The following is a 72,089-nucleotide window of genomic DNA, read 5'->3' as shown; positions in this document are numbered from 1 at the left end:
TAGGATGCTCAATTGACTGAGCTACCCAGGCACCCCTGTTATTTTTGTCTTTTTAAAAAGCAAATGGGGGTGCCTGGGTGGCTCAGTCGGTTAAGTGTCCGACTTTGGCTCAGGTCACGATCTCGCGGTCAGTGAGTTCAAGCCCCGTGTCGGGCTCTGTGTTGACAGCTCAGAGCCTGGAGCCTGTTTCAGATTCTGTGTCTCCCTCTCTCTCTGACCTTCCCCCATTCATGCTCTGTCTCTGTCTCAAAAATGAATAAACGTTAAAAAAAAAAAATTAAAAAAAAAAAAAAAGCAAATGAATGGAGCGCCTGGGTGGCTCAGTTGGTTAAGCATCCAACTTTGACTCAGGTCATGATCTTGTACTCTTGTGAATCTGAGCCCTGCATCAGGCCCTGTGCTGACAGCTGAGCCTGGAGGCAGCTTCGGATTCTGTGTCTCCCTCTCTCTCTGCCCCTCCCCTACTCATGCTCTTTGTCTCTCTCTCTCTCAAAAATAAACAAACATTAAAAAAATTAAAAGAAAAAAGCAAATGAAATATTCACTACTCCTCTGAATTCTCATAAAGAGCTTTGCCTGAGTGTCTTATTTTTTAAAAGAGAAATTAAAAGTAAGAAATTTAGTCCGTTAAATATTTGATACATTGGTTTATACCAGGCACAATACTACCTGAAAATGGCCTAACTCAATAAAGCACAGCATCTCTTAGAAAGCTTATCAGTCTAGTGCTGTGTGAGCCACAAATGGTCTCAGTTGCATAGTCATCATCTTCTTCACCACCTTTTACATAAGTTGCAAACATTCTTGGGGCGCCTAGGTGACTCAGTCACTTAAGCCTCCAACTCTTGGTTTTAGCTCAAGTCATGACCTCATGGTTCAGCAGTTTGAGCCCCACATCTCCACTCTGCACTGACAGCATGGAGCCTGCTTTGGATTCTCCCTCTGCCTCTCTGACCCACCCCTGCTAAAAAAAATCTATCTATCTATCTATCTATCTATCTATCTATCTAGAGATAGAGATATATAGATAGCCTTCCTTTTTAATTTTGATGTCAGGATCCTTTTGTTTTTAGTGTAATCATTGAGTCTAGTAGAATATCCTCACTTAAACATGGAAGGACAAACCAAAGCATTTTATTTTTTTCAATTTCCTACCTTATTTCAATGTACCTCCACTGCCATTAGTTTTCGAGAAAAACCTGGAAAAGAAGAGTTTAAGAAATCACTATTTTAAAAATTCAACTTTAAAGAAACGATACATAGGACAAAAAACACTAAAACGCCATGCTTGGAAGATTCCTTAGAAGCAAAGGAGTTAGAGGATTAGGGTCTTAGATCTTAAAATTCTTTCAAGGTTAATTAAACTATACTATCAAATCTAGAAGAATAAGCATTTAGTGACATTTAAAAAAAATTTTTTTTAACGTTTATTTATTTTTGAGACAGAGAGAGACAGAGCATGAGTAGGGGAGGGGCAGATCAAGAGGGAGACACAGAAATTGAAGCAGGCTCCAGGCTCTGAGCTGTCAGCACAGAGCCCGACGCAGGGCTTGAACTCAGGGACCGTGAGATCATGACCTGAGCCGAAGTCGGCCGCTTAACCGACTGAGCCACCCAGGCGCCCCTAGTGACATTATTTTTTTGGTAGTTACCATAGATACACTCAGGACAATCATCACAGATGAAGCAATGATGCATCCTAAAATGTAACTTTGCAAAATTACTTACGTTATCTGAGGTAATATTTATCATAAATTTCAGTTTCTGGCTCACGGTATGGAGTCAGAAGTAGGCCTTAGATCTTATTTTCTTCATTGGAAAAAATGGAAGGAATTAAATGAGATTATATACATTATATATGAAGATATAACACATAACATGTATTATATGTAACATACACATATATGGTATGTATACAAATAAAATGGTGCTTTGTGAGAGGTATTACACCATTTATTTCAATGTTCATGCAATACAAAACTACCTACTAAAAAGATAAAACAGAATAAAGCAGGGACAGAAATGGAATAGGACTCTGGGCTAGGAGGATCTCCAATACTAAAGCCCAAAGAGATTTTTTTTAATGTCATATCTACTATACTATACAGTGATTAACATGTTATTTTGTTTGCATTTAAATTAGGGCACACTCCTTTTTCTTCAATGTATGAAGAAGGGTGTTTGCAAATAGTAAAACATAAACTGTAGTAAAGCTCATAGGTAACTGTAAGTTCTTTCTTTTTAATAAAGACCTGATAATCCTTTCCCTTTACTTAGGAGGAACCTGTCACATAGAAGCTAGAGCAGCTTATATTTTGTAGACACCGATAATATTGACCAAAATACCCAGTAGTGCCTTCTCTTCAAAAATCCTAAGCAACTTGGTATCCCAGGTTTAGTAGTTCCAAGTGCAAGGATTTCAAGGGTGAAAGGGGAGGATTTCAAACTGGGATACTAGTTAGATTCTAACCATTACAAGGAGGCTACTGTAGAGTTACAACAAATTTCTCTACCTCTGGGGAGAAGTAAGCAAGTAGCTGAAAGAACCACAACTTTGGAACAAAGCAAGCAGCTTAAAGAACCACAACATTGGAGCAAAACAAGAGAAAACAAAACACCCAGCAAAAAACCATAATCCAAGGGACAACTGGGGAAAATATGTGTGCAACAGGTTCAAAATCACTAATTCAAATTCCTCTTAGAAAGCTAGTAAAAGGTAAATGCACCAGAATAGGGGACCAGAATAAAGGAAAGACAGAAAATGTCCCGAAGAAATAATGACCAATACACACAGAAAATGTTTAATCTCATTAATAACGGAAATAAAGACATTAAGATGTCTTTTCAGATTGGTAAGATTTTCTCATACCCAGTGTCAGTCGGAGTGTGGAGAAATAAGCACCCTACACACTGTGTGTGTGTAGATGGGGGGATATCAATTTTTCTAGAGGGCAGCTTGGCATTATGAATCACAATTTAAACTGCACCACAATGTCTAAGCCATAATCCACTTCCAAGAATTATACTAAGGAGATAAATTGAACAAGAATGCAAACATGTATACATACCTGTAACCACCACCATGCTATTTTATGATGAAGAAACTGGAAAAACAAGTGTCCATCGTGAGGGGACTGGTTAAATAATATATTGTACAGTAGTGCCATTGTAAGAAGTACCATGCATCCATTAAAAATGATAATGCTTTATCTATATTTGACAGTCACTTGCTCCTAAAATATTACTAAGGCATAATCTGCTTTTTAAATGACTGTGCTTTATCATATTTAAAACAATTACATAAAACCAAATATATTTTATGAATATAATTAGGTATATATACTCAAAACGCATATATCTGAAGGGAACCCAAATATGAAGTGGGTTTTTTTGATGGTTATCTGTGGCCCAGTGGAATATCTAGAATTTTCTTCCTTTTTTCCTTTATGCGTTCGTTCTTCTTGGATTTATTTCTAAAATCAACGGGACGGTATAACTTTACAATCAGAAAAAAGGTTTATTTTCATCTGGGGTAGGGCTACAGGGTTCGTTTTTCCACCCTATTCTAACTCATTGGCGAGAGAGCTGCTCGCACGGTTACACCCAGAAGTTCACAAAGGGCGCAACTACCGGCTCGGAAGACTGGTCGCTGCACAACAACAAAGGCCACCTGGTGCCCACCTGGCCTCGGGCGCGGTCGTCGCCTCGGATGCTGGTGGCCTCCGGGGAACCCGGCTCCCGCGGCGACACCACCCCCTTCCCCTGCAGCCCTCTGGGTTACGGAGGTGCCAGCCAGGGCAGCTATCGGGCTGGCAGTGGACGTGGGGCGCGCCACGGGAGCCCACTGTGACTTCAAGGGGCTCAGGCACGCCAAGGGCACAGCACGACACAGCTTACACCAACCTTGGGAAGCAGTAAACCCGGTTTTGGAAGGTATGTCGGACGTGAGACGGCGCACCAGTGAGGGTACTCCCATTCTGTGCTATCCAGACCTCGACCTCTCCGCACGGCGGGCGATCGCCCCCGTGGGCCCGTGCGCCCCCTATTCCAGTCTCTACCCGCTTACCGGCCCCGCCGAGGTCCGCTCGCCGCACCGACTCCCGCTGCCGGCCTAGCGAAGCTCCGCAGGATTCCGTTAGCGTCCAGCAGCTCGCGCAGGCGCACGGCACACCCAACCTTCAAGCTACAGTTAACGCCTGGCCGCCGCGGTTTAAACTAGAAGAGCGAACCTGCATCCTCGGCCCCGCCCTCCAGTTCTCCTATTGGTTCTGACCATGAACGTCTTCCATGTCTACATTCTGATTGGTGCCCATTTTCTCTTGCCTTCCTCCACTGGCGGGAGGAAGCCCGGGATTTGAGGCGTGGATTCGGAAATGTGCGAACCTCCCCTTGCTCTGGCGCGTAACCCGGAACTGTCTCTGCGGCGCCTTCAGGCCTACGGGTAGAGAAGGAGGGGACTCTCTAACCTCGGTTAACGGCAAGTTAGCTGAGTTTTGGGAGGGACGGCCTTAACGTTCCGTTCATCTCAGTGGAACGAATGTCCGCCCTTCCCAATTTGGGGCGGCCCCGGGGGGTGGGTGGCGTTGGAACTGAAGGTCCTCAGAGCTCAGCTGGAGCATCTCCAGCCTCCAGCTTTTTCAGACAGCCCCCCTGGGGTCTGACATACGCAGGTTCTGTGCACGCTCTTTGAATCCTTTCCCGTGGCTTCTGATTTGACGGGTTGCTGTGTCTCCCGTGCGTACCAATGTTACTCTGCATTTATGCTCCAGCCATGCTGACTTCTTGCTAGGATTGGCACTCACTTGGGGTTTTCCTTCGGAGTGCTCCCGTCTGCTCCCTTGACATAGCCATACTCCTTAAAAAAACGTGTGTGTGTTTGTGTATGTACCCGCTTTGGGAATTGCTGAGGATGAGATCTAGAAAAGAAAATGAGTAGAGGTCCCCACGACTCAGCATTTTCTAGTCACTGCCCTGCAACATAACTAAACAATTTGTCCTGCCAAGTCCTGAGCGTTCTGGATCCCAATTTACACAAATAGGCGCTGGATGAGAAATTTGTATTATTTCTTAAATCCAGGATTCAATGAGAGAGAGAAGATCATATTTAATCCACTTCGCATTGTCTCTTATTCTTCCCTCTTAGTCTCGGGGCCTTTGCACTAGCTCTAAGTCACTTTGGATTTGTTGGGGGAAAGAAAAAGGACTAAACAAGATGGCAGAAAGTAGGTTGTAAAGATTTGAATGACCCTCCCCCCTAGATTTCAATCTCAGTCAATACCACTTTAGTGCCACACATTCTTTTCTTTCCTCATGGGCAAATATCCCTTGTTCTAGTTTGGTTGTCTTACACCTGCATGACCTTTTCTTTGACATCAAATCTCCTCAATGTGTTTTAGAAACAAGAGTAGAGTCATTTTTCTTACCTACTGCTTTGATCATTTACATGTTCCTTACCTCCACCCCCAATTATTTTCTTGTTATCCTTTATGTTAAAGTTTGATTTTTAAAAACCTTTAATTGATAACAACTTAAAGGATCTATCTCCTGTCATATTTCAAGTGGTATCTTGTGTTCAACTCAGTCCTTGTTTTTTTGTGGATCACTATGCTCCAACTTTGCCTAGATCTGATTTAATAATCTTCATGATTCTCTGAAATACATTACACCCAGGTCAAGAAACCTTAACTAAGGCCGTCTAAAATACAGCATATAAAAGAAAATCCTATTCTTGAAAACCAAATTGTATCCTTAAAAAATTTTATTAAGGAAAGTTACAAACACATAAAAAAATTGTATGTAATGAAGCCCCATGAACTCAATGCCCAGTTCCAATAATTATTAACTCATGACCAATCTTGTTGATTCTATATCACTATCCATGTACCTACTCTTATATTGTTTTGAAGAGAATATAAGGCATCTGAAATCTATAAATATTACAGTATGATATTTTTACAAAAGACTTTTAATTTCTTTTTTTTTTTTTAACGTTTATTTATTTTTGGGACAGAGAGAGACAGAGCATGAATGGGGGAGGGGCAGAGAGAGAGGGAGACACAGAATCGGAAACAGGCTCCAGGCTCTGAGCCATCAGCCCAGAGCCCGACGCGGGGCTCGAACTCACGGACCGCGAGATCGTGACCTGGCTGAAGTCGGACGCTTAACCGACTGCGCCACCCAGGCGCCCCTGTAGATTTTCTTATTATCTTTTTGTTATGAATTTCTGGTTTGATTCCACTGTTGTTGGAGGATGCACTTTGTGTGAGTTTAAGTCTTTTAAATTTATTTAAGTAGGTTTATGGCCCAGATGTGGCAAACCTTGGTACATGTTCTGTGGGCACCTAAAACAGTGTTTATTCTTTTGTTATTGGGTAAAAGGTTTAGCAAATGTCAGATACTTTGGTTGATTATGGTACTGAGTTCACCCATGTACTTGCTAAATTTATGTCTAGTTGTCTTATCAATTGTTGAGAGAAAAATGTGGACGTCTCCAGCTATAATTGTGGATTTGTCTATTCCTGTGGTTGGATGTTTGCTTATTTAGAATTGCTCTGCCTTCTTGATGGATTGGCCCTTTTATGTAATGTTCCTCTCTGTCTCTGGTAATTTTCTTTGCCCCAAAGTCTACTTTATCTATGGTTAATAACTCCTGCTGTCTTTGGATTATTTGTATGCTGTATCTTTTTCATCCTTTTATTTTCAATATTATATTTAGAGTGAGTTTCTTATAGATAACATAAAGTTGTATCATGTTTGCTAATCCACTCTGCCAATCTGTGTCTTGATGTATTTAGAACATTTACAGGTAGGATAATAATTGATATTTTGGACTTTAAGTCAGTCATTTAATTAGTTTTGTTTTTGTTTTTCATGTCTTTTAGTTTTTCCTGCCTTCACATAGAGTACAGGAATAATTTTTAGAATTCCATTTTTATTTATCTGTTTGCATTTTCTCTCACTTTATTCTTGGTGAGTCTAGCTGAAAGTTTGTTTTATCTTATTCTTTTCAAAAAGCAGCTCTTAGTTTTATTGATCTTTTCTATTGCCTTTTAAGTCTCTACTTCACTTATTTCCACTCTTATCCTTGTTATTTCCTTCCTTCTGTTAATTTTGAACTTCATTTGTTCTTCTTTTTCTAGTTCCTTGAAGTGTCAAGTTAGGTTGTGTATTTAAGGTCTTTCTTGTTTCTTAACGTAGACGTTCATCTCTGTGAACTTCCCTCTTAGAACTGCTTTTGCCCCCCCTCAGTTTTGGTGTGTTGAATTTCCATCTTCATTTGGCTTGAGGTATTTTTTGATTTATGATTTGATTTCTTCTTTGACTCATTGGCTGTTCAGTAGCATGTTGTTTAATCTCTATATATTTATGAATTTTCCAGTTTTCTTTTTGTCATTGATTTCTAGTTTCAAACCATTGTAATTGAAAAAGATGCCTGATATGACTTCATTCTCTTTAAATTTATTAAGACTTGTTTTGTGGCCTAATTTATGATCTGTCCAGGAGATTGTGTTTGCTTAAGCCATGTGTGCTTAAGAAAGGTATGCATTCTGCTGCTTTTGGATGGAATGTTCTGTATATGTCTTTTAAGTTCATCTGGTCTAATGTGTCATTTAAGGCCAGTGTTTACTTATTGATTTTCTGTCTGGATGATCTATCCTTTGGTGAAAACAGGGTATTAAAGTCCCCTGATATTACCAACTTAGAGGTGCCTGGGTGGCTCAGTTAGATGAGCATCTGACTCTTGGTTTCGGCTCAGGTCGTGGTCTCACAGTCATGAGATCGAGCCCCCGTGTCAGGATCCATGGTGGGCATGGAAGCTGTGTAAGATTCTCCCTCTCCCTATGCCTCTCCCAACTCGCTTGCACACTCTCTCTGAAAATATTTTTTTCTCATGTTTTATCTTGTTCTTTCACTTGGAACATATTCCCCTATTTCTTCATTTTCATTGTGTTAATGTACACACATTAGATAAAATAGCCTCCTCTCCCAGTCTTAAAGGAATAGCATTGTGCAGTAGATGAACTTTATTATTCAACCTTGCCCTATCTCTTGGTTGCCTTTCAAACCTTTGTGATTGTGAAAACAGCCTGTTTTAAGGCTAGTGACTCTGAGTAGTTGAGGGTGTGCTAGGACCTGTCAGTGTCCTGAATGGGATGATCCCAGTCAGCACCTAGATTCAGGCTGATGGAAGCCAGATCCTCAGGCAGTAGCTTGTAGAGTATGCAAATAGACCTCTTTCAGAGGAAGACTAGGAGATAAGAGTTTCTGTCTGCTCCCTTTGTGCTGATGGCCAGTTAAGAGCTGTTTCTTTCTTTGCTACTGTATCACTGAACCCATGAACATAAGCCCCACTGGCCATCAGACTTAGGCTATCAAATGATGTGTCCTCTGGGCAGCCAGGGCGTTAGATGTGTGCATAAGCACCTTTCTTAGAGATGCAAACAACTTGGGGCAGGGCAGAGGGAGAGCACAGAAATGACACCACTACCCTTCCTGGTCCCTGGAGAAGTTGGCCCCTAGATGTAGATTAGAAGCCTGCCCCTCAGGCCACAGCTATGAAGATAATCCAATAGGCCTCTTTCATAAATACCAGCAACCCTGACTGAGATAGAGAGATAGTGCTAAGATGGTACCCACTGGCCCTCATCCCTAGATGGTACCTAAGTGGGCCTCGAGATGTGTGTTAAACCAGCAGTTTACCCCTCAGGCCAAAGCTCCAAGAGGAGCAAATAAGCCTCTTTCACAGAGAAACCAGCGTGTGTTTTGGTCACTGTCTCTGCTGTGCCCTGAGATTGGTAGCTGCCAAGTCTTGTCTCTTCATTTGTTACATTCCCATGGGACCGTGAACACAAGAGCCACTGGCCACCAGAGCGAGGCAACTAGAGGTGTTCCCAGGAGGGGATATCAGTCGTATGGACTAACTCCCCTCCAGGGCACACCAATGATCTGCGGTACAGCACAAGGAGAATAGGAAGAAAGTGCCCTCCCCCCAAGGTCTCTGGAGAGGATTAGAGTTGGCCCTTAGATGTGTGTTTATTTTATTTTTTTTTTAATTTTACTTACTTTATTTTTTATTTAAACTTTAGTTAACATACAGTGCAATATTAGTTTCAGGGGTGGAATTCAGTGATTCATCAAAACACTTGATTATATAAAACACCCAGTGCTCATCACAAGTTCCCTCCTTAGTACCCATCTAGCCCATCTTCCACTCACCTCCCTCTGTCAACCCATAGTTTGTTCTCTATCATTCAGAATCTTCTTGTGGTTTGCTTCCCTCTCTTCTCTCCCCACTCCCATAAGTTCATCTATTTTGTTTCTTAAATTCCACATATTGAGTGAAATCATATGGTATTTGTCTTTCTCTGATTGACTTGTTTTGCTTAGCATAATACACTCTACCTCCATCCACGTCATTTCAAATGGCAAGATTTCATTCTTTTTGATGGCTGAGTAATATTCCATTGCATATATATACCACATCTTCTTTACCCATTAATCGTTCTGTGGACATTTGGGCTCTCTATAGTTTGGCTATTGTTTATAATGCTGCTATAACTATTTGAAGGGGTGCATGTACCCCTTCAAATCTGTATTTTTGTATCCTTTGGGTAAATACCTAATAGTGCAATTGCTGGATTTTAGGGTAGTTCTATTTTTAGTTTCTTTTTTTTTTTTTTTTAATTTTTTAACGTTTATTTATTATTGAGAGATAGAGAGATACAGAGCATGAGCAGGGGAGGGGCAGAGAGAGGGGGAGACATAGAATCCGAAGTAGGTTCCAGGCTCTGAGCTGTCAGCACAGAGCCCAACACGGGGCTCAAACTCACAAACTGAGATATCATGACCTGAGCCAAAGTCGGTCGTTTAACCAACTGAGCCACCCAGGCACCCCTCTATTTTTAGTTTCTTGAAGAACCTCTATACTGTTCTCCAGAGTGGCTGCAACAGTTTGCATTCCCACCAGTAGTTCAAGAGGGTTCCCCTTTCTCTGCATCCTTGCCAACATCTGTTGTTTCTTGTGTTGTTCGTTTTAGCCATTCTGACAGTTGTGAGGTGGTATCTCATTGCGGTTTTGATTTATATGTCCCTGATGATGAGTAATACTGAGCATCTTTTGATGTGTCTGTTAGCCACCTGTTCATGTCTTCTGCCCATTTCTTAACTAGGTTGTTCATTTTTTGGGTGTTGAGTTTGGTAAGTTCTTTATAGATTTTGAATACTAACCCTTTATCCAATATGCTGTTTGCAAATATCTTCTCCCATTCTGTAGGCTGCCTTTAAGTTTTGCTGCTTGCTTCCTATATGTGTGTTTAATAAGCCTGTTCCTCAGGCCATAGCTATGAACATAAGCTAATAAGTCTCTTTCATAGGAAGACGGGGCACCTCAGCCTGTTGTCTCTCTGCTGTGCCCTGGGAGGTAGTTAAGGTGTCTTTTTCCATTGTCTATAATCCTGTGGGACCCACAAGTGTAAGCCTCGCTGACCACCAGGAGACCTAGAGGTGGGCAGCAGACACAAATATCAGAGCACCAGAGGAGAGTATAAGTTCCTTTCCAGGAGATACCAGTGGCCTGGAGCAAGGCAGAGGGTGAGCACAAAGAAGATGCCTGTAGGCCTCTGTTTTTGGAGAGTGTTTCATTAGGCCTGTAGATGAGTGTTAAATTAGATGCTTTCCCCTCTGGCGGATGCTTTAAGATAAATAGATAAGCTTCTTTCACCCAAAGTCTTGGTACTTTTTCCACTGGCTGCCTTTGTACTGGGCTCTGGAGTGGGTGAGTCTGCACAAGCCTTTTAAGAACTGTTTCTTAGTTGAAACAGCCTTGTGGGTCTCATGGACACAAGCCTTATTGGTTTTCAAAACCAGATGTTTTGGGGACTGTCTTTCAGGTGCAGGTCTTTAAAGTTGGGGTACCAGGTGTGTGGTTCAAACCCTTCACTCTTCAAGGAGAAACTTGGGTTTGTGAGTTCTCTCCTGATCATAAGTTGCTGTGTGTTGTGGGAGAAGGGGACATTTATGACATGTCTCAGTTTCTCCTCCCCTTCATGTTATGTTATGTTTTTTTTGTTTTTTTATCCAACATGTAGGAGCTGCTTAGCTAGTTTTGGGTTTCTCTCAGAGGATCTTTCTCCATATATAGATTTTGTATGTCTGTGGGAAGAGGTTGAGTGCAGGATCCTACTACATCACTGGCTTGAACTGAAACCTCCATTTTAATTTATCTATAATGTTTTTGAGTGACTCTCTTTGTATAGGTCCTTTAGTGGTTGCTCGAGGTGTTATATATGCATAACTTATTGTGGGGAAATATGTTCTACTTACATAAATGGGTTAGAAAAAAGCTTAGGACAGAAAGCTGCCACCACGGGGTGAAAGCACCCAAGGTTAGCTAGTGAGATATTGTAATGGGATCACGAGTAACTTGTTATATCACCTGCAGGAAATTACTTTTCATCTGATACCAATATACTATTGTACATTGATCACAAACCCCACTTTGCCCCCAAGACTCTTTGCTTCTTACAACACACAAGTTAATGATTACTGTCTGATTGTTTTCTCCACATTCACGTGTGTAAGATCTTGTTTTCTTCACATTCACCATGTGGGTCCATAATTACGGAGACAAAACTCCTGTTTGGGGCTCTTGTCTCCTGGACATTAGCCACTCTCGTATTCAATTCTGTGTCTTCTCTCTTGCTGGATAAGAAAGAACTCCAGACCCATAGTCTGCGACAACTTATCACTGTCTATAGGTGTTGCCATTTTACCAGTTGGAATGCAGTATAGGATCCCTTTGTCCTTTTATGTCCCTTTATAATATAATCCTCCATTTTTAATTGTTTTAAATATTTCCTTTTCATACATCAAGAACTACATCAGACAATATTATAATTTTTGCTTTCTCTGTCAAATGTAATTTTGAAAACTCAAATGAGGAAGGAAAGTCTATTGTGTTTATCCATTCTCTTATGATGTTTTATCTTTGTTCTTGATGTCCCAAGAACAGCATTTTCTAAGTACTTCCTTTAGCCATTCTTTTAGGGTCAGTCTACTGGCAACATATTCTCCTAGTTTTCTTCATCTTAGAATGTCTTGTGTCTCCCTTTCATTCCTGAAGTATATTTTTGCTGAATATAGGATCTACCCATTCTTTTCTTTCAATAGGAAAATGTACTTCCTTCTAGCCTCCGTGGTTTCTGATGAGAAATCTTACCACTGAATTGTTTCCCCTTGTGGATAAAATGTCATTTCTTTCTTGCTGCTTTCAAGACTTTTCTCTTTGTCTGCAGTTTTTAAAAGGTCGGCTATGATGTGTCTTGGTGTGGATTTCTTTGTGTTTGACTGTGAGATTTTTCACTCTGCCCCAGGGAATAAGCACTGTGCTTTTTATCGTGCTTTTTCCTGCTTTGTGTAGTTTGTTCACACATGTGCCAATCAGTACTCAGTTGAATACTTGAGAGAGATCCTCTCCAGATCTGTGTTCTCTCTGTACTCTTTTCTCCAGTTCCCTTTTCTGTGAGCTCTAGCCATCTTGGTCTCTCCAGACTGTCAATTTTGCCTCTTCAATTCAGGCACACGTCCTTAGCCTGCGAATTCTCCAGGTGTAAGATGGTACAGTCATAGTCATATGGCTCACCTCGCTTAATTTTCCATGCTTCAGGAATCACTGACTTACGTTACCTGATATTCAATGCCTTGAAAACTATGTACTATATTCTATTCATTTTTTGAGTTTCTTTAGGCAGGAGGATAAATCTGGTCCTTATTAGACCATCTTGACTAAGATGATTTTTAATGGGACTAAAAATCAGCAGGTGGATCAGATAATACCCAGTTCATGCTGGGCAGCTCAGGTTTCATGGTAACTTGGTATCCCATGGTCCAGTGTTTAGGTGAGTTGAATGGGAATGTGGTGGGAATCACTGCCCCTGCATCCCTTATATCCTGGATGGTGGCACTAACCTCTGAAATCCCTCCTAAGGATTGCTTTGGGTTTACCGTTTTCCTAGGTAGAGGCATTTCTAATGGTTTCTATTTGACCTTTCTTGCCATAATAGCTCTCATTCCATAGTCAGGGAATCAATAAGGAATTCTGCCAGCTAAGTATGTCTATTCCAAGTATGCATTCTGAAATTGGAAAAGTAAACACAGGAAGGTTCAGGGACCCATTGGACCCACTGTGAAATTGACCTGAGCTCAAACTCCATCGATCACCTGACCTTCCTGAGCCCCTGCTCTGACTGGTTTTGGGTCTCCTGGAATTAGTGTCAATTCAGAGCCAGTTTCTAGTAATCCCTGAAAGGTCTGAATATTTCCTGTTCCCCACTTCACAGTTACCCTGGTAAAAGGCCGTAGGTCCCTTTGAGCAAGGCTGGGAGGAATAATGACAGTATACATTTTCAATAATGTACTTCAAGAAGAAGGAGACACCCCCTTCATTCAAAGGATTCTGAGTCTGTAAACTTGCTCAAGTCAATGAACGATTGAGGAGTCCCTGATCCTGTTTTTATGATTCAAGTTAGACTTTTGTTCACCGATGTAGAACTTTCCTGCTTGTATAGAACAAGTAAGAATTTATTAGATTTTCTATCTATTTCACTTGTAGGAACACTATAATTAACTAGCCAAAGCTATAAGTCTGTGTAAGTCAAACTATCAGATTGCTGCTTTGGCTCTCTTGTCCCTTGCAGTAACCAGGCCCACCTTGCTGATGGTGTTGGGGTGTCACCACTTGGCTTCTGCCACCCTGGGGTCCAATTTGTCCCAATGCATTTAGGTTTTCCAGTTGTGACTACAGTTTCTACTGTAAGTTCTGTCCTATAAGAGAAGGGTGATCATAGAGCCCCTCGAGGATGCTGGGGCTCCCCTCACAAATTTATTTGTCAAAGTAGTGGTGAGAAGACGTACGTCTGAGCACCCCCCATCTCCCCCCCCCTCGCCCCCCACCAAACCCTGTGGGTAAGTAAGTCTTAAATCACAATGCACTCTGACATTCCAATCTCCCTAAGCCTTTGAATCCCTTCCTCTAACTGCCTTTCTAACTCCCAAACTGCAAAATTAAATGCACAATCTCTGTTTAGTGTGCCCATATCAATAACTTCAGCCTGATCCAACTTTATGTTCCTTCCATCATTATCCCATACCCTTAGTATCCATTTCCACACATGTGCCCCAGATTTCTGCTTGTATGGATTATAAAAATCAAATACTTCTTTCTTTTGGAGTATAGCACATGGGTCACCTCACCTTAAGTGGCCTGCTAGGACTTGATTCTAGTTCTAGGTCTAGAAGCAAAGGGGTGTGGTGGGGTGGATCCTGAGGAGAATCTGTATTATCTTGTAAGGCAGCTGCCTCAGGGGTGGCCATTATAGTTTCCTCAGTCAATGCAGGGTTAATCCCCTCAGATGGGGGTGGAACAGCTGACACTACTGGACATGAGGATACTGCTGCCACTGGGTCTGGGGAGGCCAGTGCCACTGCAGTTGGGTGAAACACTTCAGCTGAGGGTGGGGAAGTCAGTTCCCCTGGGGACAGGGAGGAGTCTTCCACCAGCCGAGAAGACTCTTCAAAATTTAGCAGTTCGATGTCCCCACCTCCATCATTCTAACTTATTCTTTCTCAATTAATGACCTCTTTGTAACAGTAGAGCCTTTGAAAGACCAGGAGTTCAAGTTACATCGTAATGCAGCCACTTGTAGGATGAGGGTCTGCATTTGATTTTCAGCAATTTCAGCCCTGCAGCTAGAGGAGATAAAAGGTCTCCTTTGGGGCACACATGAAGTTCTCAGTCATTTATGTGGCCCAGGACCTGGACATTCAAATCTCTGAACTCATCCTTTTCTTTCCCCACGTTGTCTAGTGATCTTGGGAGCAACTAGCCAATCTTATCCTATTTGTTAGTTTTCTGAAAATGTCTGAAAGTACACATAGCCATTTTAGTCTTGTTTCTTGTAAGTAATTAATGAGTGCCCAGTGGAGATATTTTGCTTATCTTTATTGCCAGATTATGCAATCAACTATCTTTGCACTCTTTACTACTGGAAATAGAGTCCTTAGTGTCTTTAAATCTAATCAGATTAGAGGGGCACCTGGGTGACTCAGTTGGTTAAGCGTCTGACTTTGGCTCAGGTCATGATCTCACAGTTCATGGGTTCGAGCCCCGCATCGGGCTCTGTGCAGACAGCTTGGAGCCTGGAGCCTGTCAGATTCTGTCTCCTTCTCTCTCTGCCTCTACCCTGTTTGTGCTCTCTCTCTCTCAAAAATAAATAAACATTAAAAACATTTTTTTTTTAAATCTCACCGGATTAGAGAGCCGATTTCAGAAACCCCAGAACTAATTCAGAATACTCATCTTTACAGTTCTGCTCCTTTAGAATCACCGTCAGTACCAAAATCTTTTTTTTTACTAAAAAAATTTTTAATGTTTATTTTTGAGATAGAGAGAAACAGAGTGCAAGTGGGAGACGGACAGAGAAAGAGGGAGACACAGAATCCAAAGCAGGCTCCAGGCTCCAAGCTGTCAGCACAGAGCCCAACATGGGGCTTGAACCCACGAACCGTGAGATCATGACCTGAGCCAAAGTCAGATGCTTAATCGACCAAGCCACCCAGATACCCCAGTACCAAAATCTTTATTAGTCAGAGAAGCAGATCTAGTAAGGAGATTAATACAGATGTGTATGTATATGTTATATTTATATGGAAGCCATATTTACAACTTTAAAAATATATAATTATTTATTTACTATAGGAATTGGTTCATGTGATCATGGAGGCCAAGAAGTCCCACAATTAGTCATCTGCAAGCTGGAGAACCCGGCCAGTGGTGCAATTCAATCTGAGTCCAAAGGCCTGAGAACCAGGATCTTCGATGGCTGTACTGGCTTAAGCCATCTGCTTTGCCCATCTGCTTTTTTGTTCTATTCAGGCCTTCAATGGATTGGATGGTATCTACCCTCATTTGTGAAGGTGATCTTCTTTACTCAGTCTACTGATTCAAATGCTACTTTCTTCTGGAAACATCCTCACAGATGCACCCAGACAGAATGTTTTACCAGCTATCTGGGTACCCCTTAGCCCAGCCTAGCTGACACTAAAATTAACCATCACACCTACCGCCTTCTCCCATATCCTGCCATCTTAATTTTACATCCCAGTCTTCTCTCCTGAGCTACATGATCACATAGCTACTGTCTACTTGCCATTTTTACTTGAATGTCTCACTTTACTTTCAAATATAATATGTACAAAGTTGAATTACCTCCCTTCTTCATGCCACAATGACAGAATTCTTCAGCGAGGGGATTTCTCCCTGTGAGTGATGACACTTACACTCAGTTGCACATACCGGATACCTGAGAGTCATTGATATCCACCCTTTTCTCCATTCTAGTAGATCACCTACAATCTACCCAAAGTATAGCTCAGACGCTTCCATTTTCCCCTATTTATTTTTGAGAGAGAGAGAGAGAGAGGGAGAGAGAATGAGCAGGGGAGGGGCAGGGAGCGAGGGGGCAGGGGATCCCAAGCAGGCTCTGCACTGACAGCCGTGAGCCCGATGCGGGGCTCAAACCCACGAACTGCCAGATCATGACCTGAGCCGAAGTTGAAAGCTCAGTTGACTGACCCACCCAAGTGCCACCATCCTTCTCTCTCTTAATGTTGCCGTCCCCAGAGCTCATCTGTGACCACCTGTGATTTTTGTATTTATGTTCCAGTATTCTCTTTGGTTTGTTCATAGCACGTAAACACACTTCATAATTATTCTTTTACTTACTTGCATATTCATTTCTTGAGAGTGGGAACCATGACTATCATATCTGTCATTGTTTTCCCAGCTCCTAGGACAGTGCCTGGTACTCAGAGGTAGGATTAGTAGATATTTACTGCATGAATGAGAGCATTGAGGCAGAGCCTCTGCTTCTCTGTCGAAAGGAACCAGCAAGAGCAGCCTCATTCTGTGGCAATCACAACATTACCCAGCAGGGGGAGGGGGGGTGCATACCAGACAAAGTGTGTCAGAGGGACCATGTCTACTGGAGTCTCCATTGTGCTGGTGGAGGAGGCTCCCTGTTCTGGTTGTCATCTTAGGACTTTAACTCCAACTGCTGTAATCACACAAACTGGTAACTGTAAACTGATTACCTTGAAAATATGTGGTTTGAGGGAGCTTTGGAGGATGGCAATATCATCAACTTCTTTTTATATTCCTGTATTTTCTTTAAAACTTTATTTAAAGAGAGAGAGTGTGCATGTGCACGAGCAGGGGGAGGGGTAGAGAGCAAGAGGGAGAGAGAGAATTCCAAGCAGGCTCTGTGCTGATAGCACAGAGCCTGATGTGGTGCTTGATCTCATGAACCATGAGATCCTGACCTGAGTGGAAATCAAGAGTCAGATGCTTAGCCAACTGAGCCACCCAAGCACCCCTTTACATTCCTGTATTATTTAAAATTTTATAGCAGGCATATGTTACATTATGATTTAAAATTTTTATAGAAGTTTAAATAAATGTGTTTAAAAATAACGCACTTGGTTAAAAACTAAAACGTATTTGGTTGAGAAATGATGCTGCATAATTAATTTCTGAAAGTGCTTTTCAGTGGTTCCAAGAGATTTGGCTTCAAAGACAGAATATTCTTTTGAGCAGAGTAAGACTGAGTCAGACTTCTTTCTTCATTTGCTCTTTTCTTCTTAATCTTCTATTCTGTGATTTTTCTATGCCATGATAGCTTCATTTGCTTTTGGTTTTGATTTGTCTTATTCTAATTTGTGATGGAATACAGGTTATCTCCTTGTAAAAGGAAAATTACTGATACTCTGGATGTGACTGCTAGGTGAGATTAGATACAATCAGAGTCACCTGTATGTACATAGGTAGGTAGTGACCAGGTTTGTAAGGCCCCAAGCCTCTGTCAGAAAGGGTTAGAGAAGAGGGGAATATGAAGATAGCTTATAAACTCACAACTCAGACATGTAGTATTTTGTTAAAGGATGTAGATTCTCATCTAGAAACACAAAGAAGGTCTATAGCACTTAGGTTTGGGTTCTGTCTTAGATCTAGAACACCAGCTGTTATAGCAGACTTTCCTGGGACCTCAGCTAAAATCCTGAGACAGGCAGCAGGGCAGAGTGTCTGCCTTTGATCCTTGCCACAAAATACTGAAAATTTCATGTTTCCAGGGGTACAGGGCCAATGCCTGAGAAGGAGGATTTGAACTTTGGCTAGGCACCATTACCAAGGAATTTCGAGTGACAGGGAAAGAGAAGGCGAGTAACCAAATGTGTTCAGATGATGTAGATATGAGTATGGAAATGATGTCATTAAGAACAGCTAACATCTGTAGAGAAATTCTGACGTACCAGTCGCTGTAGCAAGCTCTTTAGGGGTATATTATCTCGTGTAACTATTACCACAGTCCTAAGATAGTATTTTCCTGTTTATAGATGAAGAAATAGGGCACAGAAGCCACACATCTACTAAATGAGGAGTGGAGTTTGAAGTTAGGAATTATGCCTCAAAAACTCACTCTTGTACCTTCCACTCTCACTATACTCCTTTCTGCTATACATGTCTGATATCATCTCTTAGGTCAGACCCAAGCTCAAATGCCAACAAATAATGTAAATTAGATTTAATTAGTTGTATCTGGGAGAAAATATAGAGTAGTGGAGACTGTAAGAAACCGGGTGACCCTAGTTGGAAAGGACAGCAGGTATTGAGTTCTGGTGGATTGTAGCCATGGGGTATTTCGGGTTCAGTATTGACAAATCCTTGATGCTTAAAAATACCACATGTGTGCCGTAAAATATCTAGAAGTCTGGATATTTATGTGAATTCTTCTTGTATTTCTTATTTTAAAAATTTTATTATTATAAAACTACTGTGCCATGCAGATCTAACAAAGCACATCTGGTAGCAAAATGTGAAAGCTGGAAAAGGGAGGCCATTTATTTTTACTTCCTCTAAATCATACATACCCTTCTATGACAGAGTAGACCTCGACATCACAGTCTTATAGGACAGTCATTCTGTACCATGAAGGAATTTTTGCTGAGTTCTCCAGTTTTAGTTGTTGAATTGTTAAAGGAGGAGCTAAAGAGAATTTATAAATCCCTTTTCTTTTCCTTTCTTTCCAGAACAATTATCTGGCTTCTAAAACTGTTGTCTTCTACATAATCTCATTTTGAATGTCAATCTTTGAGTATTATCTCCTGACTTTGTTCTGCTCTCCATGTGAAACAAATACCAATTCACCCATGGGCAATAAAGTTGGCTATTGCAGGAGCCAAAAGTAAAATAAATTTTATTCTTTTTTATTCTTTCTCCCAGGCTCAGAAGCCTCAGGACCTGTGTGCAGGACCTCAGGGCCTAGGCGATGTCAAGAAAGCTAAGCTTAAGAGGTTGGCTGGGAAAATGGCAGAGTAGAAGGACCCTAAGCTTGCCTTGTCCCACAGATACAACCAGATAACACTCTCATCAGCATAAATCACTCAGAAAAATGATCCGAAGACTGGCAGAACAAACTCCAAAACTAAAATTAGGCCACATCAAAGAAGGTAAGAAGGGCAAAGATGCAGTCTGGGAGTGAAATGGATCATGACCATACACGGTGGGGAGGGAGCTGGTGGCACAGAGAAGGGCAAAAGACAGACGTTCACACTGAAGAGCCCATGAGCAGGGAGGACATTTGCCTTTGAAAGCAAGAGGGGCTGAATTTCATGAGTTTTTATAACCAGCAGGACTTAAAGCTTGGAATCTTAAAAATTGGTGGGCTTGGCTCTGGGAGATCCCAGAGGGTTTTAGGAAATGGAATCCCTATCCTTAAAGAGACAGCATGACAAACAGCCTGTGCAGATACGCTGTAGGACCAGGACTTGGGAAAATGCTGGGAGAAGATGAGAGGGAGAGTGTTTGCTCATCTCAGAGCGGGACCTGGAGAGACCCCTCCAGGAAGAAAGGAGCTAGCAGCATCATTTCCCTCCCCTGCTGCTCAGCACAAACACACAGCCACCCGCAGGAACCAGCAGGGCTTGGACACTCACTACCTAACTTGCTTACGTCAAGCAGTGCTTGCTTCAGCAGATCTGCCCTTCCCAGTCATACCTGCCTCAGTCTTGGTGCTGTGGGCCCTTCTCATGCAAACCCTGCCAGTACCACATCTAACCTGTGTGTATTGCGGGACCTTAATTCTGGCAGCGGCAGGGGCAGGCCTCATTTTGTAAGCAGACCACCACACACCTTGCTAAAATGCACCCCACCCCTGCTGGGGACCAATAGACAAAGAGAGCCTCTGTAGACAATGGTACTGTAGGAAAAAGAGGCAAAACTCAAAAGCAGAGCACATGCAACACACATAGGAGACACTCCCTGAAGCGCCAGGCCCTGAGGAACATGGGACACTGCATTGCAGGGCACTACAGGACTTCTTTATAAGGCTGTTATTGTTAAGAGCAAGAGAAGTGGCTGACTTTCCTAACACACAGAAACAGACACAGAAAGTTAGACAAAATGAGACCGAGAAATATGTCCCAAATGAAAGAATAGGAGCAAACCACAGCGAGAGACCTAAGCGAAATGGACATAAGTAATATGCCCGATAAGAGAATTTAAAATAATGGTTATAAAGATACTCGACTGGAGAAGAGTGGAAGACATCTGTGAGACCCTTAACACAGATATAAAAAAGAACCAATCAGAGATCAAGAACACAATAAATGAAATTTAAAATACGCTTGAGGCTCTCTCTCTCTCTCTCTCTCTCTCTGTCTCTCTCAACATAAACAAATAAACTTAACAAAAAATTTTTTATAAAGGGGGCACTTGGGTGACTCAGTCGGTTAAGCATCCCACTCTTGGTTTGGGCTTAGGTCATGATCTCACAGTTTGTGAGTTCAAGCCCCGCTTCAGGAAAGCTATCCTAGGTTCTCCTTTTGCTGCTTATGCTTTGCCACCATGGTCACCACCAAAAGCAATCCCCAAGCAGGATTCTTTCTCCCTCTCTCTCTGCCCCCTCCCCTGCTTATGCTCTCTCTCTCTCTCTCTCTCAAAATAAATGAATAAATAATACACTTGATGGAGTAAATAGTAGACTAAATGAAGCAGAGGAACAAATTAATGATCTCTAAGACAGAGTAATGGAAAATAACTAAGCTGAGCAAAGAAGAGGAAAGAAAATTATGCAAATTAAGAATACTCTTAGGGAACTCAGTGATTCTATCAAACATAGTAACATTCACATTATAGGGATCTCAAGAAGAAGAGAGAGAAAAGGGAATAGAAAATTTATTTGAAGAAATAATAGCTGAAAACTTCTCTAATCTGGGAAAGGAAATAAGAGGCACGGAGATTCCCCCAGAAATTCAACTCAAGGAGGTCTACACCAAGACATATAATAATTAAAATAGCAGAAAGTAATGGTAAAGAAAAACATTTTTAAAGCAGCAAGAGAAAAGAAGTAGTTACATATGGGAAAACCCCATTAGGCTATCAGTAGATTTTTCAGCAGACAGTTTTCAGGCCAAAGGGAGTGGCATAATATATTCAAAAGTACCGAGAGAGAAAAATCTGCAGCCAAGAATACTCTATCCAGCAAGGTTATCATTCAGAGTAGAAAGAAATATAGAGTTTCTCAGACAATAACTATTAGAGTTCATGACCAATAAACCAGCCCTACAAGAAATATTAAAAGAGACTCTTTGAGTGGAAAGGAAAGACCGTAAGTGAGAGTATGAAAAGTAGAGACACAAAATCAGTGAAAACAAGTACTTCTCTAAAAATCAGTCAAGAGATTCATAAAATAAAAGGAAGTAAATATCTATAGATATAGGACATATATTTAAAATGTGGGAGGGAGAAGAGTACAGAATGGGTTAAGAGTACAGATGGTTAAGTAACCATCAACTTAATATAAACTGCTATATGCAGAAGAGCTTAAGTACACACCTAATGGTAACCACAAATCAAAAACCACTAATAGATACATAAGAATAAAGAGAAAGGAATCCAAGTGTATCACTAAAAAAGTCAACTTATCATGAGAAGAGAGCAAGGGAGAAAGGATTAGAGAAAATCTATAGAAAAAAAACACTGAACAAGTAACTAAATAGCACTAAATACATACCTATCAGTAATTAGTTTGAATGTTAATGGACCAAATGGTCCAACCAAAAGACATAGGGTGACAGAATGGATCAAAACAAAACAAAACAAAACAAAAAACAAGACCTGTCTATAGGCTACTTACAAGAGATTTATTTCAGACCTACAGGCACCTGCATATTGGAAGTGAGGGGTTGGAGAAACATTTTTCATACAAATGGATGTCAAGAGAAAGCCAGAGTAGCAATACTTTTATCAGACAAAATAAACATTAAAACAAAGACTGTAACAAGAGACAAAGGACACTGTATAATAATGAAAGGGACAATCCAACAAGAGAATATAACAATTATAAATATTTATGCACCCAACATGAAAGCACCCCAATACATAAAAACAGTTACTAACAAACAAACGAAATAATAGATAATAATATAATAATAGTAGGAGACTTGAACACTGCACTGACATTGATGGACAGATCATACAAACAGGAAATCAACAAGGAAACAGTGGCTTTGAATGACACACTGGACCAGATAGATTTAATAGATATATTAAGAACATTTCATCCTAAAACAACAGAATACACATTCTTTCCAAGTGCACACAGAACATTCTCCAGAATAGATCACATATTAGGTCACAAAACAAGCCTTAACAAATTCAAGAAAATCAAAGTCATACTATGCATCTTTTCTGACCACAATGCTCTGAAACTAGAAATTAACCACAAGAAAAAATCTGGAAAGAGCACAAATACACGGAGGTTAAATAACATGCTACTAAACAACGAATGGGTTAACCAAGAAATCAAAAGTTACATGGAAACAAGTAAAATCAATGGTCCAAAATTTGGGGGATACAACAAAAGTAGTTCTAAGAAGGAAGTTTATAGGAAGGCAAGCCTACCTCAAGAAGCAAAAAATAAATAAAAATAAAAAATCTCGGATCCAACAAAACATTAAAAAAATTATTCACCATGACCAAGCGGGATTTATACCTGGGATGCAGGGCTGGTTCAATATCCGCAAAAGGACGTGATTCATCACATCAATAAAAGAAAGGACAAGAACCATATGATCCTCTCAATAGATGCAGGGAAAGCATTCAACAGAATATAGCATCCTTTCTTGATAAAAACCCTCAAGAAAGTAGGGATAGAAGGAGCATACCTCGAGAAAAGCCATGTATGAATGACCCAATGCTAATATCATCCTCAATAGGGAAAAACTGAGAGCTTTCCCCCTAAGATCAGGAACAAGACAGGGATGTCCACTCTCACCACTGTTATTCAACATAGTATTGGAAGTCTTAGCCTCTGCAATCAGACAACACAAAGAAATAAAAGGCATCCAAATTGGCCAGGAGGAGGTCAAACTTTCACTCTTCGCAGATGACATGATACTTTACAGGGAAAACCCAAAAGATTCCACCAAAAAACTGCTAGAACTGATTCATGAATTCAGCAAAGTTGCAGGATATAAAATCAACACACAGAAATCGGGTGCATTCCTATACACCAACAATGAAGCGACAGAGAAACCAAGGAATAGATCCCATTTACAGTTGCACAAAAGACCATAAAATACCTAAGAAGAAATCTAACCAAAGAGGTGAAAAATCTATACACTGAAAACTATAGAAGGCTTATGAAAGAAATTGAAGAAGACACAAAAAAATGGAAAAAGATTCCATGCTCCTGGATAGGGAGAACAAATGTTGTTAAAATGTCGATACTACCCAAAGCAATCTACATATTCAATGCAATCCCTATCAAAGTAACACCAGCATTCTTCACAGAACTAGAATAAATAATCCTAAAATTTATATGGAACCAGAAAAGACCCCGAATAGCCAAAGCGATCTTGAAAAAGAAAACCAGAGCAGGAGGCATCACAATCCCAGACTTCAAGCTGTATTACAAAGCTGTAATCACCAACACAGTATGGTACTGGCACAAGAACAGATACTCAGATCAATGGAACAGAATAGAGAACCCAGAAATGGACCCACAAATGTATGGCTAACTAATCTTTGACAAAGCAGGAAAGAATATCCAATGGAATCAAGGCAGTCTCTTCAGCAAGTGGTGCTGGGAAAACTGGACAGCGACATGCAGAAGAATGAACTTGGAACACTTTCTTACACCATACACAAAAATAAACTCAAAATGATGAAAGACCTAAATGTAAGACAGGAAGCCATCAAAATCCTCAAGGATAAAGCAGGCAAAAATCTCTTTGATCTTGGCCGCAGCAACTTCTTACTCAACACATCTCTGGAAGCAAGGGAAACCAAAGCAAACATGAACTACTGGGACCTCATGAAAATAAAACTCTTCTGCACAGCGAAGGAAACAAGCAGCAAAACTAAAAGGCAACCGACAGAATGGGAGAAGATATTTGCAAAGGACATATCAGATAAAGGGTTAGTATCCAAAATCTATAAAGAACTTATCAAACTCAACACCCAAAAAACAAACAATCCAGTGAAGAAATGGGCAAAATACATGAATAGACACTTCTCCAAAGAAGACATCCAGATGGCCAACTGACACATGAAAAAATGTTCATCACTACTCATCAGGGAAATACAAGGCAAAACCACAATGAGATACTACCTTACACCTGTCAGAATGGCTAACATTAACAACTCAGACAACAACAGATGTTGGCAAGGATGGGGAGAAAGAGGATCCCTTTCACACTGCTGGTGGGAATGCAAGCTGGTGCAGCCACTCTGGAAAACAGTATCGAGGTTCCTCAAAAAGCTAAAAATAGAACTACCCTACGACCCAGCAATTGCACTACTAGGCATTTATCCAAGGGATACAGATGTGCTATTTTGAAGGGACATATGCACCCCTCATGTTTATAGCAGCACTATCAACAATAGCCAAAGTATGAAAAGAGCCCACATGTCCATCAATGGATGAATGGATAAAGAAGATGTGGTATATATATACAATGGAGTATTACTCGGCAATGAAAAAGAATGAAATCTTGCCATTTGCAACTACGTGGATGGAACTGGAGGGTATTATGCTAAGTGAAATTGGTCAGTCAGAGAAAAACAAAAATCATATGACTTCTCTCATATGAGGACTTTAAGAGAAAAAAAGATGGATATAAGGGAAAGGAAACAAAAATAATATAAAAACAGGGAGGGGGACAAAGCAGAAGAGACTCATAAATATGGAGAACAAACTGAGGGTAATGGGAGGGGTTGTGGGAAGGGGGATGGGCTAAATGGGTAAGGGACCCTAAGGAATCTACTCCTGAAATCATTGTTGCACTATATGCTAACTAATTTGGATGTAAATTTTAAAAATAAAAAATAAAATTAAAAAAATAAAAATCTCAAATAAACAACATAATTTATACCTAAAGGAGCTAGAAAAAGAAAAAGAAAACCCAAAACTAAAAAAATAATAGTAATAATAGAACAGATCAATGAAACCAGGAGCTGGTTCTTTGAAAAGATCAACACAATAGATAAATCTCTAGCCACACTCATCAAACAAGATCCAAATAAGCAAAATCACCAATGACAGAGGAGAAATAACCAACACTACAGAAATACAATTGTAACAGATTATGAAAACCTATATGCCAACAAATTGAACAACTTAGAAGAAATGGATAAGTTCCTAGAAACCTAACAAAACTAAAACAGGAAGAAAGAAAAATTTGAACAGAGCAATTACCAGCAATGAAATTGAATCAGTAATTTAAAAAACTTCCCAAAAAACAAAAGTCCAGGACCAGAGAGCTTCACAGCCAAATTCTATCAAACATTTAAAGAAGAGTTAATACCTGTTCTCAAACTATTCCCAAAAAAATAGAAGAGGAAGGAAAACTTCCAAACTCATTCTATGAGGCCAGTATCACCCTGATATCAAAACCATATAAAGACACCACAGAAAAAGAGTACAGGCCAATATCTCTCATGAATATAGAGGCAAAAATCCTCAACAAAATATTAGCAAACCAAATCCAACAATACATTAAAAAAATCATACAGAATGATCAATAGGATTTATTCCCGGGATACAAGGATGGTTTAATATTTGCAAAACAATCAACAGGATATGTCACATCAATAAGAGAAAGAATAAAAACCATATGATTATTTCAATGGTTTCAGAAAAAAACATTTGACAAAGTACAACATCCATTCATGATAAAAACCCTATACTAAGTAGGTTTAGAGGGAACATACCTCAACATAATAAAGGCCATATATGAAAAAACCCCCAGTGAATATCATACTCAATGGTGAAAACCGATGTTTTCCCCTAAGATCATGAACAAGACAAGGATGTCCACTTTCACCACTTATATTCAAACTAGTACTAGAAATCCTAGCTGCAGCTATGAGACAACATGAAGAAATAAAAGACATCCAAATTGGTAAGGAAGAACTAAAACCATCACTATTTGCATATGATGTGATACTATGTATAGAAAATGTTAAAGAATCCACCAAAAAACTACTTACTAGAACTGATAAATGAATTCAATAAAGTTGCAGGAAACAAAAATCAATGTACAGAAATTTCTTGCATTCCTATACACTACTGATGAAGCAGCAGAAAGTGAAATTAAGAAAATCCCATTTACAGTTGCACCCAAAACAATCATATATCTAGGAATAAACTTAACCAACAAGATGAAAGACCTATACTCTGAAACTATAAAACACTGATGACAGAAATTCATGACAATGCCAAGAAATGGAAAAACATTCCATGCTCATGGATCGGAAGAACAAATAGTGTTAAAATGTCTGTACTAACCAAAGCAATCTGCAGATTTAATGCACTTCCTATCAAAATATCAACAACATTTTTCACAGAACTAGAATAAACAGTCCTAAAATTTGTATGGAACCATAAAAGACCTCAAGTAGCCAAAGCAGTCTTGAAAAAAACAAAACAAAACTGGAGGGATCACAATTTTAGACTTCAAGTTATATTACAAAGTGGTAGTAATTAAAACAGTATAGTACTGACATAAAAATACTTATATAGATCAATGGAACAATAGAAAATCCATAAATAAACCCATAATTATATGGTCAGTTAATCTTTGACAAAGGAGGAATGAATATACAAGGAATAAAAATAGTCTCTTCAACAAATGGTGTTGAGAAAACTGGAAAGTCCCATGGAAAATAATGAAACTAGACCACTTTCTTACACCATACACAAAAATAAACTCAAAATGGATTAAAGACCTAAATGTGAGACCTGAAACCATAAAAATCCGTGAAGAGAGCACAGGCAGTTATTTCTCTGACATTGGCCATAGCAACATTTTTGTAGGTATGTCTCCTGAGAAAGGGAGATAAAAGCAAAAATAAATTATTGGAACTACATCAAGATAAGAAGCTTCTGCACAGTGAAGGAAATAATCCACAAAACTAAAAGGCAACCTACTGAATGGGAGAAGATATTTGCAAACAGCATATCTGCTAAAGGATTGGTATCCAAAATAAATAAAGAACTGATACAAGTCAATACCCCCAAAATGAATAATCCATTTAAAAAATGGGCAGAAGACATGAACAGACATTTGTCAAAAGAAGATATACAGATGGCCAGTGGACACATGAAAAGATGCTGAGCATCATCCATCATCAGGGAAATGCAAATGAAAACTGCAAAGAGATAATCATCTTACATCTGTTAGAATGGTAAAAATAAAAAACACAAGTAACAACAAGTGTTTGTGAGGATGTGGAGAAAAAGGAACCCTCTTGCAAACTGGTGCAGCCACTGTGGAAGACAACATATGGAGGTTCCTCAAAATTTTAAATACCCTATGATCCAGTAATTGCACTACTGGGTATTTACCCAAAAAATACAAAAACGCTAATTCAAAAGGATATACATACCCTTATGTTTATTGCAGCATTATTTACAATAGCCAAGGTAAGCAAGCAGCCTAAGTATGCATCAATTGATGAATGGATAAGGAGGATGTGGTGTATACACACACACACACACAACATACACATGTATGCAATGGCATATTATTCAGCCATAGAAGAGAATGGAATCTTGTCATTTGTGATGACATGGATAGAATATAATGCTAAGCAAAAGAAGTCAGAAAAAGACAAATACCATATGATCTCACTCATATGGAATTTAAGAAACAAACATGCAAAGGAAAAAGAGAAACCAAGAAACAGACTCTTAACTATAGAGAACCAACTGATGGTTGCCAGAGAGGAGGCAGGTGGAGGGATGGGTGAAATAGGTGAATAGGATTGAAGAGTACACTTACCATGATGAAAAAAAATAACATAAAAAAATAAGATAAAGAAAGCTAAGCTTAAGCCTGCGATGTCAACTCTAAGCCTTATATATTCTCCTCCAAGTCAATGTAATATCTCTTCTCTCTTTCTCCTCAAATTAACAAATTATCAGAGCACTTCTTGAGACATCTAAATGTCCATAATAATATTTTACTGTCAAAACCATCAGCCATTACTTTCTCCAGTGCTATGCTGTGTGACCCTCTCCTCTGCTTCCTCTACCTTTTCTCTAACCTCAATAACTACACAGGGAATTTTTTTTTCTCTCTCAGGTAAGTGGTCAGAAATTGAACATGTCGATATCTGCAACTATTTGTAAGACCAAAAACTCACCCCAGGGCTATTGGTGATGGGTGTTAGGAGGGCACTTGTGATGAGCACTGAGTGTTTCATGTAAGTGATGAATCACCGAATTATACTCCTGAAACCAATATTGCACTGTATGCTGATTAACTAAAATTTAAATTAAAAAAAATGTTATTTTCAGGAGAGAAAAAAGGATTGTCATCAGTCGCTTTGAAATCATAGGCAGCGTCTAATCCAGGTCTCAGAGGCTTTCTCTCACTCTCTGCTGCCCCTCTGCCTCAGGCCTGACCACTTCAGTGGCTTGATCCAGGAGAGATTCAAACATCTCTCTGGGCTTTGAGTCTGTGCTCCTTGTAAATGCCCCTTCAGAGGGCTTCTACTGCAAGTTTATTTGAGAGTAAAAGGGATTTGTGTTATCATATTCACTTCTATGCCAGTTAAATGCAGTAGCTGATGTTCCACGTTCGCTTCACCTCCATCGGAACTCTTATTCAACTACATCTTAGCCACTTCCTGGAATTCTTTGGCTGTATAGTTGACCCTTGAACAACATAGGTTTGAACTGCACTTACATGCAGACTTTTTAAAATAAGTATTCCTATAGTACTATAAATGTATTTTGTCTTCCTTATGAGTTTCTTTTTTTTTTCAATATATGAAATTTATTGTCAAATTGGTTTCCATACAACACCCAGTGCTCATCCCAAAAGGTGCCCTCCTCAATACCCATCACCCACCCTCCCCTCCCTCCCACCCCCCATCAACCCTCAGTTCTCGGTTTTTAAGAGTCTCTTATGCTTTGGCTCTCTCCCACTCTAACCTCTTTTTTTTTTTTTTTTCCTTCCCCTCCTCCATGGGTTTCTGTTAAGTTTCTCAGGATCCACATAAGAGTGAAACCATATGGTATCTGTCTTTCTCTGTATGGCTTATTTCACTTAGCATCACACTCTCCAGTTCCATCCACGTTGCTACAAAAGGCCATATTTCATTCTTTCTCATTGCCATGTAGTACTCCATTGTGTATATAAACCACAATTTCTTTATCCATTCATCAGTTGATGCTTATGAGTTTCTTAATAACATTTTCTTTTCTCCAGCTTACTTTATTGTAAGAATACAGTATAATGCTTGTAACATACAAAACGCGTATCGGTCAAGCTTTCAATCAACAGTAGGTTATTAACAGTTAAGTTTTGGGGAAGTCAAAGTTACATGCATACTTTTGATTGAGCAGGGCATTGGTGCTGCTAACGTCCACATTGTTCAAGCGTCAGCTATACTAATCATAATCATAAGCATCTAATGAGCATTTTCTTGTAGTAGACACTATTTACATGCATCATCAAATTTCATTGTCACAAAATCCCTGTGAGGTTAATATAATTATTTTTTAAATTAACCCAGTTATTAGTGTAAATTTATACTGTAATTAGTGTAATTATCTTTCTTAATAAGAAAAGGAAGGCACAGAAACATTAACCAACTTGGGCATGTTTGCATCATTAGTAAAAGACAGACCAGGGATTCGAACCCAGGTGGTCTGAAGCATAATGCTCAACTGAGAAGATGCTGCTGTCATGGTTCATGGCTCAGCTGAGGAATAGAAGTGGGGGGGGGGCTGCACTTCTGTGCCATTCATTTATTCCTAGTAATACCACAGTAAAGGGGTGTATGGATGTTTGAAACTTTAGAATGTTATGATAGTTGAGAAGGATTGTTTGACAAGGGAAACAAAAATTTTCACCTGTACACAGGCTATGCCTATTCTCATGGTTCAAGGGATGTAACACAAAGGAAAATCCGTTACCAGTGGGGCCTTCATGGGCACAACCCAATTCCTGACTATGGTTGTCTGTCTTCAGGTTCATACCTTTCTTAAATCCTCCATAGTATAAATCCCCCCCCTTTAGAACAGGTATCCTCAGGTGCCCTACTTCCTGCCATCAGCAGCAGATCTACTTTCTCTGCACTAGTATATATCCTGACATATAATAATCTACAAGTTGTTTCCCCCAAAGTGAATTATTCAGGTAGCCATAGGGATTGTACTTAAGGAAAAGATCCTCTGTAATCTAGAGGAGAACGATAGAAGCACTCTGTGGTCCAGAGGTCTTTACCACTGGCATGCCATTCAAGAGGGGTTTGGGTCTCTGCACCCATGGAACCGGTCCTAGGTGGTGTTTCTGTGCCAAGTTGCCTCCCCTTTAAGACTGCTCATCAACATGAGGTGTATATTTCCTCCCCAGTCTTCTCAGTCATTCAGCAGGAAAATAATGGTATGCATGCACCTGCACACACACATGTATGTACACACATGCACACACATCCTGATGAACAGAAAAACCAGGCCATGGATCTTACTATCTTTTTCAAGCAACAGAGTATCTGGTACTCAATTGCCAACCAATGGCTACCAAAAGACCTGGCTGAAACCCTGAAACTGCTGTTTTTAGAACCACGTTTTAAGACTGGATATTCTTTTTAAAAACTGTTTGTTTATTTTTGAAAGAGAGAGAGAGTAGGGGAGGGGCAAAGGGGGGGAGGAACAGCGAGGATCCGAAGCGGGCTCTGTGCTGACAGCAGAGAGTTCAATGCAGGGCTCAAACTCTCACACTGTGAGATCGTGACCTGAGTCAAAGTCAGATGCTTAACTAACTTAGCTACCCAGGTGTTCCAAGACTGGATATTCTTGATATTCTCTTTCAAAGAGGGAACACAGAACGATGGATCATCACTCTCACCTCCCAAATCAAAAAGGTAGATGTAGGAGCTGCTTTTTTAATTTATGTAAAAATTTGTGACTCACAATGGTTATGGGGCGATCACCTTTCTTATGCAAACAACAGCTTCTAAAGCAGCTGCTTTAAATTTATGGAGCTTGGCTGTCCAAAGAAGAAGCAGTTTTGATTCTTAAATGGTCTCTGTGCCCTAGGGCAGAACGTGTTGTTTGTAGTAACAGGAAAAATTTGTGGTCCAGAAGTCCTCCTCTTTGGCAGCCAGGTAAGCAGAGAAGAAACTATTGTTAACCTCACCCTTGCTGCACCCTGGTTTCAGTGGGAGTACACGTATTACTTAGAAAAGTTCCTGTCAAGAAAGAAAGGTCAGGGAAGTATAGGCAAGGAGACGAAACAAAGGTGCAGTGGTACCACTGAGTGAGACCCTGGAAGGTGAGCATTGCACAAGCTTGGTATTTTAGATGCCATAATTGCAGCATTTAAGAATTATGCCCCTCTGTGCCCAGTCTTTCTCTGACTTGGATGCTCTCATGCAGTCAGTCATTGTGGGAAGGGTTGAGGAGTTGAATTTTATCTTTCAAAGGCAAAATAGGGGCAAATAGGGAGATCTGGGAGACCCAGGGTCAGGCCTTTGGGAAAGCAAGGGGAGAGTGGTAGAATTGACTCAGCATTCAAAATCCTGGAAGCTGTGCCTGACTCTGGGCTTGGTCTGGGAATAGAGTCCCTTCTGATAATCCTGAATCAGGCTCTTTATGCCCTTTCCTAGAAGAAACTACTTGTGCCTAGGACTTTGGGATCTAGAAAAGCACTTGGAGATGCTCAGAAAATCACAATGAGAGGGGAGGTTTGGAGATGGGGGAAGAGATACAAGGAGAACATCCCCAGAACGTTTCAGTTGAGATTCATTTAGAGATTTTACACAATCCTTTAGATATTCCTTCAATTTTTGGTCACCCTGGATTTTAGAACTCCAGATCTCCCCTTGTTTTTGGTAAATTGGAATTCATTTAATTTTCTTGCTGCTCACTCATCCGAGAGAAACCAGTCTGTTCTGAACCAGAGTCTCTGACTTCAAAGGCCATTCTAGAAGAAATTGTTCTTGATCTTCTCTTCCTGTTTACTCCCAGACAAGATGACTCTAAGCCTTAAAGATAGTTAACCTTTAGCAGGTCACTCCTGCACTAACCCCACTGCCAGGTTTGTCTCCTTGCCATGCTAGAGCCTCAGCTGCAGCTCCTGGGCTATGGCCCTCTTTGGACAGGTGACCTCTGAGAGTAGTCTGTTGGCTGATGCATCTGACACCTACTCAGGCTAGGGGGATGTGTGTGATTCCTGAGATTCCCACACACCCAAATCTTCCATTATCTTACCTCAGTTATATTCTTGTGCTTTGGCATTGGGGGAGCATATATGACAGAATATTCTGTTCACTTTTGCTTGGGAAATAGAAATAGTGAATTTCATAGAGTTATGTTGCACAGTGGTGGGTCCAAGTTTTCCCAGTATAACTTTCTAACAAATTTGTGTGAACCTAGGTCAATATTCTCACTCTCCTGCACACCAGGGTTTTCTTGGGTAGATGAGAACAGGCAGAAGTTATACTGCTCCCGAGCAGAATAACTCGGGAGCACTATAACTTCTAGTCCCTCTTCTCCACACTGACTGGTCAATGTCCTAGAGGCCTGTAGAGGGAAGCACACTAAATAGGTAATGGGTATTAAGGAGGGCACTTGTTATGTTGACACTTGGGTATTATATGTAAGTGATGAATCACTAAATTTGACACCTGAAACCAATATTACACTATATGTTAACGAATTAGAGCTTAACTTACATTTTGAAAAAGAAAAAAAAAAAAAAAAAAAAAGAAAGCACATGAGCATTTACTGTGACCGCAGTCCTGGAAGTTGGTCGAGAACTGCTGTTAGGGGTGGCTTGCAGCAGCCTTCCATCCCGTACTCATCACTCCAAAACGGGGTGGGCAACAACTGGAACAGGGGAGTGTTAGGCAGTGGGCTGGGGCAATGGAACAGAACTTCAGGGCAAAGCCTCACTGCCTTAGAGACTGAAATCCTGCTGACTCAGTGTAAGAAAAGCCTCAGGAAATAGGGGCTTTTGAGAAGGAGTCTTCTTGAAGAAGTCCATTGTCACTCCTGGCCTCCCCACAATCCATCCACTGTCAAGTTGGTTAGATGACTTAAGCTCCAAAGCAGGGCATGTGGTAGGAGCTGAATCGATGGGAAGTGGTGACCCAGAATCCATGTCTGACCCTGAATTCCCATTTCTTGCTCTGTTAGCACCAACCAGACCTGATCCCTGACCTGACAGCTGAGAGCACCCAGATCAGGATCTCCCTCTGTCTTCACACTGCAGTGCAATTGCAATTCAGTCCTGTTTCTTAGGCATAAAATAAAGACATGGGGCTCTATTGCTTCCATGCCCAACTCCTCCATTTGACCCACTGGGGAAAACGGTACCTTCAAGGCTGCCCACAGTGAGAAAGTCTGAAGGACAGTGAAAGGAGGGAAGTGGGGCTGCTTTGGGTTGAGTATGGGGGGACGGCAAGGGTTTCTGGAGTGAGACCCAGGCATGCAGGGCAGTGATGTGGGGTGGGTCCAGCTACTAGAGGGAGTGCGGTTCTGAGGCAGGGCTGGGTGAAGGGCCGGCCAGGAGAACGAGTCAGCCAGACCCCATGTCCCCTGCTGGCCCGGCAGTGAGGCAGGTTTGCACTGCGTGCAAGGGAAATGGTCATGGAGGAGAAACGTGCCTGGACCTCCGTCACACATGTCCTTTTTTCTGGGTGTGTGGGGCTCAGATGGAGTCCTGTAATAAAGCAAGGCTCCCTCTTGTCGTGGACTCACCTGGGACCAGATGATCCCACCCTCAGGTGTGTTCCCTGCTGAGCAGGGCCAGGGAAAGTGCTTGTCTGAGGTTGGCAGAAATAGTTGAAGGGGATATTGCTCTCTGCAGGGAACTTTCTCTGTGTGAGTGGGGGTGGTGTTCTGCTTTTATTTTCTTTCTCCCTGTATCCTTTGCCCCTTCGCTGCCCTCCTGCAGGGACAAAGTGAGCCCAACCACGGGCTGACTACAAAGGAACCAAATGTGGCCTCAAGTCCATTACCTTCTCCTCTGTCTGCAGAGATAGGACGTGGGTACAGGTTGAGCCTCTGGGCAGGGCGGGAGCAGCAAAGAGCAGGACAGCGAGTTCCCAAACCACCCATCTAGGAAGGGGCAGCAGGCTGGAAAAATAGGAGCCAGGGGTGGAGGGGAGAAGGTGCAGACCCTCAGCCCCAGGAGAGGCCCCAGGGGAGGGCTGGGAACCTAGTTTTGGGGGCTCAGATATGGAGGCGGGGAGGAAAGAATGCCTGGACAGCACATGCTCTCTCTCTGTGGGAGGGAGAGGTGGCCACGGGTGTCCAAGGTCTGTCGGAGGCACACACTAAGATCCTGAGGACAGAAGTGTTGAAAGGCTAAGCAGCCAGCCAAAGCTTCTGGCTGAGTCTGGAAGGCAACTCAGGTGTTAGCCCGTTTAAAGGGATTTACCAGGGCACCAGCTCCTGAATCTCCCACCATTTCTGGGCCTCACATTCAACAGGGAAGACAGGTACACTGATAAAGTCACAATTTTCACAATAAGGAACCAGAATCTCATACGTATCATGTACAACCCTTCTCGGATTGTAAAGGAAAGAAACAGCATGATGTAGTGGAAGGATATGGCTCACCGGGTCCAACCTTGTTCCCTGGGGAATAATACTTCATCTCTAAGTGTACTTGGGCTTCAAGCACACTTGAAGATGAGGTCAACTATTTGTAAGCTATGTGGTTGTTCAGAGAAGTCAAAGAAATCAAGAATGTTTGCCACCAAGTAGGGTCTTACTGACCATTATCATATGTGAATTTATTAAGTCCTAATAACTACAGCTGATATACCTCTGACAGCCCTTGATTTCACCTGTGAGGTCCCAGATCCTAGAGAAATGAGTAACTTGTTTAAGGTCACGTAGCAGGTAGGTAGCACCCTTGGGCCTCCATCCCAGATGTACAGGGAGTACCCTCCTGGCGAAGATTATGTGAGGGATCGTACTTGGGAATAGCATGTGTCTGGCTCTGGGAATAAGTCCACTCAGATAAGTGGGCCCCACACTCACTCTGTCCCCAAGACAGGGGAATCTGCCATTGCCGTCGCCTGTCTTCTCCGTGGTGACCACCAACCACAGGTCATCCCGCAACTTGGTACTAGGGGCTTTTCACCGTTCCCTCGTGTCTCGGGTTAACCACACCAACGATGCATTCACTTTTTCATCAGATAGTCTTGCCTATCTGATAATTGCAAGGCATCCCAGTGCTGAGGAGAAAGCAGCACACACAACACAGGGAAATCTTGCATTCAGGCGCTTTCGTTCTTGAGAGGGGAAAGAGACAAGAAAACATAAATAAGGAAAGTCTTAGAATGACAAAGCGGCTTGAGCATGCCGGAGAAAACGGGAAAGGGACGTGGCAAGTGTGGTAAGGGAGTTTTGCACGTATGTACAAATATTTTCTATTTACATGTGTGTATATTGGAAAGCCTCGGTGACAAAGTGACACTTAGTAGACGAAGGAGGGAGGCACAAATGTGTGGCACCATCTGGAGGAAGTGACGCAAAGGCAGGGGATTGATGGGAAAGCTCATTTCCAACCCACCCTGCTCCCTTCCCCGTCTGTCCCCTTTCTAGTGACTAATCCAAATATGTCTTCCTCTCTGCCCATAATCCCCAGTGTACATCTCTCCCACTGGAATCATTTCCGGTCTTTGTCTCCCTTGAACAAATTAGTGAATAAAGCTGAAGGGAAACTGATCATCTTCACCTCTGCATCCCCCTTTCTTGTGCTGCCCCATCCATCTCTCACAGTGGTGTTAATGCTGGGCGGTCAGACCACATCTGGAGTATCCTGATGGCAGTGACGACTCACTTTGGGAGGGAGGGAGTACCGCTGGAGGTCATGCTGAGGCCAGTGTCTGGATGGTTCTGGTACCTGAAAGGGACTGAGCCACTCCCTCGCAAGGCTCAGGGCCCCCAGGTTTGCTACATGTGAAAGGCTGTCCTGGAACGTGGGCTTAGACATGCTCCGTGTAGGCCAACGAATAGAACGACAAGCGAAGTGAAGAGGTACTAGGGAGAGAGATTCTACACGAACGTTAGTCAGTTCCTTATGCTAGATCTACTAAAGTGAAGTGAGCTGTCTGGGTGGGCTGAGTTCCAAGTATCTGGAGAAATGCAAATGCAGACAGGATGTACCGTCTCCTGGGAACGTGGTAGAGAGGATTCAGGTGGCTCGATCTGAAATCATGTGATCTAGTGGGATGCCTGAGGGCAGGTGATGGGAATAAATAAAGCTGGGACGTCTCACTGGGACCATCTTAGGAATGGGCCCCGGGATGTTCCAGTTGCTTCTGCTGGGCATATTCACAGTGCTCTTCATGGATGAAGGTAAAACCTGTGAGGGAGGCAGTGATGGGTGGTGAGAGGCTATATGGGGAGGAAACCGAGGTGGTTTCTCAACTTGACTCTTGAGCTAGTGTAAAATGGCTGATAGAGAATTTTTCTTCTTCTCTTCATAGGAGACAGAGTCCTGACATCAAAAGGTATGGTGTAGTTGGTTTGCAGTTTTTGGATAAATAATGGCACAATGAGAGGGGACATTCCTGATTTTTTCACAGATTTTCTACCATCCCTGACTATATTCCACTCTCTGCACTCAGTGCTCTAATGTCTTCTTTATGCCCCCAGACTTCGGTGAAGGGGAGAGGAGTCTTGAATCCTTGGAGTCATAGCTGTCACCCACTCAGGGGAGTAAGGACCCCTGGCAGAAGTTGGGAAGGGTGTCAGCTTCCTTCTTTGACATCTATACCTCACCAGTGTAAATGTTGACAGGAGAGGTAGCAGAATTACTTTCCCTAGAGCTCTGCTTTAAATCTTTTCTCTCTTTAGGGATTCGGTTTTGCTATCACTGTGACTTCTTTGATGGATTCAAATGCCTCACTCACTTGAAAAAGTGCTGGAAGTTCAATCTAATGATATATAACAGGAGTTGTACCATAGATCACTATTACTATAATGATAAAATTACAGGTAAGTGAGAGGGAGAGAGAGACACAAGACAATTACCAGTGGTGCCCACCTTCCTTGAGGTCAAGGTGTGGAGGGAACAGGGACCATGAGAGAGGCTGGGAAAATGGAATTCTCCATACCCCGACCTTGGGTGGAGCCTGTGTGGGAGGCAGATGTCTTTTGCCTGATCCTGTCTAGAGAGACCGAGATGAGATGCAGGCACAGTTTGGGGCTCATCCGTGGCTACAGAAAACCAATGAGATTTTTGAGAGCCATCATTGCCAGGGAAACAGTGTGATTAAGTAAGGCAATTACCTTTACTTTTCTTCTCTCTTTAGGGAGATATCTGTACCGATATACAAAACTGTCTTGTAATCCTTGTGAAGAGGGAATGTTCCAAATATACCATGACTTACTGAGAGAAACATTTTGCTGCAATCATGCTGACTTGTGTAATAATGGCAATATAAATATGGATACTACAGTGAAATTTGGAAAAGGGATAGATTTGATGGCTGAAAAGTCATGAGGTAAATCAAGATAAACATGTGCTTAAGATTTTAAAACTATATGGGAATACACATCTTCTTAAATAATACTCTCCCCCTGAACTAGAAAAAGAGATAATATAGGGGCTGGCTTAGTCAGAAGAACATGGGGCTCTGGAGTTTTGGTTATGAGTTCAAACCCACATTGTATGTAGAGATTACATAAACAAACAAACAAACAAACAAACAAACAAAAAAGAGAGAGAAAAAAAGAGATAGTATAAATGGAAACAGACCATAAAGTAGAAAAGATACACACAAACACACACACCATAAAACAACCTGACTGCACTGACTAAACATATCGGCCAAATTAATTTAAAAAAAGATCTTAGTTTGGTAAACAGAGCAAAATCCAACTCTATGATGTTTCAGAAATATGGCCAAATAGTCAGCATTGGTGGTATAGTGGTGAGCATAGCTGCCTTCCAGAAATATGGCCAAATCAAAGCAATTAAAAATGTGCAAATATAAATGCATGGGAAAATATATATTAAAAATTAATATGGATCATGAGCCTATATTTTATGCTCCAGATCATCAAAAGAGAGAATATATACTTCATGTTATTAAAGCCACTAATCTACAATAAAGATATAAATTATTAAAATTGAGGCAGCCAATACCACAGCCATGACTTTTGGTAACAACTCTTCTATAGAAATTATAGAAGATATGATGAGAAAAAGAAATGCGTGCTAATCACCAGATCATGTGGGTAAATAATTAGCAAGGAGATTAAACACATATACAATACCATTATTAAGGTGGATCTTATAAACCTACATCTAATCCTGAACTCAGATAATAGAGTGCCCATGGAACATTCACAAAGATTGGTCACATATATTAGCCCTTTGGAGGATAGAGTTGATTTACATCTGAACTGTAAAAGGCTATATTTTTCTCAGTGGATGCTTGGACTTTTGGCCAGGATAAAAATACATTTATGATGTTCTCTTTAAAGTCTGAAACTCCCCCGGTAAATCCCAGTGTCATTTTATTTGCTAATATAAATAAACTGTTTCCCAACATGGCTTGATCACATGGTCAGAGAGGCATTATAACCACACCCCACCCTACCAACCACATGCACCCTCATTAAGAACTTCTGTTTAAATTACTCCTGAAGCTGAGATCCCTCACATAAATTGTGATTGTTCAATCCAGTGACAGAGGGCAATCTGTATGTATGTAAATGATGAGTCCTGGGAGCTTGCACATGGAATGTCTCCCAGATTTCCCTAAAGTTTGTCTGCCCTCTCTTTTTTTTGCTGCACTGTATCCTTTGTCTTTAAATAAAGTCTGTATTCAGTATGCTTTCTAACTATGTTCTTAGAGAATATGTATGTTCTATGAAGTCTGATGAGTTCTTTCAAATATCTAAACTTGGGAAATCTTTGCAAGTCCTCAAAGAAATACTCAAATTCCAAGAAATAGAAATAATATAACAATATTCACTTACCACACGCAATAAAGTGGAAGCTGAAAACAAGACCAAAAATGTGTCACCGCCTGGAAATATAGAAACATGTTATTAAGCAACTCTTATGTTGAAAGGAAAATCTAGGACGCACACACAAAAATGCAGAATTTCTTAACAGAAAACATGATATATCAAAAACTATGGAATACAGCAGTAGCATTTATCAGAGGAAAATTCATAGCATTAAATACACATAAAATTTTAAAAGTAAGAAATTAATTAAACATGCAACTCAAAGTAGCAGACCAAGAACAAAGTAAATAGAAAAGAGAAAGAACCGTCAATAAATAAAAACAGAAATCTAAGAGGTAGTGTATTTGTTTCATATGGCTGTGTTACTTTCTGTGCTTTGTGCCATAGACTTAGTGGCTTAAACACACACATTATCTCACAGTTTCTATAGGTCAGAAGTCCAGACATCGCTTAGCTGGGTCCTCAGCTCAGAATCTCACAAGGCTGCAGTCAAGGGGTAGACCAGGCCATGTTCTCATTTGAAGACTTAATTTAGGAAGAATCTACTTCTAAACTCTTGGCTTGTTGGTAGAATTCATCTCTTTGTAGTGTGTCTGGGCTGCAGGGCTGGTTCAATATTCACAAATGAATCGATGTGATGCATCACATTAATAGAAGAAAGGATAAGAACTATATGATCCTGTCAATAGATGCAGAAAGAGCATTTGATAAAATACAGCATCCTTCATAAAACCCTCAAGAAAGTCAGGATAGAAGGAACATACCTTAACATCATAAAAGCCATATATGAAAAGCCCACAGCTAGTATCATTCTTAATGGAGAAAAACTGAGAGCTTTCCCCCTGAGATCAGGAACACAACAGGGATGTCCACTCTCACCACTGTTGTTTAATATAGTGTTGGAAGTCCTAGCCTCAGCAATCAGACAACAAAATGAAATAAAAGGCATCCAAATTGGCAAAGAAATCAAACTTTCACTTTTTGCAGATGACATGATGCTCTACATGGAAAACCGGAAAGACTCCACCAAAAAGCTGCTAGAACTGACACATTAACTCAGCAGAGTCGCAGGATACAAAATCAATGTACAGAAATGGGTTGCATTTCTATACACCAATAATGAAGCAACTGAAAGAAAATCCATCCCATTTACGATTGCACCAAGAACCATAAAATACCTAGGAATAAACCTGACCAAAGATGTAAAAGATCTGTATGCTGAAAACTATAGAAAACTTATGAAAGAAATTGAAGAAGATACAATGAAATGGAAAAATACTCCATGCTCATGGATTGGAAGAATAAATATTGTTCAAATGTCAATACTACCCAAAGCAATCTACACATTCAGTGCAATCTCAATCAAAATTGCACCTGCATTCTTCTCAAAGCTAGAACAAACAATCCCAAAATTTGTATGGAACCAGAAAAGACCCCGAAAAGCCAAAGTAATGTTGAAAAAGAAAACCAAAGCGGGAGGCATCACAATCCCAGACTTTAGCCTGTACTAAAAAGCTGTAATCCTCAAGACAGTATGGTATTGGCACAAAAACAGACACATAGACCAATGGAATAGAAGAGAGAACCCAGAACTGGACCCACAAATGTATGGCCAACTAACCTTTTACAAACAGGAAAGAATATCCAATGGAATAAAGACACTCTCTTTAGCAAATGGTGCTGGGAGAACTGGACAGCAACATGCAGAAGAATGAAACTAGACCCCTTTCTTACACCGTACACAAAAATAAATTCAAAATGGATGAAAGACCTAAGTGTGAGACAGGAAACCATAAAAACCTAGAGGAGAAAACAGGCAACAACCTCTTTGACCTCACGCACAGCAATTTCTTGCTCAACAAGTCTCTGAAGGCAAGGGAAACAAAAGCAAAAATGAACTATTGGGACCTCATCAAGATAAAAAGCTTCTGCACTGCAAAGGAAACCATCAACAAAACTAAAAGACAACTGATGGAATGGGAGAAGATATTTGCAAATGACATATCAGATAAAGGGTTAGTATCCAAAATCTATAAAGAATTTACCAAACTCAACACCCATAAAACAAATAAGCCAGCAAAGAAATGGGCAGCAGACATGAATAGACATTTTCCAAAGAAGACATCCAGATGGCCCACAGACACACGAAAGATGCTCAACATCACTCATTATCAAGAAATACAAATCAAAATCACCTCAAACCAGTCAGAGTGGCTAAAATTAACAACTCAGGAAGCAAGAGATGCTGGCGAGGATGTGGAGAAACGGGAATCCTCTTGCACTGTTGGTGGGAATGCAAACTGGTGCAGCCACTCTGAAAAACAGTATGGAGGTTCCTCAAAAAATTAAAAATAGAACTACCCTATGACCCAGTGATAGCACTACTAGGAATTTATCCAAAGGATACTGGAGTGCTGATTCATAGGGGCACATGTACCCCAATGTTTATAGCAGTGCTTTCAACAATAGCCAAATTATGGAAAGAGCCTAAATGTCTATCAACTGATGAATGGATGAAGAAGATGTGGTTTACATATACAATGGGATACTACTTGGCAATGAGAAAGAATAAAATCCTGCCATTTTCAACAATGTGGATGGAACTGGAGGGTATTATGCTACGTGCAATAAATCACTGAGAGAAAGACAGATATCATATGTTTTCACTCATATGTGGAACTTGAGAAACTTAACAGAAGACCATGGGTGAGGGGAAGAGGGGGGGAAGTTACAGAGAGAGAGGGAGGCAAACCATAAGAGACTCTTAAATACAGAGAACAAATTGAGGGTTGATGGGGGGTGGGGTCAGGGGAGAGGGGGAAATGGGTGATGGGCATTGAGGAGGGCACTTGTTGGTTTGAGTGCTGGGTGTTGTATGTAAACAATCACAGGAATCTATCCCCAAAACCAAGAGCACATTGTGAACACTGTATCTTAGCCAACTTGACAATAAATTATATTAAAAAAAAAAAAGAATTTATCTCTTTGTAGTAGTAGAACTGAGGTTCTGGTTTTCTTTCTGGCTATTGCTTAGGGCCTCTTTCAGTTCCAAGAGGCCATTCATAGTTCTCTGCAACACGGTTATTCCCATAGTCAATTTACAATATGACTGCTTCTTCAAGGCCAGTGGGAAGGTCTCTCTCCTAATTGCTAAGATTGAATCTATATTATATAATGAAACATAATAATATGTATAATATTCCATCACCTTTGGTAATTCTATTGGTTAGAAGCAAGACACAAGTTCTGCTTACGCTCAAGGGGAGAGGGCTATTCAAGGCTGTGACTCACTGGATACATCCCATTCCTTAGGATATGTCTGCCACAGGTAGAAAACAGGAAGTAAGTACAACAAATGAGTTAAAAATTTTATCTAAATAAGCAAATCACAAGTTAACCTGTTACTTAAAAAAGAAAACTGCACAGGATGCCTGGGTGGCTCAGTCGGTTGAGCATCTGACTTCAGCTCAGGTCATGATCTCATGGTTTGTGAGTTCGAGCCCCTCATCAGGCTCTGTGCTAACAGCTCAGAGCCTGGAGCCTGCTTCAGATTCTGTGTCCCCCACCCCCACCCCCCACCCCACCCCTGCTTGTGCTCTTCTGTCTTTCAAAAATGAATAAACATTAAAAAAATTAAAAAAAAGAAGACTGCACAAATACAAATATTAGAGATTGCAAAGGAGAAATAAACATCCAAAACAAGGAAATTTTTAAAAATATGTAAGTTTCATGGGGCACCTTGGTGGCTCAGTCGTTGAAGTGTCTGACTTCAGCTCAGATCATGATCTCACTTTGTGGGTTCAAGCCCCATGTCGGGCTCTCTGCTGACAGCTCAGAGCCTGAAGCCTGCTTCAGATCCTGTGTCTTCCTCTCTTTCTGTCTCTCCCCCATTCATGCTCTATCTCTCTCAAAAACAAATAAACATTAAACAAAATTTTAAAAAAATTAAGTTTCAAACTAATTTGTATAATCCTATGCAAATGAATATAAACATCTAGTTGAAATAAGTAATTTTCTAGGAAAATAGAATTTTTACCAAACTGACCCAAGCAGAATTAGAAAATCTACACAAACTGATTTCTATTTAAAAAAAAAAAATAGATAAAATTATAAAAGAGCTCTTGTCATTTCCCAAAAACGCACTAGATCCACATGGTTTCACAGAAGAATTCCAAAAAAATCTTTAAAAATTAGATGATCCCAATGCTATTTAAACTATTTCAGAGTATAGTGACACCTGGTTGGCCACCTGGGTGGCTCAGTCAGTTGACTCTTGGTTTCAACTCAGGTCATGATCTCATGGTTCATGGGATCAAGCCCTGTGTTGGGCTCTGCGCTGCGCATGCGGCCTGCTTGGGATTCTCTCTCTGCCCGTCTCCCCTGCTTACATGTGCTCTCTTTCAAAATAAATAAATAAGCAAGTAAATAAATAAATAAATAAATAAATAAATAAATAAACAATTTAGAAAGAACTATTTCAGAGTATAGATAAGGAAAGGAGACTTATTCTTTTTATTAAACAAAATAATATTAATCTCCAAATCCAAATGAGATTATGTAATAGAGAGCGTTATAAAAATCTCACTTATAAACATCAATTTAAAAATCTTTGACAAAGTATTAGCAAGCAGATCTCAACGGCAGATAAAAGGATAATATAGAATGAATTATTTCATCTTTGTTGAGTAACAAGCCATTCAAAGACTGAGTGGCTTTAAAACAATAAACAATCATTTTCCTGTGTTTGAGGAATTCAGATAATCCCAATGTGCTCAGCTGAGTAGCTCTGCTAATCTCAATGAACTAGACTCCTATGTCTAGGGGGTATCTGGAAATTTTTTGATTTAGTCACCCCTGGCTAGGGTGACTCAGCTCTGCTCTACATGCTCATTTCCCGCTAGGACTAATCCACTAGCTTAGACACGCCTTATTCATGACAATGGCAGAAGCATAAAGAGCAAGATCCAAGCCCATTTTGAACCTCTGCTTCCATTAAGTTTGCTAACATCCCCAATGGCCAAAGCAAGTTACAAGGCCATGCCTAGAGTCAGGAAACTGGGCAGGTAATCCCACCGGCAGTGGGAGGACGTTGAGAACTTGCAGGTTAAAGGACAGAGACATAAAGGAGAGATGACTAATTAGGTCCAGATGATGCAATTTACCACACATTATGGCCAGGGGAGTCTTATTCTAGGGATACAAGAGTGGTTCCATGTTAAAAATATCAATTAATACAATATTATAATAACAGAAAAATCAGATGATCATCCCAAAAGGTAACAAGAAGTCATTTCACAAAATTCAACACCTGTTCATACATTTAAAAAAAAAAAAAAACCCTCAAAATTGGTATTGATGAATGTCTTTCACATGATAAAGTGATATATACCTGAGTCTGCAGGCCAGTAGTTTATTTGATGGAGGAAATATTAGATGGTTTCATGCTAAAATAAGAAGTAAGGAGGGGCACCTGGGTGGCTCAGTCAGTTAAGCTAGGACTCTTGATTTTGGCTTAGGTCATGATCTCATGGTTGTGAGATTGAGCTCCTGTCAGGCTCCCCACTGGGTGTGGAGCCTGCTTAAGATTCTCGCTTCCTTGCCCTCTTCCCCTCCCTCAGTCACATGTGTCGCATACATGCCCTCTGCCTCTACAGTTAGTGAATGTAATATTAAAAAATTACTCAATGTAATTAGACAAGAGAAAGCAATTAGAGGCCTTAGAATTTGAAAGGAAGAGGCAAAAGTATTTTCTTTTGCAAATGCAAGGTGTATACCTGAAACTTTGAACTTTTGAAAAGATGTCCTTGAAAATTTATTTTTTTTTTTCAACGTTTATTTATTTTTGGGACAGAGAGAGACAGAGCATGAACGGGGGAGGGGCAGAGAGAGAGGGAGACACAGAATCAGAAACAGGCTCCAGGCTCTGAGCCATCAGCCCAGAGCCCGACGCGGGGCTCGAACCCACGGACCGCGAGATCGTGACCTGGCTGAAGCCGGACGCTTAACCGACTGCGCCACCCAGGCGCCCCTGTCCTTGAAAATTTAAATGGCAGTTGAAGAAAAAAAAAAATTTTTTTTATTGAGGTAGTGCTTTCTCTGTTCCTTCCTATATCATAACCCTCAAATGTAACTACACTTCTGAATTCTATCATGGTACTTCTGTCCTGTTTTTAAACTTCATATGAGTGCAACTGTATAGATGAAATGAACTGTACTCTTTTGTGCCTGGCTTCTTCTGCTCACCAGTATGCCTTTGGGAGTTATCCGTAATGTTGCAGATAGCAATAGTTCAGTCTTTATATTGCTGTGTAGTGTTACACTATATAAATATACCACATTTTATATTTTCTGCTGTTGATGGACAATTGGGTTGTTTCTAGTTATCAACAATAAAGCAGCCGTGAACCTCTTCCTACCACTCCCCTCTCTTCCTCCTGCTATTCCCTTTATGGCAACCCCTTGATTTGGAAAATCGTGCTGATTAAAAAAAATTGATTCTATGTGGGTTATTGTTCAAAGGAAACAAAACAGCTGCCTCAAGTGCTCTCAAGGCACAAGAAACAATGATTACAGCCATTTCCTAATATGATGTAGGACTAACATGGTTGGAAATGGTTAAAGGGCTCAAGAAGGTTAGGGTTTTAAGTGAAATGCTTTCTTGAAAAGTAGCAGCCAATGAAACTATTAAATAGTTCTTTACAGTTTTTTAAAGATTAAAATGCAAACATTTTAGTCACAATGAGGCCTATCACAGGGGAATTGAAAGGGAAATGTGACGACCCCCCCCCCCCCCCCAATTACACATCGGCTCTCCAGTGAGCTACTTTCCATTAAAGAATGAAATACTTTCTGGGGAAATTGGCCAGGCTAAACAGCCTGTCCAATTGCCCACAGTGACATACAGGAAAAAGACAAGTCTTTATAATCAGAGGGATTAGAGCTGTAATTATGCCTCCAGATTGTGTGGTTTATGCTAATTTTGTCATCCCTCTTGGCCTGTTTCCTCCCTGAACATTCTTATAGACATCTTTTGATGGACCAGTCACTCTTTTCGCTACATAGGGTAGACCTGCTAAATCATAGGATGTACCTAATGATGAGGTTGAGAAGATTACCATATATTTCAAAGTACCAATTTACAGTCTCATCAGCAACATTTTTCAGATGCTTATTGACCGTATGGGTATTCTTTTTAGTAAATGATCTGTTTAAGTCTTTAGCCTATTTTTTTTGTTTGGTAGTTTTTCATTATCAAATTGATCTGCAAGAATACTTTTTTTAATGTTTAATTTTATTGAGATATAATTGATACATAACATTGTATAAATTTAATGTATACAATGTGTCAATTTGATACATCGATATATTACAATACAATTGCCGCTGAAACATTAGCTAACACCTTTATTATGTCACAGTATTATCATTTCTTTTTTGTGGTGGGAACAATTAAGTAAGATCTAGTCACTTAGCAACATTGAAGTTGATAATACAGTATTGTCCGTAATCACTGTTTTGTGCATTAGAACTCTTGGACTTATTTATCTACTGGTTGCAAGTTTGTACCCTTAAACAACACTTCCTTAATTCCTCCATGCCCTAGACCTTGGTAACCACCCTTCCACTCTCTGTTCTTACTAGTTTGGCTTTTTTAGATTCCACATATATGCTTTTTCTATCTAATTTATCTCAAATGCTACAAAATTTCATCCCTGTTGTCGCCAAGTGGCAGAATTTCCTTCTTTATCATGGCTGAACAATATTCCCATGGTGGGGGGTGGGTATCACATCTCTTATTTATCCATTAGTCTGTTGATGAGTATAAGTTGTTTTCACAGCTTGACTACTATAAATAATGCTGCAATAAACGTGGGAGTGCTTATATCTCTTTGATATCCTGTTTTCATTTCCTTTGGATGCATAACCACGAATGGAATTTCTGGATCATATGTAGTTCTATCTTTAAATTTTTGAGGAACCTCTGTGTTTTCCATGCTAGCTTTACCAATTTACATTCCCACCAACAGTGTCCAAGAGTTCCTTTTTTCCTCTACATTCTCAACAATATGTATCTCTATTTTTCTTGATGACAGCCATTTTAACAGGTGTGAGGTGATATCTCATTATGGTTTAGATTTGCATTTCTTTGACGATTAGTAATGTTGAGTATCTTTTCATGTATCTGTTGCCCATTGGAAGTCTTCTTTGGAAAAATGTCTATTTCGTTCTTTTGCCCGTTTTTAATTGGATTTTCTTTTCCTTTCCTTTCTCTCTCCCTCTCTTCCTTTCTTTCTTTTTTTCTTCCTTCCTTCCTTCTTCCCTCCCTGTCTCTCTCTCTCCCCCCTTCTTTCTCTCTTTCTTTCTCTATTTCTCTTTCTTTCTTTCTTTCTTTCTTTCTTTCTTTCTTTCCTCCTTTCTCCCTCTCTCTTTCCCTTTCTCTCTCTCTCTCTCTCTCTCTCTCTCTTTCTTTCTTTCTTTCTTCCTTTGGATTCATAGAGAGAGTGATGTGTTTTGAGCCCAAACATACCAATTTGAATCACCCCAGTGCTGTTTGTTACTTACTATCTCACCAAATGGCCCTAAACTACTCTCAATATCTCAGAACCCCAGTTTCCTTATTTATGAAACAAAAATGATAGCATCTTCTTTACTGAGTTGTTGCAAGAAGGAAATTAGATCTTATATTAATTGCCTGGCATGTATTAGGTGCTCAATAAATGCCATAAGTTGTTTTAGTGTTACTGGATTGTATGAATTCTTTATACATTTTGGATATTAACCCATTATCTGATATATGGCTCGGAAACATTGTCTCCTATTTTGCAAGTTATCTTTTCATTTTATTTTTTGTGTTTTGGCTGTGTAGAAGCTTTTAATTTGATTGAAACCCACTTGTTGAATTTTACTTTCGTTGTTTGTGCTTTTGGTGTCATACCTAAAAAAATCTTTGCCAAGACCAATGTTAAGAAGTTTCTTTCCTATGTTTTCCTCTAGGAGTTTACAGTATTATGTCTTTTGTTTAAGTCTTTAATACATTTCAAATTAATTTTTGTGAATGGTGTAAGATAGGGGTCCAATTTCTTTCTTTCTTTCTTTCTTTCTTTCTTTCTTTCTTTCTTTCTTTCTTCATCTGGTTATCCACTTTCCCCAACATTATTTGTTGAAGAGACTCTCCTTTTTCCATTGAGTGTTCTTGACTCCCTTGTTAAATATCAATTGACCATAAATGCAAGAGTTTAGTTCTGGGCTCTCTGTTCTGTTCTATTGGCCTATCCTTCTATTTTTATGCCAGTACCATACTGCTTTAATTTTTACAGCTTTGTGGTATAGTTTGATATCAAGAATTGTGATGCCTCTAGCTTTGTTCCTCTTTCTCATGACTGGTTTTCTACTCAGGGTCTTTTGTAGTTCCATACAAATTTTAGTATTGATTTTCTATTTCTGTAAAAAATGCTGTCGGAATTTTGATAGGAATTGTGTTGAATCTATAAATGGCTTTGCATATATGGATAGATATTTTAGCAATATTAATTCTTCCAATTTATGAACATGGGATATCTTTCCATTTGTTTGTATCTTCTTTAATTTCTTTCATCAATGTCTTGTAGTTTTCATTGTACAGAATTTTCACTTCCTTCCTTAAATTTATTCCTAAGTACTTTTTTGTTTGTTTGAATGCTATTTTGAAGGAGATAGTTGTCTTTATTTCTTTTTCAGATGTTTTGTACAGATGCAACTAATTTCTCTGTGCTGATTTTATATCCGCCAATTCCCCTGAATTTGTTGCTTAGTTCCAGTAGCTTTTTGGTTACATCTTCAGAGTTTTCTGTATAATGTTCATATTATCTGCAAATAATGGCAATTTTGCTTCCTCCTTTCTCATCTTTTATTTTTCTTGCCTAATTACTATGATTAGGACTTCCACTATATCTTGAATAAGAGTGGTGAGAGTGAGCACGTTTGTCATGTTCCTGATCTGAGAGGAAAAGCTTTCAACTTTTCATTGTATGTATAATGTTAACTGTGGGCTTGTTATATATAGGTTTTATTATGTTGAGGTATATTTCCCCTATAACCATTCCTTTGATGATTTTATTCTCATGAAATGTTGTTATATTTTGTCAAATGCTTTTCTGCATCTATTGAGATGATGATATGATTTTAATTTTTTATTCTACCAATGTGGTATGTCAGATTTATCGATGTGCATATGTTGAGCCATTCTCGGATCCCAGACATAAATCCCCTTTGGTCACGGTGATTAATCCTTTCAATATGTCGTTGAATTTGCTAATATTTTGTTAAGATTTATGGGGCGACTGGGTGGCGCAGTCGGTTAAGCGTCCGACTTCAGCCAGGTCACGATCTCGCGGTCCGTGGGTTCGAGCCCCGTGTCGGGCTCTGGGCTGATGGCTCAGAGCCTGGAGCCTGTTTCTGATTCTGTGTCTCCCTCTCTCTCTGCCCCTCCGCCGTTCATGCTCTGTCTCTCTCTGTCCCAAAAATAAATAAATGTTGAAAAAAAAATTAAAAAAAAAAGATTTTTATATTTGCCAGGGATATTGGCCTATAGTTTTTTAATAATGTTTTTATCTGGCCTTGGGATCAGGATAATGTTGGCCTTGTAAAATGAATTTAGAAATGTTCCCTCCTTTTAATTTTTTGAAAGAGTATGAACATTGATGTTAATTCTTCTTTAAAATTTTTCTTTAATGTTTATTTATTTTTGACAGAGAGAGAGACAGAGCATGAGCAGGGGAGGGGCAGAGAGAGAGGGAGACACAGAATCTGAAGCAGGCTCCAGGCTCTGAGCTGTCAGCACAGAGCCCCAGGCAGGGCTTGAACTCACACACTGTGAGATCATGACCTGAGCCAAAGTCAGAAGCTTAACCAACTGAGCCACCCAGGCACCCCAAATGTTTGTTTATTTTTGAGAGAGAGAGACAGAGTGTGAGCAGGGGAGGGGCAGACAGAGAGGGAGACACAGAATCCAAAGCAGGCTCCAGGCTCTGAGCTTTCAGCACAAAACCTGATGCAGGCCTCGAACACACTAACTGCAAGAATGTTAATTCTTCTTTAAATGTTTGATAGAATTTGCTGGTGAAGCCATCTGATCCAGGAGTTTTCTGTGTTGGAAGGATTTTGATTAGTGACTCCAATCTCCTTACTCATCATTGGTCTATTCAGATTTTCATTTCTCCCTGATTCAGTCTTGGTAGGTTGTATGTTTCTAGCAATTGATCCATTTCTCCTAGGTTAATCAATTAGTTGACATATGATTGCTCTTAGTAGTCTCTTATAATTTTTATTTTGTGTTATCAGTGTAAGGTCTCCTCTTCCATTTCTGATTTTATAATTTGAATCTTCTCTCTCTCTCTCTCTCTTTTTAGTTAGCCTACCTAATGGTTTGTCAATTTGTTTATTTTTTTGAAAAAGCAGATCTTAGTTTTGTTGATTTTTAACATTGTTTTTCTTGTCTTTGTTTTATTTATTTCTATTCTGATCTTTGCTATTTCCTTGCTTCTGCTAGCTGTGGGCTTATTTTGTTTTGTTTTTCTAGTTCTTTCAGGTATAAAGTTAGGTTGTTTATTTGATATATATTTTCTGAATATATGCATTTATTGCTATAACTTCCCTCTCAGAACTGCTTTTGTAGCATATCATAGGTTTGGGTATGTTGTGTTTCGATTTTTTAAAATTTTATTTTAAAAATTTACACCCAAATTAGTTAGCATATAGTGCAACGGTGATTTCAGGAGTAGATTCCTTAGTGCCCCTTACCCATTTAGCCCATCCCCCCCCCCACAACCCCTCCTGTAACCCCCAGCTTGTTCTCCATACTTATGAGTCTCTTCTGTTTTGTCCCCCTCCCTGTTTTTATATTATTTCTGTTTCCCTTCCCTTATGTTCATTTGTTTTGTCCCTTAAAGTCCTCATATGAATGAAATCATATGATTTTTGTCTTTCTCTGACTGACTAATTTCACTTAGTGTAATACCCTCCAGTTCCAGCCACATAGTTGCAAATGGCAAGATTTCATTCTTTTTGATTGTCGAGTAATACTCCATTGTATATATATATCACATCTTCTTTATACATTCATCCATCGATGGACATTTGGGCTTTTTCCATACTTTGGCTATTGTTGATACAATGTGCTGCTATAAACATTGGAGTGCACATGTCCCTTCAAAACAGCACACCTGTATCCCTTGGATAAATACCTAGTAGTGCAATTGCTGGGTCGTAGGGTAGTTCTATTTTTAGCTTTTTGAGGAACCTCCATACTGTTTTCCAGACTGGCTGCACCAGCTTGCATTCCCATGTATTTCCATTTTTGTTTCTCTCTCTCTCTCTCTCTCTCTCTCTCCCTCTCTATATATATATATATATATATATATATATATATATATACACATACACATATACATATATATGTATGTATATATCTTATTTTTTCTTTTGATTTCTTCTTTGAACCATTGGTTGTTCTGGAGTGTGTTATTTAACTTCCACATGTTTGTAGATTTCTCAGTTTCTTCTTGTTATTGATTTCTGGTTTCATAGCCTTGTGGTCAGAAGATACTTGGTATGATTTCAATCTTTTAAAATTTGCTAGGACTTGTTTTGTGTCCCGTTATATGGTCCATCCTGGGGATATGTTACATGTGCACTTGAGAAGAATGTGTATTCTGTCCCTGTTGGATAGAATGTTCTACAAATGTCCATTAGGTCCATTTGGTCTAAGGTATGCTTCAAGTCCATTGTTTACTTGTTGATTTTCTGTGTGGATGATCTATCCATTGCTGAAAGTGGAGTATTGAAGTTTCCTGCTGCTATTGTGTCATTGTCTATTTCTTCTTTAATCTGTTAGTGTTTGCTTAATACATTTAGGTGCTCCAATGTTAAGTTTGCATATATTTATAATTATCATATCTTTTGGATGAATTAGCTCCTTTATCATTATGTATTGACCTTCTTTTCCTCTGATTACTATTTTTGGCTTAAAATCTGTTTTGTGTGATATAAGTGTAGCTACCCTGCTTTATTTTGGTTTCCGCTTGTATGGAATATCATTTTTCCATGCTTTCACTTTGAGCCTATGTGTGTCCTTAAAACTGAAGGGAACCTCCTATAGGCAGCATACAGTTGGATCTTGTTTTATCCATTCAGCCACTTTGTGCCCTTTTTTGACCGGGGAATTCGATCCATTTACATTTAGAGTTATTATGGATATGTAAGGACTTACTAATGCTATCTTGTTGATTGTTTTCTGGTTGTTTTGTGTCTATTTTGTTTCTTTCTTCGCTCTGTCTCTGCCTGTCTCTGCAAATTGATATTTTCCATGGTCGTTTGCTCTTTCTCCCCTTTGTTTAGCTTTTAGGCATCTACTCTAGGTTTTTGCTTTGTGCTTACCATGAGTCTTATTGAAGTTACAATAATTGTAGTTACATCATTTTTGCACCTAAGTCTGATGGTGGAGATCAAGTGTCAAGTAGATTAAATAGTCCAGTTTAAGCTGATGGTAATTTACCTTTGATTGTCTACAAAAGCTTCCCCCCTTTTATTTTGAGGTTATTATTTATCTCTTATATTGTGTATTTATTAATAATTACAGGAGCTACAATTATACTAATGGTTTCCCTTTTGCCCTTTGTACTATATAGTTAGGTGGTTAACACACCATCCTATTAGAATTTTCTAGGCCTGACTGTACATGAAGCTAAAGCAGTGTATTATGTATTTTTGTATGTTTTCATGCCATTGATTAGCATCTTTTCATTTCAGCTTAAATAACTCCTTTCAGCATTTCTTGCAAGTCAGGTCTAGTGGTAATAAAGTCCCTCAGTGAGAGCCAAAGCATGGGAGACTCTTAAAAACTGAGAACAAACTGAGGGTTGATGGGGGTGGGAGGGAGGGGAGGGTGGGTGATGGGCATTAAAGAGGGCATCTTTTGGGATGAGCACTGGGTGTTGTATGGAAACCAATTTGACAGTAAATTTCATATATTAAAAAAAAATAATAAAGTCCCTCAGCTTTTTGTAAGAATTATTTTTGCATTCTGGATACAAGTTCTATGGAGGATATAAGTATTGCAAATATCTTCCAAGTCTTTAACTTGCCTTTTTACTCTCTTAATGACACATTCTAGTGAACAGACATTGTTAATTTTAATGTGGTCTAATTTATCAATTTTTAAAAACGATTTTGCTTTTTAGGTCATGTTTAAGTAACCGTTGCCTATTCCAAAGTTATAAATGCATGCTATGCTTTCTTCTAGTTTTATTGGGTACTTTTCCTATTCAATTTATAATCCAGTTTGAATTGGTTCCTTTTGCATATTGTAACATAGAGGTAAGCAGCAGAGAAAGATTAGGAGAGGAAAGAGAAGAAAGGACAGTTGTGATGTATCTGGACTACATATTAACAGACCTACAAGTGGCCATGTGTGAGCTATGAATATCACAGTGGCAGGAATTTCCTTATTTTCTCCTTCATACTAACATTGTATACGGGTGTACTTTGCAGGTGCCAAGAAAATCATGACTGAGTTTGAAGTGAACACTGTCCACTTGGAAAATAAGACTGTGTCCGTAGAGGAAAATCTCAAGTGTCCACCATCCATTTTGCTGCTATTTCTGCTTAATTATAGTAATGATAAAAATGGGAGTTTAAGACAAAAGTATTTGTGAATGTTCAGCTGAAGTGCTTCTAGCCCACCTCAACTATCTTAGCTGATCATAGGGTTTGGGAACAGTCTTGTTTTAAATTTCGCTGTACAGAGCCTCTTGGGACAGGATTCTTGAGTATAGAAATGCCAATCCCTGTCAGGGGAGAGGTCTGTTGTTCAGAATCATCATCCTCTGACTGAGATAGAAACCGAGCTGGAGGTGCCAGGAAGGGTGACACTGAATTAAAGAGACAGCTGGGGTACTTACAAGACAGACAAGGCAAAAAAGCAAGGGCAGGCAGGGTATGAAGGGTGAGAAACATCAACACTTCAGAGTGAGGCCTCGGGAGGGCAAATATCTTAGATTTCGATGTTACAATAATTGTATCTGCAACATTTATGAACGTAAGTCCGATTGTGGAAATCAAATGTCAAGTCTCTGCAGAATTTCTGACACACCATATATGATAACTGCAGAATGTTATCTGTAATAAGAAAGAACATAGAAAATATGATCTAAGTTTTCTAAAGACAAGTCAAACCCGGCACTATTCCTGCCCGTGGAAATTTAATTAGGTATCAGGGTGGGTTTAGGGATGGCTTCACAGCGTATCCCTACCATGAGGACTGAGGCAGGGAGATGTAGAAACCACCGGCCCCCTTCATGTTCGTTTGCCTGAGGTCCCTACAACTCTATATAGCTGTTTCATTTCCTTTCCTGGTAGATTAGCAACTAGTGCTTTAGTGTCTTCAGAGTTAGAATCTGGTCCATTTTGTTGGGAATATAGGGCCCCCGTCGTCTTCCTCCTGTCTCATTTCCCCCAATCCTCTTCTGTCTGCATGCACAGGGACCTGAGCTCAGAGGCATTCTGCTCGTCGGTTCCTCAGACTGGCCGTAGTCTGAGATACAAAATCGCTGAAGTGCTCTCCTAAGAATTTTCTAAGATTTTCACGGTACCTCTACTGGCCCTCTAACTTACCCTGGAAGATCTTTAAAGACATGCACGACTCAAACGTCTGAGCAATACAGGAACCAAAGCCTCTTCTACAGCGATCTGTCCGTGTGCGAAGGTGGCACGTTACGCACTTCAGGGGTGTCACTGCTGGAGAGTGTAGAGCTGGTGTCAGACCAGGGACACTTTGGAAGGAGCTGGAATTATCTAGACCTGATTGTGGAGGGTGGAGGAGTAGAGGTGACGGGGGTGGGGGCGGCGGATGAGGAGCTGGTGGTGGGTAGAATAGCAGGTAGTAAGCAGTTGGAGCTCTCACCAACTTGTATCACAGAGAAATGCGATTGTGAGTATAAAAGGATTCTTCGGATCCCTGTTTTAGCCGTTTTAACCTAGGTAACTCAGAGCAAAGATTTAGCCCCCATGACTTTGGTTTTTCCAGCTTTAAAACGGTTCTATTAATGATGGCCTAGCCAACTTGGCAGCACTGTAGATAGGTGGGAGTGTAATAATGAGGGTGAATGCTTTAAACTATTTTACCCAAGGGGCGCCCGGGTGGCTCAGTCGGTTGAGCGTCCGACTTCCGCTCAGGTCATGATCTCTCAGTTCGTGGGTTCCAGCCCCTTGTCGGGCCATGTGCTGACAGAGCCTGGAGCCCGTTTCAGATTCTGTGTTTCCCTCTCTCTCTGCCCCTCTCCCGCCCACACTCTATCTCTGTCTCTCTCTGTCTCTCTCTCTCTCAAAAATAAACAAACATTTTTAAAAAATAAAAAAAGAATAAAATATTTTACCCAAGCTAGGTTACTAATATTCGCCACTTAGGTATTATGAGGTAATATACTCTGTAATTTTGAACTTTGAATTGAATGTATGTAAAGTCCTCATGAATTACAACATATTAGTAACACTTCCCATGGTTACTTGGGTTACATGGTTATTGTTCTTGTTTTATTTATTTTTTTAATATAATTTATTGACAAATTGGTTTCCATACAACACCCAGTGCTCATCCCAACAAGTGCCCTCCTCAACGCCCATCACCCACTTTCCCTTCTCCCCCACCCCCCATCAACCCACAGTTTGTTCTCAGTATCCAAGAGTCTCTTATGATTTGCCTCCCTCCCTCTCTGTAACTTTTTTTTCCCCTTCCCCTCCCCCATGGTCTTCTGTTAAGTTTCTCAAGATCCAGTTATCAGTGAAAACATATGGTGTCTGTCTTTCTCTGACTGACTTATTTCACTTAGCATAATACCTTCCTGTTCCATCCATGTTAAGACAGCAATTTAAAAATTCTGGTTCTAGAGCATCCAGTACTTCCTCTCCTATAATCACTTGTTTTCATATAAACTCCCTGATAAGGGTATCAAAAGTCACTGTCTAAAACAAACTACAAAATTATTCATTATAGACTGACCAGCTGTCACAGCAAATGGGATACAGATTTATGAATGGAAAGGATGACCTAAGGAAAATCTTGCTAGGATTTTAGATTATGGGGAATGGTAGGGACAGAATGGGGAAAGAGTAGGAAGGGGCAGCCATAGAGGCTTGAGCCCCTGGTGAGGAATGGCAGAATGTTGAAAAGGTCAGAAAAGTTGGCCCGTAAGGCAGAAGGAGCATTCTGAAGAATGGCTTCCCCTCCCTTATAAACGTGGTCAAGGCTCAGCCCTCCATGGATACCTCCTGTACATGTAGAGTTTCCAAGGGCTCCTGAGATCCTGCCTCTGGAGCCCACTTCTCAGGTCTGTGACTCACCTACAATGAAGCAGGAAAGGAAGGAGACTATCAAGAAATGTTTGTCCATCCTGAACCAGAAGTCTTCTGTACAGGAGGAAAAGAAGCCAGGAACTGCAAGAACAGCTCTTTAGGCTATAGGGAGGAAACCTTCTTCACAGGGCAGGAATTATTCATGCCTAAGGGAAACCAATCACACAAGCTTTTCTCTGGAAGCTCAAGTTCATTCTCTCTCTACCCCATAGCAAAGCATAAAGATAATTAGTAAATTTGGGGGTTTACATTAAGCTAACTGGGTTTTTTAATTATAATCTTTAGCACAGCAATTATTGTTATAGTTACTACATTATCATTCTTATTCTAATTTTACAGAGAGGGAAACTGGGGCTTGGTGAGGTCCAGTATCTGACCCATGATTACATATCTAGTGGAGGCCACACTTTCAACCACCTTGATTCAATGCCTCTTGGAGATTTATTCATACCATCAACGAATAAGTATTATTGAGAACTTTGGTGTTCCAGGTACAGTTCTGTGTGTGCATGTAGAGCAATGTATAAGTAAGAAAAGATCACGTAGCTCCTCACCCGAGGGGGAAGAAACAGGAGAATGAAAGAGAAAAAGATGTATAATCTATGACCAAGCTGGGCCTTCAACCTAGAACTTCTGATTCTCAGCCCAAAACGACTTCACCTTAGCAGAAATCTGTCCTTCACAGTCAGGGACTATTTACTCTGTAGGGCTGGGAGATTCTTGCTAGAATTACCACACAACATGATCTTTACCAAATTTATATTATGAACTGGCTCGTTTTTCTATGATTTAGGTATCTATCTCTACAAAAGTTAATTCAGTTAAGGCTCACCATGGGTAAAGCACTGGGAAACCATGACTAACCCTAGCATTCCAAGTCTGCTTAACCTGTGTCAGTGAGCTGATGGCACCTTGGCAAGAGGTATTGGGAATCTTCCATGCAGAGCTAATTTAAGGACATATTCTTGCTTGTAGGAACAAAACGTTCATTAAAACATATCAAGTATGACATTTTTAGATATCAGGTGAAGATTGGGTGACATGAAGTCTTACGTCAAATGCCACAAAAGTTACAATGTTCTTTTTCTTTTTTTTTTTTAGAATTTTTTCAATGTTTATTTATTTTTGGGACAGAGAGAGACAGAGCATGAATGGGGGAGGGGCAGAGAGAGAGGGAGACACAGAATCGGAAACAGGCTCCAGGCTCTGAGCCATCAGCCCAGAGCCTGACGCGGGGCTCGAACTCACGGACCGCGAGATCGTGACCTGGCTGAAGTCGGACACTTAACCGACTCTGCCACCCAGGCACCCCTACAATGTTCTTTTTCTATGACCAGAGCGTGGAGCCGATCATTGCCCAAGAAGAGAAACATGAGGGAATTCGTTTCTTCGAAAAGAATTGATTCTAGAATGAAAAGCCAGATTGTGAAGTCTTGAGTCTAGTTTTCTATTCTGCCATATTTCAGGAGGGCATCTTAGAAACTGGATGGCATTTTTTTCAGGACTTTTCAAAGGCTTATCAAGAAGGCAAAGCCCTAAGCCTTTGGTGCTTGGGTTTACAAGGCTATCAGGGCATTTCATTTGTCACCTATTTTCTCTGATTTATCTGTTTAAAGAGAATGACTCTAAAACCATAGCAAATGAAGTAAAGAACATTCCAGGTTAAACTGCAGTTGGCTTTCAGTGTCTACTCTTCTTTCAAGGTTCCCCTTGGCAGATGCTTTCTGAAAGGCCCATTGAGTTTTGAATCTCCTTTCTGCTGGATTATTTCTAGTTAAGATTGTGAAGTTTTGCAATTCTACCCAAACATTGGGTACCTGACTTACTCCTCATCCTCCCCCAGAACCTTACCCATCAAGTTTTTTCTTGGAAACATTTTCCTTCTTCATTTAGCACGGCATAGGAAAGAATAAGTATTAGAACCTACTAGAGGCTGTGTGGTACGATGGAAAAAGAGGATTTTCCTGGGAGTCTGAGACTTTTGGTTGATTACTATGTAATTCATGGCATCTTTAGCAAGCCATTTATCTGTGATTTTTAGACTTCAACAATTCTATGGTCCTTTACGACTTTAACATTCCATGGTTTCATAATGTAAATCATGAATATGGATACTAAGATCTGTTATTCTGACCTAGCATTTTGCCTGGCACATGGTGATGTGCTGAGCATATGATGGATAAATCTCACATGATACCACTATCCACAATCCCGCTGATACAGAGTCCCAGATTAATGCACCCCATGGCAAGAAGACCATCTACTCAGCCTAGATGCCATTTGTCCTGCTCTGATGAGACAGCAGAACATTGTGTCCTCATATTCATTCTTGGCTTCAGGGTTGGTAACTGAAATCTTGGTGATACCACAGATGAGCAACCCTCTTAATCTGGCTTCTAAAGGCTGCCCTTTTGTTTTTTGGAGGGAACGGACATAGAGTCAGAAGTCAGGCTGCTTTGTTCCTTGGCTTCCAGGGGAAGTAATGGCTTTTCAGAGTGTATATAGAGTGTGAAATAATGATCTTTAAAAAGTGTGGTGGAGAGGAGCCTGTTTGCAGGGCCTAGGGAAATCACCCTCCTCTTCCAATTGCTGGTGATAAGAGAGGTGAAGGAGAGAAGAACAAAACCAACATTTATTGAGTGCTTGCTATGTGCCACACATGGGGCCAGCCACTTCTACTTGCATCGTTTCATGGAGCCCTCACAACACCCTGGTGGTGAAGCGTCCATGAAGCAGCCCGGCTGAGGTTCAAGCATAGATGAGTGTCACTAACATTCTCTTTGTTCACAATATTGCTGTTAATATAATGTTTTAGATGAAAAGTCCTGATGGTAATGAAAGGTTTCAAAAAACCCTTTCAGGACTGTTTATGGACTGAATTTATGCAGGTGTGGTAACAGATTTTTGTTAGCACCTTATCTTGGCTCCTGAGCAAAATGTATTAATATGGGGTTTAGTGGCCTCTTAGTTTCATGAGGTCCATGAACCTTGCTAGAAAATTTTAAATTTTTCACTAACCTCTTGTCGGGGAGCAAGAATTGCTGTCCCCTTCAAGATCCTTCTAGCCAGACTAAGAATCAAATTGACATGAGACAGAGTAACAGGAGAAAATCAAATTTAATAGCATATCTATGGCGGATCCACACAGACATAGAATATATATATATATATATATATATATATATATCCCCAAACTAAGGAAAAGGGGGCAAGGGTCTGGGACTTCAGAGGATAGGAATGCAATTTATGGGAAGATTTAAAAAAAGAGTACATATTTGGTAAACAAGTATTTGCTGGGCCACTCCGAAACAGTGGGACATGGAGAACTAGGTTCCTCCCATCTACCATACCTAGCTCTTACCATGTTGGAGTTTTATCTATGGGTGATAGCTCTCTTCCTGGAGCAGGTCCTCCATCTAAATTCTTTCAAGAGGTTGAGGGGTGCTTTTCCTGAATCTGCTGGCTTTTGATTGATTGCTTTTTAACTCAAAATAATTTTCATGCCAAAGTGGTCCATCTTGGGGCCTCCCACTCTTGGCTACACTCTAAAGGTTATCAATCACTCCCTTCCATATTCAATGTTGGCAACAAACTACAAAACGTTAGCAGTGCCTAAGATCTTGTTCCTAATAGAAGTAAATGAAAAAACAGGAATCAGATGTCTTCATTTGCATCTTTGAACTCACTAGGACACAAAGGTCACAGTGGTTTTGTGTGTGTGTGTGTGTGTGTGTGTGTGTGTGTGTGTGTAAATGTTCTTGTGAATGCAGATAGAGTAAAAGTGCATCTCACTTCTGTCTTTCCAGAAACTATATCTTAGAATTTGGAATTTTTCCTAATAAGAAAGCTCAGTTGGAAAGAATTGGCGTGTTTCTAAACATAGTTGTGCCATTTTACAAAACCCTTTTCTTGGGGCTTCTGCATATTTTCTTACCAGCCTGCTGAATAAATAGAAGCTCCACTTATATTGGATAAACTTTGGTGAACCATGTCGGCACTGATTCGTGGACTGCAATGAAGGAAAAAACTCTGTCATCCATTTTCCTTGTCCAACAGTTCCTATTTCTTTAAAACCTTGAAGCAGCCATTGAGGAATTGGCACTTATGCCACACCCCTTCATTTTACAATGGGATGAAACTAAAGCCACCTTCAGTGTTGCCAAGCTTCCCATTTCCTTCTGGTTTTGCTTGCTCTGCGCATGCTGAAGCCATCGAAGAATTCTTACATCATGAATCTCCCCTGGGAAGTGTAAAAGTCAACGACTTTTTGTCAATAGGTAAAAAAGGTGGTTTTATCATGCAGAACTTTGAGGGAACCAAAAGCTTCCTGTCTCTTTCTGCAGACGGAACGGAACTCCTGCAATCCTGGGTGGGCGTCTGGTTTTCCTCGCCTCCTAGCTACTCACTTGTTTTGTGACAGACCATGCACTGACAAAAGACTACTCAAACAACTCTAAAAGAAATTCTGTCATCAGCCAAAAGAGCCATCGACTTTATCCAAAGTAATTTTCTAAATCATCACATTTTAAAAATGCCTTTGCGGGGAATAAGAAAATCTTCTCTGTCACCACCGAAGTTCTCTGGCTTTCAAAGGGACAAACTTTAGTACCGATTTTGATAAGTTTTATTTGTTTACTTTTTAAAGAAAAAGCAAACCTACTCTTGAAACAATTTGAAAAAGAGGACTTTATTCATGGCCTGGCTCACCTAAAAGATACTTTTAACCATCTGAATGAGATAAAAATTTGCACTCAAGGTTCTGTATTTATCGTTAAGGTGTTACTGACAAATTAAAGATTTCTTGGCTGAATTGCCGATATTAAAGAAGAAGGTAGAGATCAAAATCCTTGCAAATTTATGTTCTTTTCCCCCAACTTTATTCAGATATAATTAACATATAGCTTTGTGTAACTTAGCAACTTTCAAGAAATGTAGCACAAGACTGTGACTTGTAATCGCAATGCTGTGCATTAAATTCCTAGAACTTACTCATTTTCTAACTGTAAGTTTGTACTCATTGGCCAACATCTCCCTCTCACCCTCTTGCAAATGTTTAAGTGCTGTGGGAAAAGCTTTAGCAGGATGGAATTGAAATACAAAATTTGTTGTCAATTTATTTGGCTCTTTTCATGTGCTTCATTAGTAAACTGATTGAACATCTGTTCAAATCTTTTGTCCCTTTCATTAATATTTTCCCAGAGTTATTGATACATGCTTGACATATAACATTGTGTAAGTTCAAATTATTAATAATGTTTATTATTATTGTTTTTAAAATCTGTAGAATAAGTAGTTTTATTCTGTTTTATTCCATATTTTGTTAGGAAATGGTCCCTCTATTTCTATTTTCTGGAGGAGATGGTAGAGAATCTGTATAATTTCTTCCTTAAGTTTTTGGTAGAATTCACCAGTGAACCTGTGGAGGGTATGGGGGGGGGGGGCTCTCTATTTTGGGAGGTTATTAACTTTAAATTTTTTTAATTAAAAATTTTTTTAGATTTACATCCAAGTTATTTAACATATAGTGTAATAATGATTTCTAGAATAGAATCTCATGATTCATCACTTACATATAATACCTAGTGCTCATCCCAACAAGTGCCCTCCTTAATGCCCCTTGCCCATTTAGCCCTTCTCCCCTCCCGGTACCCCACCAGCAGCCCTCTGTTTGTTCTCTGTAGTTAAGAATCTCTTATGGTTTGCCTCCCTCTCTGTTTTTGTCTTATTTTTCCTTCCCTTCCTCTATGTTCATCTGTTGTGTATCTTAAATTCCACATATAAGTGAAGCCATATGATATTTATCTATCTCTGACTTATTTTGCTAAGCATAGTATGCTCTACTTCCATTCACATTGTTGCAGTTGCAAGACTTCATTCTTTTTAATCACTGAGTAATATTCCATTGTATATGTATGTACCACATCTTTATCCATTCACCAGTCAATGGATATTTGGGCTCTTACCATACTTTGGCTATTGTTGATAAATGCTGTAAACATTGGGGTGCTTGTGCCCCATTGAAACAACACAGTTGTATCCTTTTGATAAATGCCTAGTAGTGCAATTGCTGGGTCGTAGGGTAGTTCTATTTTTAATTTTTTGAGGAACCTCCATACTATTTTCCTGAGTGGCTGCACCAGTTTGAGGAATGCAAGGAAGGTTTGACATTAGAGGAAGGAATCAATTTAATTGTCCCCATTCATGGAAGAAGAGAAACAAAACTTCAATGATAAAAACCGAATATCAGTTTATAATAAAATTATCATCAAATAACAACAGAAGAGAACTTTTAAAATTTGATAGAGTGTCTATTAACATCCACGTAATGGTGAATTATCAAATCAGAAGTCCTTCCAACAAACTGTACAAGAACAACTGGATAGCCATATGGCGAAAGATGTAACTTTGCCTTTACACCATACAGAAATATTAACTTTACATGGACCATAATGATATATATCAACTAAAATGATAAATCTTCTAGAAGAAAATTTAAGAGAAGATATTCACCACATTCAAGTAGGCAAAGACTTCTATAATGAAACATGGAAACACAAATCATAAAAGAAAAAAATTGTAAATTTAACTTCATCAAAATTCAAGTCTTCTGATTTCTGAAAATCACTACTAAGAAAATACAACAGTAGGCTACAATTGAAAATATACTTCATATGTCTCACGAATATACCATTTCATGTGACTAGTGAGGCCTTTTGAGCTTTTGAACCCTGCCCCTTTACTGAGTTATCCAGTCTGAGTTGACTCACTCCCAAATGTGAATATCAGCCTAGAAAATACATCACAAGGCTTCCTTGGACTGGGCTTCAGTTTTCATTAGCACTCAGTAGCAGATCCATAGCTGCTTTTCAAAAGGGCTAGAGCTGTGTCAAGGAGGTGAGAAGTCTCAATATCCAAGTGGACGTTACCTCTTTGTTGCCAGAAGCTCCAACGTCTATCATCAGCCACAGTGTCTGTAGTTCAGAAAAGTCATTAGGGTTGAAGGGCTCAGAGGTAGAGAGTGGGCCACAGCTTTTCCCCTAAGGGAAAAAGTCCAGGTTGTTTACCACACACACACACACACACACACACACACACACACACTTCTGGGGTTACCACAGCTGCAGGGAGATTGTTAGTCTGTGGTCGGGAGGGTGGTGCATGCAGGGAGGAGGTGAAGCTAGTGTGTAGGGCATGGCTGGAGCAGTGGGAAGTTTTTTCCTCCTCCTCCACACCTTCTCTCACTATTGTTATGACCCCCCTCACTCCTACATAACTCCCCCACTCTGGGGCTCTCTCCTTTCCCATCAGGTGCTGCTGTGGCTTTGCGCTGCAGTCCTCTGTGCTTTCAGCCAATATATTCATGATCTGCTGTGTAGCCAATTTCCTAAACCTTAGTGGCTTAGAACAACAAAATATATTATTTCGAAGTTTCTGTTGGTCAGGAATCGGTGTGGCTTAGCTGGGTCCTTTGCTTCCGAGTGTTTCACGGACATAATGAAGGTGTCGTTGAAGCTCTAGTGATCTTGTGGCTCAACTGGGGGAGGAGTCGCTTTCAAGTTCACTCACACAGTGTTGACAGATTGAGCTGTTCAACTGGTTGTTGGCTTCAAATGAGAAACACAGTCCTGGATAACACCTTGATTTTAGCCTTGTGAGATCTTAAGCAGAGAATCCAGTCACGCTGTGCCCAGACTTCTGGCCTACAGAAACTGTGAGATAATAAATCTGTGTTGTTTTAAGCCACTGTGTGTATGGTAATTTGTTATGCAACAATAGAAAAGTAATAACAAACAAACAACTAGGAGAAGAAGTTTCCCTTACCTCCCCAACCCCTTGGGGTGAGAGCACCTGCTACTGGATCCCCGGATGTCTTCTCTCTCTCTTAACTCGATCCTGTGGGAGCCCTTGTCCTTCATCTTCCAGAAAGCCATATCTCTGTCACCATTGTACCCTCATCTCCCAAACTGTCAAGAACAGCAAAGGGTCTGGGATTTTACCCTACCTGCGAGCTAATAATCTGGCCTGTTCTTGTTTTATAGATGCTGGTAGAGGGGCGCCTGGGTGGCGCAGTCGGTTAAGCATCCGACTTCAGCCAGGTCACGATCTCGCGGTCCGTGAGTTCGAGCCCCGCGTCAGGCTCTGGGCTGATGGCTCAGAGCCTGGAGCCTGTTTCTGATTCTGTGTCTCCCTCTCTCTCTGCCCCTCCCCCATTCATGCTCTGTCTCTCTCTGTCCCAAAAATAAAATAAACGTTGAAAAAAAAATTTATAGATGCTGGTAGAAGAAACAAAACTCCTGGATCAGAGACAGAAGACTTCATTCTCATGGCAAAAGCAGAAGCCAGACTCCATGTTGCTTTGCATCAATTCTCAAGTTCTCTGAGTCCCACAGGCAGTATAGCTGAGGCCCAGGTAGATGCTACTCACTGTGGGTTTGCATTACAGCTAGGGAACACTGAGCTAGAGGAATTGACCACTTATATACTAAGTGGAAGCACAACTGCTCTTTGTCCTGGTGGAGATGTTACCTCATTCTTCAATATTTTTCACTGTGAACACAACCCAGGCAATGGCCTGGGAAAAGAGAGTGGTCAAGGCCTTGCATCTTGGCATACTCAACAAGAATACACTGTGATGCTCAGGCCCGTGGTCCACCATCTCTACTAACAAAAGTTGAAAAATATAAGCATATATAGTGGAATATTGACCTAAGAGAAAGAGAAAGTGAAAAGGTAGGAATTTTAAAATTTAAAAGAAATGAAGAGATTTATAGATTTTAAAAGGTTAAAATTTATTTATTTATTTATTTTGAGAGAGAGAGAAGGAGTGAGGAAGGGAAGAACAGAGAGAAAGGGGGAGAGAGAGAGAATCACAAGCAGGCTCCACACTGCCAGTGCAGAGCCCAGCATGGGGCTCAAACTCACAAACCATGAGATTATGACCTGAGCTAAAATCCAGAGTCAGACGCTTAACTGACTGCACTACCCAGGTGCTCCTAAAAGGTTAGAATTTTTTAAATAAACAAAAAGATTCAATATACAGATAAAGAAGCTCTTGAAAAAAGACAACCAAGGAAAAAGAAAAGAATACTAAAAATTAATAATCATAACAAAACACTTTTCTAAAATGATTTTAAAAGAGTTGAAACTTTGCAACAGCACACTGTGCCTGATGCTGTCAACTTAGAATGATCAACATCAGGACATATTCTTGTAAAATTACCAAACTTACGAAAAAAGAAAAAAAATCCTTTGAGTTTTTAGACCAATGTCCATAATTTATAAGGGACAGAAAATTGGTTAATCATTAGACTTTTGTAACGGCAGTGATGTATTTATGATATGTAAGGAAAGAAAATGTGAACCAAAGATTTTGAATATAACAAAATTCACCTTCAAAGGTAAAGAACATAAAGTGTTTGGACATACAGGAATTTGAGAATTATTATTCCTATAAGCCATTTCTAAAGAATCCAGTGAAAAAATGCTTCTGATAAAGAAAATGACTAGAGATATGGATTACTCAACTTTTTTGAATAAGAAATTCTTTATTAGTAAGAAGTCACAATCAAAAGAGTTTAAAATATGAGTCAATGTTAGAGGACAGGAATATATATGTATGAATCTATAACTCCACATTTACACCACACAAATCTAGTTCTATAGATGAATGTAAATAGCTTAAAGTAACTGGCCTGTAGTAAGCTCAACTAGTTTGATGGGCTTATTGTTAAACGGGCTTATTGTTAAAATATGCACTGTTATATATTTTAAACGGAATGCAAAAGGGATCCGACCTGAACCAAAGTCGGATGCTTAACCAACTGAGCCACCCAGCCTCCCCAAAGTTCTATTTCCTAATGCAGATGATGAAGCAAGGTATGCAGAGTTTCAGTATATGGGATGACTTCAATGAGATTGCATCATCACCGTGGACCAGGAGTTGAAGAGGAGATCACTGTCTTTAACTTAATTTTTTTTTTAATTTTTTTCAACGTTTTTTTTATTTATTTTTGGGACAGAGAGAGACAGAGTGTGAATGGGGGAGGCGCAGAGAGAGAGGGACACACAGAATCAGAAACAGGCTCCAGGCTCTGAGCCATCAGCCCAGAGCCTGACGCGGGGCTCGAACTCACGGACCGCGAGATCGTGACCTGGCTGAAGTCGGACGCTTAACCGACTGCGCCACCCAGGCGCCCCTTTAACTTAATTATTATTAGCGGGAAAGAAGTAGTCCAAATCCAGATAGCAATATGTCATTCATCAGTATCTATGACTGGCAGAGCTGGCTTAAAGTTTTTTTATTCCTTTACTAAATTCAGTTTAAAATGGACTTGTATTTAGTATTGCGAACGTACAGAATAGTGGCCAGAGGAGCCATCTACAAGCTGATGGTGTTGAGAAAGTACTATACTTGAGCTATAATAGTAAGCTTTTCAAATCAATATTTTTATGTAATAGCCTCCTAATTACTTTTTGGTAAAATTTCAGCCTTATCCTCATGTCCTAGATATTTTAAGATGTATAAATTCAGTTTCAGCTGAATAGGATGTGACTCACTTAGCCTACAAGGTATATTTGATGTGTTACTAAATTCACTTCAAAAAACTTCTTCATTCTTTTTTTTTTTTCTGCCTGCATAATATTCTATTGTGTGGATATATCACAATTTATGTAGCTATTCCCAACTGGTCCATAAACTTTCTCTTCTTTCTTCCCCCAGCTTTATTGTTTGTTATATATATCAAACAAAAGTATATATATTTAAAATGTACAATGTGATAATTTGATATTCATACATTGTGAAATGATCACCATAATCAGGTTAATTACACATCCATCACGCGACATAATTACCGTTGTATTTGTGTGTGTGTGCGCATGTGCATGTGCCTGTGTGGCGAGAGTGCTTATGATCTACTCTCTTAGTAACTCTCAAGTACACAGTACAGCACTGTTAACTATAGTCACCATGCTGTACATTACTAGATCCCCAGAACATCTTCATCTCCTACCTGAAAGCATGTACCCTTGGATCAGCCTCCCCATTCTGCCACCCCAAGCCCCTGGTAACCACCGTTCTACTTTCTGTTTCTATGAGTTTGACTTTTTTTTTTTTTTTAAAGATTTTGCATATAAATGAGATCAGTATAAATTGTTTTAAATCTTGCAGTTATCAAGCCATAAATAACCGTGTGTATTCACCTTTTCACAGATGTGCAAGGCTAATTCCACAAAATGACTTGGGTAAGATCCCTAGATCTTTATAATTTTGATAGCCATTATCAAATCCCGCCCCCCCCCCCCCCGACTGATGTATTAACTTACCCTCTAGTAGTGATGTATGAGTGATGAGTAGTGTTGCTTTCCAACCTCACCAATTTAGGGGTGTGATTAGATTCTGATGATTGCCTAGATCTACCCATAAAGTCAAATCGTATCTGAGTTTAGCTTCAGCTCACATTTCTCAAATTATGAGGAAAGCTCAGCACATTTTATATGCGTAAGACCATTTAAATTCCTTTTTCTGTGAACTAATGCTGTTCTTAACTATCTACCTTTCTTCTTGAATTCTTAATAGCTTTCTAATCAATTTTTAGGATTTCTTTGTAAAATAGGAAGATGCAGTCCTCAGTCTGCATTATGAGTTGCAAATATTTTGTAACTGGTTGTTTATTTGTTATTCAGACTTTGCTTATGAGTTAGTGGTTGGTTCCTAACCCCACCTCCTGCTTCAGAAGATTTTTTAAAGTGTAGCCAAACATATAAAATTTTTTATGGTTGTATATTTTTAGCCATATATTGAAAGACATCTCCCCCTCCAAGACTATAAAAACTCCCCTGCTATTTATTTGTTATTTTGACATATTAATGTTTATTTCTTTAAACCATCTAGGTGGTCAAAGGGTCCTAGATACTGAAACTGGTTTTCATTGATTTTCTTTGTTAATCTGCATAACTAGCACAACATTTCACTTTGAAATGTAAAAATACTTGCCACCTACTATTTTGGGATCCTAGCTGGAATATAGAAAGAGCCTCATTTTCACATCCTTATTATACTTAAAAAACAAAAATGAATCTGATCAACCTGGTTCCTATGTAATAATGGGCTGGAAGGACTCAAGAGTGGATGTGGGAAGATCATTATTTGTTTGTTCCACAGATATTTGGGGGGTGTTTCCTATATTCCGAGCCTCCAGATGCTGGGTATCCAGTGGTAAATAAAACAAAGTCTTGGCTTTGTGCTAGTGGAAGAATCAAAGTGACCAAATAGATATGTAAGGTAAGGTAGTGAGAATTGCTATTAAAAAGAGAAGCAGGGAAAAGGTTGGAGAAGGGATGTTGACATTTCCTAATGTCAACCAGGAAATGCTGCCCTGAGAGGGTGACATTTGAATGAGCAAGGGGAATGTGATAGGAAATGAAATGGGAGAATGGCCTTTGCTCAGCCTGGGGAAGACTTGCTATGGGAGGACCTTTGGATTTTCTTCAAAGCGTGATGAAAAGTCATTGGACGGTTTTGAGCAGGAGTGCGGCATCGATGGCCTATAAAAGGGCTCTCTGACCACTTTATAGAGAACAGACTATAATAGGGAAAGATTATAAGCAGGCAAGCCAAAAAATAAGGTTATTGCTTAGACCAGGCAGGAGATGAAGCTGAAGGTTATGGTAGTGGCAGTGGATAGAGAAAAATAAACCCATGTGAGGGAGAAGTTAGTAGGTAGAATGGATAAGACTTGCTATTTGATTCTCTTTGAGGACAGGGCACAGGTATCTATAAAGAATGATTCCTGGGTTTATTGAGACCCTAAACACTGCAGTAGGAGCAGGTTTAGTGAATCAGAAAGATTATGATTTCATTTTGAGACAGCCTGAGATTGATACTTTGTGAGCCACCTAAAATTCAATGGTTATTTGTAGACGTGAATCTGGAAGACGTGAATCTAGGGGTCTGAGGTAGAGATATAAAATGGCTTGTCATAAGCATATGGAGCCTACCTTAAGCTTTAAGAATGGATCCAGTTCTCACCCAATCTCAGTGAATCAGAACTCAACTTGTTCCCAGCTGCTCACTTATTCAAGCCAACTCAGACAGCTTGTTCTGAATCTGTCTTTCTGTCTTCAAAGTCCATTTTAGAAGAGATTGTTATTAACTTCCCATCTTTTTGAACACCCAAAGCCAAATGTAAGCCTTATTGAAAGTTAACCCTTGACAAAACACTCCTGATACCATCCTCACAGCCGGGCTCTTGCCCTTGAATGCTAAGACCACAGCTATAGCCACTACCTTCTTGTCTTTCCTAGCCAGATGCCCTTTCTTGTGTATGACTCCTTATGATGGAAATTTCTGATGCCTACCCTAGCAAAAGGGTCAAGGCTGCTTGTCTGAAATTGTAAGCACCACACAGGGAGTTAGTGCTTGATAGTTTCCAGGGTCTCAACAAATATGAGCTTCCCTTTCTTCACAAACTGTAATATAATCCTAATACTGATCGTGTGAGATATGAAAATTATTCTCAACGTCAGTAACTCACCCAAAAATTACATAGCTGGCAAACAGCAATGTCAGGATTTGAGCCCATATAGTGGCAAACTTGAGTCTGGGATTAAAGGATGTGTCCTTTCCACAATTCAATATTGGTGCTGAAGAGGAGTGTATGCTTTCATATCTTTCCTAACTCCGGGGAAAATGGCTCTTTTCACTGACATCTTGCAAGTGCACAGTAACAAGCAAGAAATTCCATCCTGCAAGCTTGGGACCAAGTGGTGTCAGCCGCAAGACCCGTGCAATGTCCCCTTGGGCCCCTCCCTTCACCCGTATGCCATCATCTCCAGCAGACTGTGTCTCTCTGTGCTTGAGTTTCTGGCACACTCATGTCTCTGCAGCCACATGACCTGCTCTCTTCACGCTGTGACAGGCTGTTTGACATCTCTGTACTCTGACATTTGCTGTTCCTTTGGGTGCCTGTCCCTACTCACTTTTTCCAGCTCACACATTGCTAGCCCTCCAAGTCCTGTTCAGCACCCCCTTCTTCATGGGAGCCTTCCCCGGTCAGGCAGTCAAATTTGAAGGACTTTCATCTAGATGTCCATAGCCAACTGCGCTCGATGTCCTTTTTGATGTCTCTAGTGAGGCCATTGATTGACGTCCTGGTTGCATAAGCATCTTTTCTTCCTGTGATACTGGCATGTGGCATATGCTTAGAAATTATTTAATTAGAATACCAATCAATCAGTTAATAACACCTGAAGGCAAACTAGACAAATTTTATTTTTGCTCACCTTCTTCCTGAAGCTCCTTTTCCTCCACCACAAAAGCAGTACTCCAATACCCCCCACACATACAGACTATACCTGGAGTCTGCCTTGGTCTACATGAGACAAAGACAAATCTGAGATTATTCTGAGGAGAGTAACCAGGTTATTGAAGAGAGATACAAAGAGCCAGGTGTCCAAATCCCGTCTTGAAATACCTGAAATGTTAAAATGTAGGAGAGAAATTTGACTCTACTTGCAAAGCACAAGGCTTAGGTATGCAACAATGAATAGAAATTATATACATGTATATTATATATTATAGTATAGTATATCTTGTATTATAGATTATAATATATATTGTAGATATATATTATATAATATATAAAATACATAAAATATATTTTAAAATATATAATAATAAATTATAAATATAATAATGTATAATATAAAATTTATGTTATATAATATAGTCTATATAATTCCATATTATATTATAGATCATATATAATATGTACCGTTGATCTCATCATTGAGGAGAATTTTGAAATAGATGCCGTAGGGGTAGTGAAACTTCAGTTGGTGGCTTTGTTCTGGGAACACTGAGGTGCTGTATGTCCCTGAAATTTTATGATTATATGATTTGGATGAGTAGCGCAAGGACAGATGACTGGAGATCAACCAGCACCTTTCACAGAAAGCTGTACATGATACAAGTCTCAGGATGTTTGTTGTGTTTCTGCTGTGCATTGTCTTTCTGGTCTGCTCAAATAAGGGTAAGTCATGGAGACATGGGGAGAGCTGATTGTTGATTAAGAGATGGGCAGATGCTGAGGAAGGGGAAATTTCCACAACTGGCTCTTTGGGTGTTGGCAG

The 72,089-nt window shown here is 40.0% G+C and overlaps 4 protein-coding genes across 8 annotated transcripts in view; 2 read left to right on the top strand and 2 right to left on the bottom strand.

Annotated features, from left to right (window-relative positions):
* The window catches only part of HYLS1 (HYLS1 centriolar and ciliogenesis associated), an 11,637-nt gene extending 7,414 nt beyond the window's left edge, over positions 1–4,223 (bottom strand). The window contains exons 1-2 of one of the 4 annotated variants that reach the window (XM_040483467.1): positions 4,067–4,223; positions 1,156–1,199 (exon numbers count right to left, since the gene is read on the bottom strand). The gene's annotated coding sequence lies outside the window, so the exon portion shown is untranslated. The other 3 variants (XM_040483462.1, XM_040483463.1, XM_040483464.1) reach the window with 3 other exon arrangements.
* An 11,535-nt stretch (positions 4,224–15,758) lies between these two features.
* LOC121035601 (prostate and testis expressed protein 2-like) lies at positions 15,759–42,989 on the top strand. 2 transcript variants are annotated; one of them, XM_040483455.1, is made up of 6 exons: positions 15,759–15,972; positions 19,334–19,560; positions 37,076–37,099; positions 37,446–37,586; positions 37,904–38,095; positions 42,803–42,989. In XM_040483455.1, the coding sequence occupies exons 2-5, from the start codon at positions 19,503–19,505 to the stop codon at positions 38,092–38,094; spliced, it is 414 nt and encodes a 137-aa protein (XP_040339389.1). In that variant the 5' UTR covers positions 15,759–15,972; positions 19,334–19,502; the 3' UTR covers position 38,095; positions 42,803–42,989. The 2 variants fall into 2 exon arrangements, with proteins under 2 accessions (XP_040339389.1, XP_040339388.1); XM_040483454.1 differs by lacking the exon at positions 42,803–42,989 and having other exon boundaries at positions 37,904–39,473.
* Positions 42,990–54,600: 11,611 nt separating this feature from the next.
* PATE3 (prostate and testis expressed 3) lies at positions 54,601–57,193 on the bottom strand. Its single transcript, XM_040483456.1, has 3 exons — positions 56,946–57,193; positions 55,221–55,343; positions 54,601–54,725 (listed from the first exon to the last, which is right to left on the bottom strand). The coding sequence occupies exons 1-3, from the start codon at positions 56,992–56,994 to the stop codon at positions 54,601–54,603; spliced, it is 297 nt and encodes a 98-aa protein (XP_040339390.1). The 5' UTR covers positions 56,995–57,193.
* Positions 57,194–71,937: 14,744 nt separating this feature from the next.
* Positions 71,938–72,089, top strand: part of PATE2 (prostate and testis expressed 2) — a 1,523-nt gene continuing 1,371 nt past the window's right edge. The window contains exon 1 of the mRNA XM_040482856.1: positions 71,938–71,989. Coding sequence (XP_040338790.1) covers positions 71,938–71,989 — 52 coding nt within the window. The remainder of the gene's footprint in view (positions 71,990–72,089) is intronic.

The sequence above is a fragment of the Herpailurus yagouaroundi genome, unplaced genomic scaffold, assembly GCF_014898765.1.
Source record: "Herpailurus yagouaroundi ecotype Mexico unplaced genomic scaffold, PumYag 161, whole genome shotgun sequence".
NCBI classification, from domain to species: Eukaryota; Metazoa; Chordata; class Mammalia; order Carnivora; family Felidae; genus Herpailurus; species Herpailurus yagouaroundi.
This window is presented reverse-complemented; position numbering and strand designations above follow the sequence as displayed.

Excerpts from the sequence above, each read along its gene's own strand:
- LOC121035601 (XM_040483455.1), top strand. The coding sequence starts at position 19,503 with ATGATCCGAAGACTGGCAGAACAAACTCCAAAACTAAAATTAGGCCAC. Across the intron at positions 19,561-37,075 it reads ATTAGGCCACATCAAAGAAG|GAGACAGAGTCCTGACATCA; the intron begins GTAAGAAGGGCA and ends TTCTCTTCATAG. Across the intron at positions 37,100-37,445 it reads CAGAGTCCTGACATCAAAAG|GGATTCGGTTTTGCTATCAC; the intron begins GTATGGTGTAGT and ends TTCTCTCTTTAG.
- PATE3 (XM_040483456.1), bottom strand. The coding sequence starts at position 56,994 with ATGGACAAACATTTCTTGATAGTCTCCTTCCTTTCCTGCTTCATTGTA. Across the intron at positions 55,344-56,945 it reads CCTTTCCTGCTTCATTGTAG|CAGTGACACCCCTGAAGTGC; the intron begins GTGAGTCACAGA and ends TACACTCTCCAG. Across the intron at positions 54,726-55,220 it reads GTCTTTAAAGATCTTCCAGG|ATAACATTCTGCAGTTATCA; the intron begins GTAAGTTAGAGG and ends TTCTTATTACAG.